Source organism: Lissotriton helveticus, chromosome 8 (genome assembly GCF_964261635.1).
Source record: "Lissotriton helveticus chromosome 8, aLisHel1.1, whole genome shotgun sequence".
Taxonomy (NCBI): domain Eukaryota; kingdom Metazoa; phylum Chordata; class Amphibia; order Caudata; family Salamandridae; genus Lissotriton; species Lissotriton helveticus.
This window is the reverse complement of record NC_136069.1, coordinates 255222967-255295055: the sequence shown is the minus strand read 5'-3', so window position 1 is coordinate 255295055 and position 72089 is coordinate 255222967. Positions and strand designations below refer to the sequence as shown.

At 43.0% G+C, this 72089-nt stretch overlaps 1 protein-coding gene across 1 annotated transcript; it reads left to right on the top strand.

The window, feature by feature from the left end:
• The first annotated feature begins 26451 nt into the window (after positions 1 to 26451).
• LOC144772585 (stromelysin-1-like) lies at positions 26452 to 51114 on the top strand. Its single transcript, XM_078657012.1, has 9 exons — positions 26452 to 26696; positions 31517 to 31665; positions 31756 to 31881; positions 34673 to 34834; positions 35846 to 35966; positions 42788 to 42921; positions 44637 to 44796; positions 46165 to 46268; positions 49687 to 51114. The coding sequence occupies exons 1-9, from the start codon at positions 26545 to 26547 to the stop codon at positions 49797 to 49799; spliced, it is 1221 nt and encodes a 406-aa protein (XP_078513138.1). The 5' UTR covers positions 26452 to 26544; the 3' UTR covers positions 49800 to 51114.
• Positions 51115 to 72089: the final 20975 nt, after the last annotated feature.

Sequence of the window (72089 nt, the reverse complement as noted above, 5' to 3'; positions counted from 1 at the left end):
GCTATATGTCCTGCAGGGTCCCCAGCCACGGCTGCTGAGAGGGTGCACTCTGCAAATAGTCACAAATGGGTTTAAGTACCTAGGGATATTTATAACGCACAATCATGCACAATTCACCGAAATAAACTTGACTCAGCCCCTGGCACGATTCAAAAAAGACGTCAAACATTGACGCACGTTACCTTTAACACTCCTGAGCCGAGCTGCACTCTTTAAAATAGTGGCACTCCCAAGATTTCTATACGCACTCCAGAATACTCCGTTCCCTGTCCCCTCTGCATATTTTGGAGCAATTAATGCGGAGGTGATGACGCTGCTCTGGGACGAGAAAATGCCCTGCATAGCACTTCAAAAACTCACTAGGCGTTGGTACGATGGCGGGATTGCTCTTCCTGACATCAAAGCATACTATTGGGCTTCCCAGCTCATCGCGATTAATCACTGGCTTAATGTTTCCAAAGAGGACCCAGCAGTCCGGCTGGATAGGCATCTCCTAGCACCGGCTGGGATCATGAGCGCCTTGTACAGTAAAAAGAAGAGGCTCAATATCACAGGACCAACACTACACACAATACGTATATGGTTTGAGGCACAGCGAGCACTTGGATGAGAAGGGGTGATCACGCAGGCAATGCCACTATGGGATACAAAGAAGCTTGGGATGCTAGGCAATACCAATGGGTTCCGTAATTGGGATTTAATAGAAATATCGACAGTTGGGGACTTGTGGCAGAAAGGAGGAGTTGTTACCTTCGCTCATTTGCAGGCCGCCTATGGTTTAGCGGAGACAGAACGGGTCCGTTACATGCAGGTTAGACAAGCATTACAGTCCCGACACGAATCCAGAGGAATCCTCGCCGTCGGAGGATATACTCCTGACAGATCACCTTCAAAAAAAGGGAATTTCGCTGACATATAAGAAAATAGTAAATAACAGACCTGACCCCACAGAGACCCTGAAGGCTAAGTGGGAGCGCGAGGTGGGAGACATCAACGAGGCGGATAGGAGGGAGGCGCTAGCTTCCCCTAGAGAAGCTGCTATTCCATCAAGGCTTAGGCTAGTGCAACCAAAAAATTCTACACCGCACATACTTTACTAGGACACTCCTACACATGATAGGGAGGGCAGACCTGCCGCACTGTCTCAGGCAATGCGGGGTGACAGGGACGTTTTACCATACCATCTGGAGTTGCCCCAATATTGTGGGATACTGGATGGCAGTTATGAGGACGCTCTCCCAGGTGACGCGAGTCACTGTGATGCCAAGCCCGAGGTGCTGCCTACTTAATATATGGGAACCAACAGACTTAAACACGACTGCCCAATACTGGGTAACTTTAGGCATGATGGTAGCATAAAGAAACATTGCACAACGCTGGGGGTTCTAGGATTAGCCCCACTCACACTCAGTGGTGCAAGGATATGGACCTGGCGATGGTTGCAGAAAGATCAGTCTATATACATCGAGGCTGTCTGAAAAAATGGGAGACGGTTTGGGGGGGTTGGAACACCTACCGGGGAGGCATATGTGAACCCCGCCTCCTGAGGACTCTTATCCAGATGCGAGTATTTGAACAACTTATGTTGAACGACCTCCTAAGGTACGCCCACATGGGTAGGGGAGGGTGACGAAGGGGGAGTATACAAGCGAGGGTTTATGAAACTTGTAAAGAAAACTATGTGACTAATATGGTAGTGTACTTACATGCCATGCAAAGTATGCTGTCATTGGAATGTTCTACGAATTGTTTCAATAAAAATTGTTTAAAAAAAAAAAAAAAATTCAAAGTGTCAAAATAATAGTTAGAATAATTCCAACAACGTGCCAAAGTTGGATTTATTATAACTATGACAGGAAATAAGTTATAGAACTTGTTTTTCTGATGAGCCTGTGCAGCCCCGGAGCAGCTTTTCCTGATTGTCCAGCCTTTGATAGGCTGAGCCAAAATGCTCTGATGAGGTCTGAAGTGGTCTGGAACGGAAACAAAGAGACATCTGGTGGCAGGAGAACTGCAACTAGAGAGCAAAAAGCAGGAAGGGGGATGAATAGCCAAACTGGTCTTTAAAGGGGGCAAGACAGTAAGAACAGAAAACAGGCCCACTTCCTATACCCCCAGCCAGATGGGAGTTCTTTTAATTGAATTAGCAGAGGGGCAGGAAGGGGAGTGTTAGGAACAGTTAGCCACCCATGTAGGTTGTGTTAGCCAAACATGAAGCTCCAAGAGAGATTTTCTCCATTAGGATTTTTGAGGAACAGTGCTTTCTGGATCAATAAAATGCCACACTACAGGGGAAGTGATCATCACAGAGGGTGGCACCCTGCAGCCCATTGGTCAGAGGTATCCACCTGCTTGCTAGACTAGAAACTTAGACAAATAATTGAAAGCTGCCCAAATCCATGCTGGGAAGAAACAAAAAGACTGCCCTGCAGAATCACTGGTCTGCACGAAGAGGACTACACTCTAAAGGACTGCACCTGCTACACACTTTAAGCTTCACCAAAAGAAAGATTTTATCTTGCTCTGGAAGTTTAAGGAGTAGGCTCCATGAAAGCAACAGGTTGAAAGAGCTCCACCTGCATCATTCCACCAAGAAGAACCCAGCTGAGCAGCTTCACCTGTACTTTGAAGGTATGGCCCAGGTGCGTTGTGGGTCTTGTTGTAAAATGTATATCCGTATTTGCAAAGCACAAACTACTCACCCTTCTGGGTCTCAAGGCGCTGGGGCCATCATGGAAATTAAGTGAGCTATTGCCCAGAGTCACATGGTGCTGAGCTGCCACCGGGGATCGAACCATGAACCATGTGCTCTGAAGTCAGCTGCCCTGGCCGCTGCACCACACCTCTCCAACTTCCCAAGGAGTAACTTAGAGATTCTGGAACCTTGTTCGGGTTTTGTGGACACTGCAAGACCTCAACAAGACCTTCTGGGAGAAGCTCCGAACGTTTTAGACAATTTAGAGAATTTTCGACAAAAAGCTCCATAAGTTGACCAACCCGCCATTGAGAGTCAATCCGACGACGTAGAATGGTGACTCAATCTGAGATTCAGGTTTGTCCTGCTGAAGCTCCTGAGCTTTTCATTGTCAACGAGATCTCCAGGAGCTCACCAAGGCCTCATGCTGAAGCAAACCACTGTCATTGAATTGCAACATGGGCTGATGAGGAGCCTCGCTCAACTTCGAGAAAGAAAACTCCAAAAAAGTGGCTAAGTCAGAAGGTAAAAACTTCCCTGCTGTGCATTGTATCCGACCGGCGCTCCATCACAGTTGGCCTGAAACTTTGACTGTGTCCTGGTCAAGCATGACCAGATGTTCCAAGTTGGAGCATTTGGCTGTTAGGCACTAGAATGTATTTAAAATTAAACAATTAATATCTCAGGTTTTCTACATTGGATATTAGTCATTTTAGTGCATTTTAATACTATTCATTTTTTCATATTTTCATAAATTGGTGTTAGATTTTTATTGTGTGCGGTGCCTTACTTATTTACTGTAATTAATGTTTTTAAATGCTTTACACCAGTAGCGGTCGGCAGTAGGTGTTTCTGTAGGGCGGTGACGTGGGCAGGGGGAGGGGCAGGGTGGGGGGTAGTAATGTATGGATTACGGAGTTTTACAGGCAAGTAAACATTTAAAAAATAAAACTAATTTTGTTGCGCGCACTGCATCACCAAATGTGATGCAGTGCACGCAACGAAATTCGTTTTATTTATTTAAATGTTTACTTACCTGTAAAACTCTGTAATCCATACATTACTACCCCCCACCCTGCCCCTCCCCTGCCCACGTCACCGCCCCACAGAAACTCCTACTGCCGACCGCTACTGCTTTACACACCTATCTCCTAAGTTAAGCCTGACTGCTCATGAGCCAAGCTACCAAGGTTTGAGCAAAGACTAATTTATTGAGACATGACTGGACTTTTTTGTGATTGTGGTGTTGGTACTAGCTGTATTTACCTACATGCACCAACTAAGAAACCACCTTCTAACACAGACTCATAAAGAGCACCAACATAACAATACATTTACAAGGAAAAATGACAAAGTATCCCATTAGTGACAAAAAGGAAAGAAAGCCCACAAAACACCAGAACCCAGAGGTTTTATATCAAAATCATTCAAGCTATTAATAGATTCTGCAAATTCAGCATGGTATGATCATGGTTAGGGTTGCATTTGGCAAACCAGGAACAACTTAATAAATATACACTACACAATTATTTAAGCACTAACCCATTTCTTAAGGTAATTGAAATCTTTCATTGTGTCCTAAGCAACTGCACACTGGCGATGTATGATACAAATGAAACCTTTCTTGAACAATGCTTCATAGAACTCACACGCCTTCCATGGAAATTCCAGCGAAGGTCCTTGAAAATGATACTTTGGATATATCACAGAAGACTCATTCACAATACACACTAACAGGACATTATACAATGCTAATTAATTGACATCATCTGCTTGATTCTTAGCTGAGCAGAAGTAGAGATGGCTATTCATCAGGATACTGATTGAGACAGGAAAAGAGCGGCAGCAGTTGAACAGAACACAAGAAACAGCATCAATAAAAAAAAAGGTGTACCACACGTAAATGTGGCATAACTATTCATGGCATTAGCTAAACTTCTATATGACTTAGGTGACTCATTTTAGGTGCAACTTCATTAGTTCATCGGTTACATCATTACAACTAAGGCATTTCAAAAATTATTTTTACACGTTATTTGCACATTTTGCATTTTTTTGAAAAACGCTTTAACAGCAGCACTACCATAACCTGCCATCACCTGTTTGTCCGAAACAAGATTATTTAAGTCTACAGTTTAAAAATTAATTTAGCAAATAAATATGTACAGTAGTGAATAAGGAATAGCAGGTAGGGCTACAATTCATTTCATGAGACCTCTTTAAGCCCTGCTTAAATGGAGGTTTTCAGTATTCATTGATCACCTAAGTATAATTGTTATTGCCGTTGTGTACGCCTCTGGCTGCACTATTGACAGTGTCTCAATTAAATCACGTTTGCAAACTTTCAATATTTAAGTGTCTGCAAGTAATCATTTGTGGTCAATGTATATTGTCCAAAATTCAATCATAGAAGGCTAACTCTTCCAAGAGTGTTTGTAGCAGAGGGTGAAAACCGTCTAAATATTCACTATGATAAAACTTTAAATGAATCATTAATCCCATCAAACCTTTTAGTCAAGGCGTATTATGAAACCAACTGACAAAGGCTACCTGTGGAAAGTAGCAGGGCTGCAGGTCTAAAAGTACATTTGCTGTAGCTCCGCCTCCACCCTGACTGAGTGTGGGCACTGATGGGTGATTTTGATGCATATTGGACCATTGGCTGTGGCATCACAACGAAAAGAAGCCGTACATCTGGACAGGCAGAAACAAATGGTGCAGTTGTTGGCATGGCTGAGATTTGGATATTGAAGTTTGAGATCTATTGAGGAGCCGCATTGTTAATACAAAAGAACACCATAGGCATGTTTTTAGACACCAGCCTCAATCCACAGCTAATAGAGAAGACTTTTGGGTATCAGTTTTGCCCACCTTCAACTCTCTACTGTTGGTTAGGACTAGAATGACCAACCACAATTGAACCAGTTTGCTTCACCCACACATGTGACAATTAATATTTTGTCTTTCACTGTGCTGGAGCACCAGACCCTACAATAACTTCTGGCACAATTAAATACAAAGAAATAAATGGATGAATCATCATACAATAATAAGGTGTGATGAAACAAGACAACTCTGGGTCCCAAATATATCTCCCTTGGAAGAAGAACACCCACACCACACAGGCTGAAAGGAACAGCTGGTACCAAGCTGACTTCTATTGGGCTTCATCGAGGATGCATTCTAGCTCCTCTTTTAGTCAGTCATTTCTCATTGACACACCTAACTAAATACTTAGGGGTTGATTAGGATAGCGGTTTTTCCGCCTCCTCCGGGCCGGTGGAAGCCACCGCCGGCCCCGAGGATACGGAAAAACCGCAGCGGACCCACCAAAGACCCACCGCCACATTAGGATGGCTGGTGGGTCCTGGTTTCCGTCCGCAGCTTTTCAGCCGCGGTTGGCTTACAACCGGGGCGGAAAAGCACTAATATTGTGACGGTGTCTCTCAGACACCGTCAGCCATATTAGGATGCCCAAAAAGAAATGCTTTTCCACTGCGGGTTTTCCGCCGTGGAAAAGCATACGGAGCTTCACTGCGGGGGCCCGTTGCGGGCCCCCTGGGTGAAGAGGGGGTGGGGGTGCACATGGGGGGTACCTATGGTACCCCCTGCATTTGTATGCAGTAATCGGCAGGCACAGCGCGGTGCCTGCCACTTGCTGCATACAAATGCAATGTATGCATTTTTAACATTGCGGCGGGTGCAGCCTGAAGCTGAACCCGCCGCAATGTTAAAGATTGAGGATGTGACCGCCACCCTGGAGGTCACATCCTAATCTGCACGGAGGGACCGCCGCAGCCCCTGCGGACGGTCCCTCCTACTCTATGGTGGCAGACGGACTTAGGTCCGTCCGCCATCATAATGTGCCCCTATGTACCAATCCACTTTTTTCCACCAATAGCTGTATGGTGCCACATCGGAGTGCAATTGTGTATCAATGAAATCATTACATTTTTTTACTGTCCTCCAGCAAATATTAGCATGCAAACTGAGTGAGTGTAAAAAGCTGAGGAACTGTTGGCAACATATGCCAAAACAAAATTAGAATGCTTACAAGTAACACAGTAAAAAAAGAATGCTTTCCAATATTGAAATTTGGGGCGAGTGGAAACAGTCTTTCCGTCTACCCATACTTCTGAGTTTCAATACCTGATAGAGTATTCCACCTACCTAAATTGTTTTAGCTGAGATGATAAAAAGGTAAGCCTTATAATGACTAGGAACATGCACTATTTTCCATGGATTTTTAGCAGAATTTTATTGAAATTAATTTTTTTATTATAGATGTGCAGTGAATTTTTGTTGTAAGTACGATTGTAAGTAAACTGTAATCAATATGATATTTATATCAGAACATGAGAAATTTTCAGACATCGACCACTGAATTGAAAAATATTCTCCTGTCAAATTCTACCACATCAAACTGTAACAAGGGAGAAAGTGGCTGAAAACGGAGTTTCAGTAAATTCAATATTCAAGTATCATAAATTCTGGCACATACTTTCTGGGTGTGTGTAGCATATGTGTATTTTAGACAAGATATTGCCTGGTTCCCACTCGGTTGTAGTTTGAACCGACTGCAATTTTTTTCATGTAAATTGGCTTTTGTGGGGGAAAAAAGTATTTGTCTTTTTTGTTACAGTTTTATATAGCTCGATTTTGACCCGAATCAGGTATCAGAGCGCTTTACATAGCACCAGCTAAGTTACATGAGGACACACATTCATTTTTGTTAGGCACGTCTTGACTTTTGTTGAAAAGTGTGATTTTTATTGTGAAGTTTATTGCTGATTTATAACTCTATAATGATTTATTTTGACTCCATCAAGATTGTGGGATTGATAGAAACGTGTCTGCAGGATCTGTGAATGTTTCAAGCTCTACACCAAGCCCATAGGAGGCTCTGTTGGAATGGATTGAACTGTCGTGAAGAAAGGGGTGTGCAGGAGGCAGAGTTTCTCTCTAGAAGCCATCACAGGGGGGAAAAAAGTATTTGTCTTTTTTGTTACAGTTTTATATAGCTCGATTTTGACCCGAATCAGGTATCAGAGCGCTTTACATAGCACCAGCTAAGTTACATGAGGACACACATTCATTTTTGTTAGGCACGTCTTGACTTTTGTTGAAAAGTGTGATTTTTATTGTGAAGTTTATTGCTGATTTATAACTCTATAATGATTTATTTTGACTCCATCAAGATTGTGGGATTGATAGAAACGTGTCTGCAGGATCTGTGAATGTTTCAAGCTCTACACCAAGCCCATAGGAGGCTCTGTTGGAATGGATTGAACTGTCGTGAAGAAAGGGGTGTGCAGGAGGCAGAGTTTCTCTCTAGAAGCCATCACAGGTAATTTGAATATTATAAATCGTTTCATCCAACAATTGGATATTGGACAAAGTCATGTTTGTAAATATAGGGCTTCTCCAGACACCACCCACCCAGTCTACAGCAACATATATTCCTCTCAGTGCAGCAAATACGCGATTCAGGAAGCAGGGGGATCATTATTTTATGCATAGGACGGCCAGGCTCCCATGACCACAGTAGGGTGATTTTGGGACAAGTTTCTGAATAGGAACTATGGGCAGATTACTACCTGTGGTGATCAGGAACTTACTTCACTCTCAGCAGAGACAAACCATGCATGTACCCACGTCCCTTCCTTCAACTGCAGAGCGGTCACATACCCCACTATGCCGTTTCAATTAAGGTTAATGTGACATTACCGCACAAAGCAGGGCAGCTTTGGACACTCTAAGGCTCTTCATTTAGGTGAGTAAGGCATGTATGCCATTTTCAATAAAACAACTGTGCGGCTTAGGGTCCTAATTAAACGGTCACATCTTTAATATATGTTCTAGTCTAGCAATTCAGAAATCTAATTATGTTAGGGATAATGCAGAGTAATCTACATGGATTTAAAATATGTGATTAATACCGGGATGTTTTCCCTTAAAAACAAAGCCTATTATTGACTCTGTCCTCTTCTTGTCTGATCGTCGCCAGAGCGCTGAGAGACCCCTGATGAACACAAAAACGCTCTATGTAAAATCGATTAAAATAAACTGAAACCCATAGGGTCACGCTGTGCTGTAAAAATATAGGTACATATGTTCTGCATTCAAATCTGACTACGCTCCTTGTTTTTAAAGCAGGTTGTATCTATGTGACACTGCTCCAGCGTATTTTGTCTTCTCTGATTGCACTATTTATTCTTCGTGCTCCAATTGTTGAGGAGCAAGAGTCGCTGTTGTATAATTCATGATGACACGTTTTTTGCATTTGCAGTATCTGAGATGCCATATTTGTCGAAGAAACACAGGCTGCGCTCCGTTTCTTTAGTGGATATTTCTGGGCACGCGCACACTTAAATACAAACTCCAACAACCTCAGGATGGTAACTGAACGTGCTCGAGAGCGGGTTTATTGTCCTCATTTCTCCTCACTCCTCACGCTGTTGGCACTGAAAGCAGAGGCATGACTGAGGTGCCTCGTCAGCGTCCACTGTTACTCTGTCCACGTTGGTTCACTATTGTCATCCGCAAATCACCAAAACGCCTCCAGAGAATGTTATGGAAGGGCTTGGCAGGTTATCGTCTATAAAGGTCAATGTTCATATTTGAAGATTGAACTATAACTGAGAGGCGGTGATTTCCTGTACTAGTCATCGGATGTTGTGTTATGTCGTGCCAGTCGTAATGTTACTGTGCAGTAAAGATATGAAGCCAACTGGATGAGAATAATTTGAGTTTTAATTAGGCCTGGGCGAAATGTTAATTACTCCGGAGTAATTGGAGTAATTACCATGATTAAGCATTCAATCAATCAGGGAATTTTAAGCGTGCTACTCACCCGTGAGGGTCTCAAGGCGTTGAGGGGGGAGGAGGGCGAGGGGGAGGTCTGCATATCTGTTTAGCTGAAGAGAGCCAGGTCTTGCGGATCTTCCTGAAGGTGTTTAAGGAGGGGGCGCATCTGATGTCTGCCGGCTAGCTCGTTCCAGGTCTTAGCTGCAATGTGAGAGAAGGATCTTCCACTTGCTCTGGCTCTGTGAATGCGCAGGGTTTCGACCAGTGCGAGGTTGGAAGATCGGAGGTTTCTTTTGGGTACAGGGAAGTTGATTCTGTCGATGAGGTATTTGGGTCCATTGTTGTGTAGGCATTTGTAGGCGTGAGTGAGGATTTTGAAAGTGACTATTTTCTCCACGGGGAGCCAGTGGAGACTTCGTAGGTGTTGACTGATGTGTTTGTCTCAGGGGATGCAGAGGACGAGTCTGGCGGCGGTGTTCTGCATTGTCTGGAGTATGCGGAGTAGGGACTTGTTGATGCCGGCATAGAGTGCGCTTCCATAGTCCAGTCTGCTGGTGATGAGTGCATGGGTGACTATCTTCCTTGACTCAGGGGGGATCCACTTGAAGGTCTTGCGGAGGATGAGGAGGGTGTTGAAGCAGCTGGAGGTGCTGGTGTTGACCTGTGGGTTCATGGTGAGCGATGAGTCGAGTATGATGCTGAGGTTCTTGGCATGATCTGAGGGGGTAGGTGGGTTTCCGAGGGTGGTCGGCCACCAGGTGCTGTCCCATGCAGATGGGGTGGTACCGAGGACGAGGACTTCTGTCTTCTCGGCGTTGAGCTTCAGGCAGCTGTTGGTCATCCAGACTGCGACGTCTTGCATTCCTGTCTGGAAGTTGAGTTTGGCAGTGGTGGGGTCTTTGGTGAGGGAGAGGATGAGCTGGGTGTCGTCGGCGTAGGATACGATGTTGAGGCCATGTTGTCAGACGATGGTTGCGAGGGGGGCAATGTAGATGTTGAAGAGGGTGGGGCTCAGGGATGAACCCTGTGGGATTCCGCAGGTGATTTTCATGGGGTCGAAGAGGAAGGGTGGGAGTCTGATCCCTTGGCTTCCTACAGTGAGGAATGATCGAATCCAGTCCATGGCTGTCCCTTGTATGACTGCGTTGTGTAGTCTGGTGACCAGTGTGCGGTGGGAGACGGTGTTGAAGGCAACTAATAGGTCGAGTAGGATGAGGGCTGTGGAGTAGCCTTGGCCCAGAACGGTGTGGATGTCATCTGTGGTGGCGAGTAGGGCGATCTCTGTGCTGTGGTTGCTTCAGAATCCGGATTGGGACGGGTCGAGGAGGGCGTTCTCTTCAATGAATCGTGTCAGTTTCCTGTTGACTGTTTTCTCTGCAACTTTGGTTGCGAAGGGGAGGAGCGAGATGGGCCGATAGTTCTTGAGGTCGGTGGGGTCAGCTGTGGGCTTCTTGAGCAGAGGTCTAACTTCTGCATGCTTCCAGTCATCTGGGAAGGTGCCTGTTTTGAAGGTGGTGTTGATGGTGCATTGTAGTTTGGGTGCGATGGCGGCCGCGGCTCTGTGGTAGATGTGAAGGGGGCAAGAGTCAGTGGGGGCCCTCCAGTGGATGCTTTTCATGGTTGAGGCGGTGTATTTGGCCGTGATAGGTGTCCAGTTGGAGATGGTGGGCTGGCTGGTGTTTCTGGGGGGCGGGGGTCATCTGTGCCACCTGGTGGATGGTCGATGAAGTTTACTCTTGAGATGTGAAATTACCTAAATTACGCTATTATTCTAGCATGGGTATTTAAGAGTAATTTGAGGTAATAAAATCCTACCAAAGGAATACTGTACTAAGATAGAGCCAGCCGCTTCAGCCTACTGCTGTTTATGTTGTGTAGCATTGAGTGCTATTTTCTTAGCGCAACATGCATCCTCTGACCATTCTGAATGCAAGGGTTCATTTTGCCCTAAGAAAGTAGCATTAAATGCTGAAATATTCTTCTCACACAATTACACATAATTACAAGTACTTTTGCTGTAATTACAAGTAATTATGCTAGAGAGAATTACTCCAGTTACGCCCACCCCTAGTTTTCATGAGACCGAGTCATCCCTAGTTTTAATGATACATAGTCATAGTGCAGCGCAAGATTGTCCACCCTTTATACGTCACAAATACATCACAGATACTTAACAGATACATGGCATGAACGTGAACTTAGCACATATTTTTTATGTGATTTAACAAATGAATGTAAGTATTGCACTTGTCATCATTATTATAGAGTGTATTCACTGTAGGATTAGAGGATTTAATCATCTTACGTGTTTTACTTTAACTGATTGAGATATGAATTGAAGGCTTTATAACTAAACCATCCTCACTTAGTAGCTGATGTACTTTATATAAAGATGAAACTTGATTTTCATAATCTGTGCCTTAATACATCAAACAGCAGTTACTGTTTAGATACCCAGACAAAAAACATCCTCATATATGTAGAATGTGATTTCACTTAAGCAATAACACGTTTATGTAATGTATGCATTAATATTTCATATATTTGATTTAAATGTAGCTTCTAGCCATCCTTTTACATGATTATTTTGAGACTTACTGAATGTTACTAATGTAAATCTAATGCACTAGAAACTTATATTCATTTGTGTTTAAATGTGCACACGGATATTAAATGTGTGCCATTGAGGTAACGCATTACCTCGTCGTCAGTAGGCCTGTATTTCATCATGCTGCATAAGTACTCTTTTCCACTTTTTGCAAATGTGACATCTCTTGCAGATATTCACATGCATTGTTAGTTGCAGAATGGATACATTATTGTATTAGAGATAGAAAAAGAGCCTAAGAAGACATTGACAAAGGAACATGGGGAACCAAGGCCTTAACTGAAAGGCCTATTGAGCAAAAGTTGCGAACCAACATGTGCGTGAGAAGGCGAGGTTGTTCTCTTGTCCAGTCTGAGACTTTCCCCCGATGTTGCAGTCAACATGAGAAATGGATGAGAACTATGGACCCCTGATGATGCATACAAAGCAGTTGTTACCTAGAGGACTTTTTGTGGTATAACTTAGTGTTCCACACGTCTGAGATTCAGATTCTCTCTTGGAGCCTTCCAGACCCCTCGTTGCCTATCCCTTCTCAACCCCTTTTTCCAGAGACACTATAGAAGGTCTCTTTCGTACCTTCTCTGCCCCTTTAGGGACTGCCTTTCCTTTGGATTTTGAGAGGTTAAAACCTCAATGCTTATTTGATTATTTTCCTAGGTGTGGCTTAGGCTAACACTTACTCTCTTACCCATAAAAGACTTTTGACTGAGCTTCTGAGATGTTAACACCTACCCTACTTATTTTTCCTTGCTTTGTTTTAATTTGCTTTGTGGAAATTTCTGATTTGAGACTCATCAATGCATACACAACAGAACTTGCGACTCTTTCCTGAAATACAAATATTACCTTTGAGCTTTTGTATTGCAGTGACTGATTACTTGTTTCCTTATATAATTTTGCCTTAATTTCTTCAGCAGGCTTGGACTGCCTGTTGCTATTTAGTGCTTCTATTGCATGGTTTTAAGAGTTGTGTATCTTCACTTGCTTTTGAATTTGTAATATGTTTTCTCAACCCATAGCTACCAATTCCTAGTCCTCATTGTGTAGCCAAATGGGTCGCACAGTAAATTGATTTTGATTGATGTAAATGTTAACTCCCATCACCTCTCAGTAAGATAGAAAGGTCTGTCAGAGAACCAATGGTAAGCAAGTGGGCCCAGAAAACGCTGTATCAGCGGTACCCTAAGGAACTCATGAAGTTGCACCTGATTCAAGTTACCTAGGTTACTTAGAAATTTAGATAATACCATTAATATTTTGGGTACATCATGACAGCCTCATTCACAATATATGCATTCTAACAAGGTTGAAAATCTCGAATTCATTGACGTAATTTGCTTGATGCTCCATTGTAGCAGGGTGAGAGATGGGTTTGCGGCAGAACACTGATTGGCTAGGGGATTGCACTGAAGAAATTGAACAGAACACAATAAATTGCATCCATTTACCAAATAACGGTGTACATAAAAATGTGGCATAACTATTAATGGTATTATCTAAATTGCTAAGTAACCTAGGTAACTTGATTCAGGTGCAACTTCATGAGTTCGATATTTGATATAGATCTCAGTTCTATATGCATCTAATATTTTATGGTTTTTTACTCTGCTAAATTGTATTTTTCATGATGAGGAGTGTAGTCTCTAGCCGCTCAAGGGAATTCTGAGCCAAATTATTTTGGTAAGAATTTGAGGGGACCAAATATTGGGGTTCAGGTGATTATTAGGGTTTGGCTCCCACAACGTTGGTAGCAGAGGATGGTTTGCATTAGAACACCTCCTCTATAAGGAGACCCAAAAACCTGGTTCGAGAACTTTTGGCCAAAAATGCCTAGATCAAAGAAGAAAGAAGTTTAGGAGTCTTGACAATTTCATGCTCCTTAATCCTCCTGTGTTGTGAAAAGCTGTACTGCTGTGCAGTCCTGAACAAACTTTTGCAAGTACGAATAAGGAGAACTTGAATGCATTAGTGGTTTGGTTACTGTGTTGATGTATTATTTGTATTTTAAACCTATTTGATGTTGTTTTGTCTATAGGAGATAAAGTTGGTTATCAGATTTCATAGAAAATCCAAGATCTTGAGATATTAGCAGTAGCAGCTCCTCCACTAAGGCGGAGGATCTTCACCCCACTGCTTTTTGCACTGTTAATAAAGGATAAAAATAGCTCAATGTTATTATCATTTAATTTTTCCTGCTGCGACAGCTTCGCAGGGCGGGGCAGGCGGGCTGATTATTCACAAAGCAGGGGGAGTAGTGGTGGTCACTCTGTAAGTGCGCATGAATTTGGCCGGGCGTCTTGGGCCAGTCAAATAGTCATATGTACTTTGCATGTTCTGCACCCTGGCTGTACTACAGAGTACAGTCACCGCAAGGAGGTATGGTTATTTTTCTTTTTCTTTGACCCCTCGTCCCTGCCACCCTTGATCTGTGCAGCTGCCACTGGATATTAGTACCTTGTCTGCATTGTGGTGCGTAGAGCGAGGCCATGCTTACATATCATTAGAGACCAGTATTAAACAATTTTCCTTTTTCACATTTTGGTCACTGTGTTTACCATGAGTGCATGGGATGTAGTACAATAACTAAGGAGGTAAAATTATCTTTTAAGAAGTTTGTCTAATGTAAGAAATTGGGTTGCTAGTTTAAGAGGGGTAAATCCCTAATCAAGCAGAAACCACAATCTTTGTCAGGGTGAAGTCAGAAGCAAACCCCCTGCAGGAGCAAGTGAGGAGGACACTCCTTTTCCTACCTCACCACAAAAGTCTGGACCGACCTTCCACCCCACATGAGGACCTCCCCATCCCTTCTCTAATAACACAAGAAACTGAAGATCTGGTTATTGAACTAAGTGCCCAATCGGCCCATTCAACCATGGGTGATTAACACACTCTACAAATCCTCATAACATAACCCTAAATCAACCTGTGCTCAACCTCCAGGTACCTTGGCAAAGAACGGTCAGGCTTAACTTAGAGGCAATGTGAAAAGTAGTTGTGCAACACTTTGACTAGTAATATGGTAAAAACACCCCACAACAGGAATTCCACAATAGATTAAGAAAACTAGATTGTTCTTTAAGAAATAAAGCAAGAACAAAATGTCAAAAATACAATCAGTAGAACTGGCGGTGTGCAGGTTTGAAGATTTCAGTGAAAATAGTGTAAAAAAGCACAAAGTACCAACTGTGGATATTTGGTCGCATCAACCACGATGAAGTGCAGGCTGTCTACAGGTACCCAGTTAGGCCAGCTATACACAGTAGCTTAGGTCCTGGTTGCTGAGTGTTGTGAGGTTTTGCACTATGGATGCATCATGCAGCTGAGGTGATGGGTCAGTTCTGAGGTGCAGCAGAGCTGCGATGCTACGTCCTGCGTCGAGGATCCCGTGATGAGGCTTACCGATGCAAAGCTTGGTGTCAAAAATGCATCGCACATTCAAGGTAATGCATTGGTTCTGAGGAGCTGTGAAGTTGTGATGCAAGAACGAGCATCACCGGCGAGGCTGCTGTCGACAAGAGATGAAAGGGCTTATGTCAGGATAGCTTCAGACAGGCAGTGGTTCCGCTGTGGGCAGCAAGGTTGAAGGTAGAGTCCTTTGCCTTGGGAGAACCCTCTCAGCAGAGGTGATGCCTCAGTTCTTCTCTGGCTTGCATCACACATCAGAGGGGATGCAGTGGTTCTACTGGATCCACAGATGGGCTGGCAGGGCACCTTCAAGTCCACCTTCAAGGGCCCAAGACTGGGGTAGCACCACTTGGCATGGTAGTACTTGAAGATGGAAGAGAACAGATGCTGGATTCAAGGTTGTTGGAAACCTTTGTCCCTGAGGCTCTACGCCAGTCAGCTAGCCCTTGGAGTCCATTTGGAGCCCTGGGTTCAATTGGTGCAGGTCCAGTCCATTTCACCCAGGAAGAGGGCAGCATGTTAGCACAACAGGGCAGTAGTTCCTTCAGAGCAGCTGTCCAGTAGAGTGGCAGTCCTTTCAGCGGTATAGAAGTTCTTCTAATTGGCAGGGTATGCAGAGGTTCAGAAGTGTACTGAAGAGGTTGTGTCTGAGGTCCAATATTGATACCTGGTGCCCTTCCTCTGGAAGGTGGGTTAAACTTTGAGAAAATCTCTTTGAAGTACACAGACTTCCTTCTGTGCCCTGACACCAGACTAACTACAGATGGTATGCAGCCCTTTGTGTGGGGGGCAGGACACAGCCTATTCAAGCGTACGTAGGACTGTGCTCAGCCCTGTCCTCCCATCTTGCCACTAATGACCCATCCAAGAACTCCTAAGCTCTTTATTGTGTGGGGCTGTCTAGGAGGAGTTAACAAAGACCAACTGTCAGCTATACCCAGTCATGTGACCCAGAGGCAGGTTAAATGCACTAAATGGCTAAAGCAGGGAAATGCCAGTTTTCTAAAAGTGGCAGTTTTAAAATTATAATTTAAAATCTGACTTCACCGTGAGAGCGGATATTTCAGTAGAATACCAAAAATACCAAATAAGGACTGGATACCTACTCCCATTTGGAAATTACGGCTTAATTTGGGATATTCAGGTAACTCCAAAGTTAGCCTACGGGCATGGTAGGCCTTCCCATTCAAGGGGTTTTCACTACCAGGACATGTAAAACTTAAAAGTGCATTTCCTACTTTTTGAATTCACTGTGCACTGCCCTCGGAGATGTTCATGGCCTACCTTAGAGGTGTCCTATATATATATTAAAAAGGAAAGTTTTGGACTGGTAAAAGGTTCATTTTGCTAGGTCAAAAGTGCAGTTTTAAACTTCACTCGCATGTTTAAAGGGCTACTAAAGTGGGTGGTACAAGCAGTACTGCTAGCCCACTAATAGCATTGCATTTACAGGCCCTGGGTACATAGAGTACAACTGTAGTAGGGATGTAGAAGTAAATTGAATATTCTAATTGGGGATAAGCCAATGTTAGCATGTTTTAAGGAATAAGTACATGCACTTTAGCACTGGTTAGCAGTGGTAAAGCGAGCAGAGTCCTAAGGCCAGCAAAAGTGAGATTAGCAAAACTAAGGGAGGACAGCAAAATGTTTGAGGGAAGACCACTCAAAGACTGACTGGTCTAACAATATGGTGCATACACTGTATGCTACGCCTACATAAGATGTGTAATTAAGACAAGAAATGTGTCCACCAATCTCTGAAACCCATGGGGTTAAATGTGCTGTGAACAAATACATATGTTCTGCATTTAGTAACAGACTATGCTCCTTGTTATTACAAGTAGGTTTAAAATGATATTCGCACGCTACGGTGTATGTTGGCTTACCTTAATGTACATAGATTCCAATAGCCTTCCTGCTCCAATTGTTGAAGAGGAAGTCGCTGTTTTATGATGATACATTTTCTGGATTTCCAATAACTGAGCTGCAGTGTTTTTGAAGTGCCATTAACTGTGTCCTGCTTCAATGGTGGGTGTGCCTGGGTAATGCACATAGTCATGTTATGTTTCAATATTTGTTATCGTGACACACAAACTCAAACTACTACAGCCTGGTTTTGTAGCTGACAGTAGTGGAGAAAGAGGTTATTGCCTCAATTTGCCTCAATTCACTTCTCACACTGTTGGCACTGTAAGTACAAACACTTGAGCTTGCTCATCAGCATCCACTGTTTTTGTGTCTAAGCTTTTTCACTGTGATCACTGTGGGTAAAAGGAACTCCTAAATTCTTACAACTGAAAAGATGCCTCCATAGCACACCCAAGGAGGATGGGTCAGGGAAGGAGTTAAACCTTAATTTCACCAGGCAATGTGTCCTCAGACGAAGCACAACTTATTGTATCAGATATAGAGCCAGATCAAGTAAGAATAGACTCATTAAGTGAGCTTTACGGCAGAATTAAAAAATAAATGTAATAAAAAAACTCACGGGGTTCAATACAGAAATTGTAAATGCGGATGCATAAAGTCATTGTCCTGAATGGTCTCAGTAATAGAGTAATACAGAATAATAAGCAAAATCAAGAAATATTAAAAGTCCCAATGATAAGCAAAATCAATATGAAATCAGACAGCATCCCTAGTAGCTTCAGAAAGTTAGCAGGAAAGTTCTGGCTCAGCCCCAAACCGACCATTTATATAGGAAATCTTCTCCTAGAACACAATCTTTGGGCCCGATTAGGATGGCGGGCGGACGAAACCCTGTCGCAGACGGGACCGTCCAACAGGATTTTGGTGGTCATGCAGTAGGCATTAGGATGCAACTGCCACCACGGCAGTTGCAATGCCTATATTTTGCATTGCAGTGAGTTCTGTTGGATGCAGCACCCACCGCAATGCAAAAAAGGGACACTGCACATATCCCTGCATTACGTAGCAGGCCACATGCTGTGCCTGCCACATGGTGCAGGGATGCCCCCCAGTGCCCACAGCTTAGGGCCAGGGTGGAAGGGGGGCCACTACTGCCCCCCAAAGTCCTTTTTCACCTGCCTGTTCATGGCAGGTTAACCACCAGGCGCGTGGAAAGGGACATTGCACTCCACACGGCAGTGCCTGGCAGGAACCGCCACCTTTATAGGGAAAGCGAGGCCTTCCACCGCACGGCGGGCTCAAGGCGCCTGTAGGATGTGTGACGGTCGGGCTTTCTGACCGCCATCTTTCCACCCGCCATTATAATATGGTGGGCAAAAAAACATGCAGACAATGGCGGTGAGACCGCCACTGACAGGATGTTGGTGGCGGTGTCATCGTAATCGGTCCCTAAATCTCTAAATCTGAACATTCATCATGGTATGAGTAAAATAGCAATAATTTCAACATAACAGAGTACAATTTATTAAACCTCATATTGGTTTACCATTTAAGCACTATCCCACAGCTTGAATATTGATTCAACCCTTCTACGCTAATGTTTACGGAGATGACAGGACAAACTAGTTACAAAACAATGGTGAACTATTTTGAATGAATAGAATATGGTGAGCTAGCAGAAGAGACCGTGAATTATCGCAACATAAATGAGCTCATGTTGTAAAGTTTTCTTTGAGAACAGCAAGAACAACATCATGACGTTGCTTGACTGTATACTGCAGACATAAGAACTTGTAGGTTGAAACATCCATTTTGTACCAGATTGTGTCTAGGTTTAACTGAAGCCTTGGAAGCATAACCCATGAAACACTGTAACATAGTGATTTTTTTTCAAAGGCAATAGCATCAAATAAGTGTACACATGTAATCTGAGTGTGATTCTGCATTTTACACATTGTTAATAATGCACAGTTTTATAAATGCATAACAACGCCCGAATCAGCAACACAGTTCCAGAGAATGTTATGAAAGGGCTTGCCAGGATATCGTCTGTGCATCTTAAAGTTCATATTTGAGGATTGAAGTATAACTGAGAAGCAGTGATTTCCTGTAGTAGTCATCGGATGTTGTGCTATGTCTTGCCAGTCGGTCTTGGTGCCAACAGATAATTTCACTGTGCAGTAAAGATATGAAGCCAACTGGGCATGTGACGCATTATGCAATCTCTACGCACTGGTGTATTTCTCATGAGTATAATCAGGAAAGGCATATTTTATTACAGTTTGTATACACTAAAAGTGGTGGATTATGTAAATGCCACTGACAGGCTTACTTTTAACCTCATGTTGAACATTTAGAGAGCTGCTTTTTTACTCCCTGTGTTTGTGTAGTGGTCAGTGTTGTTTTGAAGCAGCCAAATATAACCGGCATGTATTTTCTAAGTTGGTAAAATATGAAATTACATTTTTACCACCACAATAGAGTACTTCAAATACTACTGTAACGAAATACACACACCTACAATATGCAATATGGAGCGTGATAGAACCTTGGTGCCAATTGGCGACAGCTGAACCTGCCCTATTGACATCAACGAATTGTTGAAGATATGTGTGCAAGGGCATATTGCAAATTTCAGAGCCCCCCTCGAAGTGTTTTCAAGTGGTATTTTTAACAGACACAATCACAGGGCCCATATAATAGCAGGGTCGCTTAGGATCTGGTGAACATGTTACATTTCTCAAGAGTGGTATTTGTGCCTGTTTTAGCACTGATTTAAGCCTCAGCACACATTGAACTCCCACGCGGATTGCAGTTGCACGTGGCCCTCGTAGATCGTGTAATACGTGCGAGTGCAAGTCTAGTTGCCTGCACTGTCCACCAATTTTTAAATCTAATTTTAAACGTAGCAAACATGTCAGTAGAAATATTATTTGTGGTAGAAGATTTTCAGCATGCAGTGCATGCACGAAAGACTAAACCAGCATGTAAAGGAAATTATCATTTCATGTTTATATGTCTATGGGCCTGATTTATTTGTTGGTGGACGGGTTACTCGTCATAGCAGTGATGGATATCCCGTCTGCGGAAATATAAATCCCATAAGATATAATGGGACTAGTATTCCGGCAGATGGGATATCCGTCACTGTTGTGACGGAATAACCCAATCGCCATGACCTAAATCAAGCCCTAAATTCTTTGCCTGAGTCCTACCCCCTTGTACACAGACATAGACATGAATTCGTCCAGAGCCAAGAACCAATACACTGTTGCTTACATGCAGTATACAGGTATAATGAACCTGAATATAAAGAGGTAGGAAATGATCGAAATGGGACCTTAGAAACTGATTTAAAGTAGGGCGATAATGGAATATTAAGAGTAATAAAACACAAAATGCACAAAGGAGACAAGAGATTCAAAAGGTATGCAAAAACAAGAAAAATTGCCCCACAGAAACAAAAGTCAGAAGGAATTCTGCTGTAAGTCAATGGAAAGTGGTAAAATGATGGAAAATGTTCAAGTGTCTTCAGGAGGTCAAATGGCCATCGTGTGGTAGCATCATTCAAACTGAAAATGCTGGTTGATCCCAGCAAAACCTCTCATGTTTGCAAAGTGTAGATCAAGATCAACCTGAAGGGTACAGCTGAAAAGGGATCCAGGAAGGCCAGTTTTGTTAAATGAGAGCTATTGGCTAAAGTTGGTCATAAAGCGAAAAAGTTTAAATCAACATTATGGAACAAAGTGATTCTAGCCAGGAAGTATTGGTTGTAACAGTCAGTCACGGGTTGGATTCAATAGTCGGACCTGGTCCCTTTTTTGTAGCACTAAGATACCCAACGGGATAAAGTTAAGGCTCTGTGAGGTTGACATGTTTATTTAGCCCACTTTACTCAGCAATGTTTGTGGGAAAGGAGGATGAGCCAGAAGAAGTAATGAGGCTCATCGATGGGGGATCCTTGCCTCAGTGGACGCTTCTACTTTACCATAGTCTGCTGAAACTCATAAAAGCAGAGATTTTACCTTAAACTCTCTGCATAGACCTGTAAAGAAAAGTTGAGGAAAAGGTTGTTCTTTTAGGGATTTTTAAGTTTGCTGCCTCTGGACTGGCCTTGGGCATACCAGCCTTCTTGAGAAGAGTCACATGAGCGCAAGGGCGGCTCCTCCACTATGGCGGAGGAGCAGCATCGCCCACTGCTTTTAGGCAGTGAGAAACATAAAATGCCAATAACTTAGAGTTATTGTCATGTTATGTTTCGTGTCCTGCTGCTTTGCAGCGGGCGTGTGGGTGGGGCTGCTCTGCTCTCCGAGCATGGCAGGGGAGGGGTGATGGATTAGGAGCGGAAGCATGGCTGTATGCTTCCTGTTCCTGTTGGAGGCAGGGGAGCAGGAGCAGCGAAGATCCGAGACCCAGCCCCACCACACCACCTGTGAGCCATGCCTGCAGCGGCTGCATGAGCCCCTCCATAATTGGTGCAGATATTTTTCATCATGCCTAGTAGCACTGCAAAGAAGTGTAATCTGCCTCTGCTTAGTTTCATAAAAGTAGAAAATGGAAAACCCATATTCCATAGAGTACCAGGTTCTAATAGCAATCATATATATATTTATATATTTGTAATCTTCCACACACAGCCTTTGATGATTTCATTTCCTTGAAAATGGTGCCTGTCCTGATGGAAGATGTTAATCACATAAAGATAGCTTACAAGCTACTTGCAAATGCAAGAAGTCAAATGTAGATGTACCAAAACACAGTTACCTTGATAGTTGTGTTACAGGCAACGGTGGCTCCTCCGCTAGGGTGGAGGAGCTTCGCCCCACTGCTCTGTGAATAAAATGATAATAATGCAATTTTATTATCATTTTATCTTTCAGTACTGGCTCAGTTCTAGGTGCGAGTTGGGGTGGGCTTGGCTGTCCAGAGCAGGGGGAGGAGTGGTGGGCACTCTCTTAAGTTCACATGACAGTTTGGCCGGCCATTTTGGGCCGGTCAAACAGTCATGCACATTTAGCATGTTCTCCTTCCAGCTGTATTGCACAGCCTGGGTGGGTAACATGCACAGACTCCCAGTCCCTGTCTGAGCACCGAGCCACAGCGCTCAGACCAATCACGATGCTGCTGTCATTCTTGTTACAGCAGCATAGTGATTGGCTAGGGCGTCTGAGTGCTTGTGTGCTTCCTGCTTTCTGCTTCTGGAGTCAGTCGACCAAAGATGACCAAGAGGCGGCAGCCGACTTCAGGCAAGCAATATTTTTGTTTTTTATTTTTCACCCTCGCCACCTCCGTTAAGTAGCAGTCGCCATTAATGATGGAAGGAAATTCTAAAGCTGAGGCTCTGTGCAGCAGCAACCAGTGAATACCAGGGCAACATGCCTGTTCAGCAATGAATTTGCTCTATCTGCAGCACTAGTGCTAACTCTTTAACACAGTCTGTGGGCACATGTGCTGCAGATGGAGCTGCATAGAAACTCACAGAGGAACCCCTCTTGCAAGGGCCGAATCATGAATACCGCACACATGTGCAGTCAGTCAATGAGCTCTGAACATCAGGGCTTGGAAAGCTCCAAGGTTCTGCCTTGTGATTTCTGCAGCTCATATACCAACTTCAGTGCTTTAAATGGAAATATAGAAGTGTAGGTAGTCCCTACTCAGAGTAGCTGTCTGTGAAGTGCTGGTATGCTCCCATTAAGTGCAATGCAGTAGTGATGAGATGTTCAGGTACTCTCCCTATGTAGGTACTTAGTACCAGACAGTACCTGTCCATTTAAAGCACTGCGTGTAGTGTTCCCAACAGGGCTGACTTTAGTGCTGGTGGCATCCGGTGCAATAGTCTTTTTTGGCCCTACCTCCATGATCTCCTTCTGCACGGATTCCCTTACTATTACGGTCCAACAGTGCCCCTCAACGAGGGTCAGACCGGAAACCAAGGCCGGCCTGGCAATTCTTTTGGACCAGCCACTGGGGAAGCACTGCCAGGCCCCGGGAGGCTGGAAACACTTGCGTGCTGTTTTTGTTACTGGGGACTGATATTGAAGCACTGCTGCAAAATGGCCCCAGTAACAAAACCAACCCCCACTGCAGCAAACCGATCCCCCACCCTTTAAGCCTCCGGGAAACGCCTGATGCCCTCAACCCTCCATAACCTCCTCTCTGGTATGCATTTCATTTTTTATAGTGCTATAGTTTACTCACACTCATTTGTGTGATCTGTATGGTACATGTGCTTTGCAACAGGCACATTAACCCTCTGCGCTATGGGTGGATGATACAAAACTGCCATTAGATAAAACCCTGAGCTCGCTCCAGAAGGAATTTTAATTACTAGAGCTATCCTCACAGTTTTATTGTTGCCTGAAAACTGCTGGACACACAAGGATCTCCGCAGGATCAGGATGTGTTTTTAAGTCATACGGGGCATATTACCAAGGGTGTCGATAGGCAATTATCGCCAGTTTAGCGGCGGTTTTCGGCCGCTAAGCAGTGATAATTCTATCGCTCTATTAGCAAGCTGTCGCTAACTGATGTTAGTGACAGCTTTTAGGCGATAGCGAGCGGTTTGGGGCCCGCTTTGCATGTCAGCGATATTTATCGCTAATGACATGCAAAGTGGGCGTACCCAACCTGTTAGCGACTGAAAGCAGTCGCTAACGTCGCTATCGCCTATTAGCAAGGCAGGCGTAGCGATGGAAATATTCCCGCTATCGCCAAAAACCAACGCCTGCTCAGACCAGTTCTTAGCCATGTTATCCAATGGGAGGTGGATAACATAGCAAAGAGCATTTTGTCGCTAATGCGTGAATATCGCTGTATTCTCAGCGATATTCATGCATTTCGCCACTATCGCTGGATATTTTAGCACAATGGAGAAAAACGTTGCTAATAGCCTGTTTTCTCCGCTAACATATTCAGCGATAGGCAGCGATAAAAAAATCGTCGCTAAGGCTATTTAGCAATAAATATCGCTACTTGTTGGTAATATGCCCCATACATTTTTTGTAGACAGCGCCCCCACCCCCATGTCAGCACCAGGTGCGGCTGCACCTGTGATTCCAGCCAAAAGCCAGCCTTGCTTACCAAGGTAGAATGTGTGATTAGACAGCAAAAAAAACAGTTGTACGCTATGCACAGGGCTCCTCAAGGTACTGCGCAGTGCTTCCATGCTTCTCTGTCAGGGCTAAAGTGACGGTTTAGTGAGTTAGCACGGGCGCTGTAGATAACATGATTTCATTGGTGACGGGCACACATCCACGCTTGCTGCCTGCTGCACAGAGAGATGCTAGCCTGGTCGCCCAGCACGGAGAGGCACTCACATGACACACACTCTCCCTCTCATATCGCCATAACAAGCCTAGAAGCTGTCATCCCAGCTCTGCCACCGATTTGACATTTATCACTTTGACAACAGGGCCATGGCCCCAGCTGGCCTGGAAAAGACCCAAACACTACCGAAAAGATACAGAGGGAATGACCTGCAGCCCATGCTTACGCGAGCTTTGACCACAAATCAAACCGTGCTTTGCAGACCGCATTTAGGGAGACATTGTTTGGGAAACCCACACAGTGTTCCCTTCCAAGAACTTACTCCACCTTAACATTTACCCTAAATGGTTGCGAAATCGTGTTTAGCAAAGAAAATGAGGTAATTCACATGCCCTGGCTTGTCAGCTTCCTGTGGTGAGTGGAAAAGGTGGGATATTGTATGCTTTTGATAAGCTGTGATGCAGTTCAGATGAGGCACACATATGCTATATAAGGAATACTTTCAACACAGATGGTCACTCAGCTGAGCACAGGCATTCCCACAAGTGACTCTACCAGGAGCCTTGAGAGCAATGAAGGGCGTCTCACTTTTCCTGGTGATATTCCTCACAGTTTCTGATGCGTTTCCAGCAGCTCGCGAAATAGAAGACGGACAAGATCCTGTGCACATGGCAAAGGTAAATGTTTTCATTGTGATGAGTTACTAACAAAAGTGCCTGCTTTACTAATACTTTTCTTTTTGTTACCAATAGTGAAATGTTTATTTGAAGTGATACAAATCACAGTTTGCAGTGAGGATATCCAGAAACATCTACAAACATGTTCACCCATATAATTGAGCATTACATTGTCAGTTTGAAAAGTAAAAGTTGTTTAAATGTACATATATACACTTATAAAACGATAAACGACAGAAACCGCACTTTTTATGAATATATCTACCGAACAGTTTTGTTGTGCTTGTAGGATGTTGTGAAGTTGTTGCTGTTGCCCATAATATGGGTACTTTTAATCTTGAAAAGGCAATGGTGTCCTGCATATGTTTAGAATAGATATGATTTTTTTCTACACGTTTTGTTGGCCATCAATGCTAAATGTAATGCCGGGCTTGTTATTCCTGGTTGATGTTGCACACTCTCTTGCAGGATGCGGTTGCAGCGTAGTTCCCTATATGTGATTTTCCGGTGTGGTCATCACCGTGGTGTTATGAACAGTGATGACACATTCTGAGCACACCACTTTGCAGAAGCTGTTGACCAATCAGGAAATGGCACAACGTCCATTAAACTCATTGTTCTGATTGCGCCTCTTTGGCCTGTTAAATAACATCACCATAGCACAAGAATGATAATGTGTGGCACAACGATGTTTCTAGGTATGATGCCGTATATTTGATGAACCTTGATAGAGAACAACAAATCACTCTACAAAGGAGTTGTCAAAGTGTACAGAAGAAGAGGGTGTGTGAGTGGATGCAGGCAGGATTAGGGGGTTTACCGACTGCTGTCCTGTTCATGTATGGTCTGATGTGGTTAAGGTGTTCATTGAAGAGAAAGAAGGGTCTTTCATTCCTTCCTGAACATCGCTAGTAAGGGATCATGGCGGCTTTGCCTTCAGAGAAATCTCCAGATGTTTGCAATCTAACTAGATTGCTATATTGATACTAAATTTTGTTCTAAATATTCCTTTTAATGTACATTGATCTCTAGTACCATTTCAGAGAAATGAAAGACAGTAAATTAACACGTGTACCTCGAACAATCTCACAAAATCATGCTATTCCACCTGTTCTTCATTCTAGGAATATTTGAAAAAATATTACAACCTTACTGCAGATGGTGGGAAGCATTTTCGAAATGGAAACAGAGACGCATACTCTGGAAAACTGCGACAAATGCAGGAGTTTTTTGGGCTGGAAGTGACAGGAAAGTTGGATAAGGATACATTGGAAGTGATGCATCAACCCCGGTGTGGGGTTACTGATGTGGGGGACTACAGCACCTTCCCTCGACGTCCGGTATGGAAGAAGACAGAGCTGACCTACAGGTAATGTCCCGGAAGCGGTGAAATAATTGAGCAGGGCAGGATCCCCGGTATATCCCATCATCATGGGAGAGTCCAGGGCTGAGTCCACACCTTTTTCTGCCATCCTTATATCAATGTCCTTTGCCTTGCTTAGCACTGATTACTCAGATAAAAAAAAAAAACAATAACGAGCATTGACAAAGCCAATAGATTTCGTCTCTGTAGAGCGAATGCAAAAAACACACAACACAAACCTGCACACATATCATAAGACCAATAAAGTGCAGCCTACCAGGCAGACAAAGTCAAGCAGAGGTGAACACAGAGACATCACAATTATACCTGCACCTTTGCACATAAACAAGACACATGCAGACACGCCTGAACACAGATTACACACACGCAGGCATCATATTTAAAGTAGCACACATACAGGTACATTAGTCACATTGAATCAGAGCTATATGCCCGCATTGCTTAAAAGTGCCCCCATTGCATAAGTAACACCGCCTGACAATCCTGGCCTTCTCGGCCAAAACATTGTCCTTCTAGGGTATGTTTGACCAATGTTGTAATGGTAAAAGCATAACTATAATTTCCCGTAGACAAAGATCAGTTGACTGAAAATCCAGGCCCAGCTATCATAAGCATGACTTTTGGCCATTTGGCAGCAATCATTATGTGCACATGCATAAATGGACACGAAAATTCTAAAAAGCATATTTGTGGGCTTCGTGGCGATAATGTGATGTGTTTTTGTTTAGCTGCTTTTTAAGGATTATGTATTTGTCGGAAATAAATTAGAGGAAACGTTTTAGTAACCTTGACTCTGCTGGCCAGTCAAGAGTTTGTAATTGCCCTTTGTTAACAACAGGTCCCATGCAGTATGTCTTTGTAAAGAAAAGAGGGACATATGTTTCAACTCTGGCGCTGCCCTGGAGGGAATTGTTACTGAAAACGCACACAGGCCGGTACTGCTGCCTCAAATGCTGTTTTTAAAGACAGGTTGTTTTCTATTAACGGCTAACCAATGAAAACACTAGCCGCAGTATTATCACGAACCAATAAGACTTGCATTTTGCTCAGCCATTCACAAAGCTGGTAATTCCACGTGAGCTATAGTCTTCGAGAAACAGGGTCAGAGCTTTTTAAAAAGTTCCAGCACCAATCATCACTACTATGCATGCCTATATTATTGAATCCTAATTCCAAGTGAGCTCCTTGAGTGCATCAAGGGAGCTGGTGAGGTAGAATTCAACTTCACCTAGGTCAGTACAAATCACTGCACTAGGCCTTTAAAATAGAAGACCCTTTTTTACAACAATCTCGTATATCAACATGTAGGACGTATGATTTTCGAATGGAAAAAAAATAATCCAGCCTTTGTGCAAACATGCAACGAGCATATGACGAGAGTTATGTCAACCTGCAAACTAATCCTAAAGTTACTATGAGAAATCTTCCAGGGATCTTCATCCTTTTGAGAAGTGGAAAATGACTATTAAAGAAAAAACATAAGAAATTTGTATCAGGTCTTGACATCTTAGAAAGTATCGCAAATGAAAGTCCCTCCAGCACCATCAAAGCCTGGAAAATGGTGTAATATCCTATTGTTCAATTTCATCATCCTTAGCACACAGGTGACATGGCAGGATGTTATCTTACAAGACAGAATGAGCTCTGATGGGCTCAGACCTTCAGGCTGCCTCTTACCTTCAAATGAAAATGATCCACTATTATCGCTACTGATCATCTCTGGAGGCTTCAGTCAATTTAGACTTCACTGCATACATAAGTGAATAAAGCAGGGCAGAATATATATTGAAATCCACTATGTTCACAGCAGCGGTAATTTTAAATTAATGCTTAGTTAGCTTTTCGTCCTCTCATGCGGTATATGTTGCTATGTACGATTATTTACGTAATCAGAAAGGAGTTGTCTGTTTGGAGTCATGACTTTTTTTGCACTGCATGAGGCTACGGGGGTTGATGACAGTATACTGAGACAGAATTCTGTATTAATAAAAGGCAGACGTGATGCAATGCAAACACAAGGAGATGATGGACGGAGTGCTGAAACCTTTCAGACACTCACCCCAGTCACAGATCTGGGTTGAATCCATCATGCAGATATGTCCTCACATATAATATAATGCACCCTGCCTTAGGGCTCTAAGACCTTCTGCAGGGGTGACTTAAATATAGTATATGCAGTGCACAGAGGCATGGGTGTGCTATGTTGTGTTTTCTAAATGGTTTGTACCATGATGCAATCTCATGAATCAATCCAAGTGAATAAAAACATTACGTTATCATAGTTTCCCAATTTTCAGCTAAGATCAGTACAAATGTAGAAGTCCCAAGAACTGAATTGACCTGATATTTTGAAGGTCAAAAATGTTAATTTCTGTTGCAGCAGATTACACAGCTCAACTGTCCTTGGTGTGTTTACATTTTTCAGGGCAGAGCAAATCAGAGCCTCCTTATCTCATAATATATTTATGAATTATTTGTAACATACTCCCAAAGTGAGAGAGAACTGGGTTAAAGTGCATAGGCATAAGAAAGGAGGGATTGAAGAGGGACGCAAAATGCTGCACGGTAAAGAAGGTAGCAAAATAAAGTGAGCAACCCAATATACCCTTGAGGGTTCGGGCAATAGGTATGATAGGGTAAATAATACCTTCAAGGGATTTCGTTTAAGCTAGTTCGCAGCACAACGGCGGATAATAATGTTTAGTGACCCGTCACAATTTAGGTCAATAGTATAATAATATAACAATAGTTGATTAATTAATCTAGGTAAGTCACCATATGTGATCAAAGATGGAGAGAGATAGTGCGGGTGTATATGAAAAAGTTTGTATTTAATACACTGTAAATATTAAAAAGGGTACAAAATGAATAACAACGTTACAAGAAACATGTATCATAAGAATAAATCAAAACACTTCTTTGAAACAGTTGTATGCGCTGTTCTTCTTTCCTACGATTGGACTAACAATCAGAAAAGAAAAAGCGTGTGTCGACGTTTCGGTCTCTATTGATGTATCGATGAAACCATCTTCAGGACAAATAGTATTTTCTTGAAGACCCTGTGAAATCCGATTAGTCTATTTCACATCCAATGCTCAGTGAAAAAAACGATCCGTAATTTAATCCTGTTCAATACGTTTTAGCGATTTATCTTCCAGGTATTCTAAGCAATTCGAGGCCACTGAATGAGCCTAGCCAGAATTTCAAAAAGCGCCTCTCACGGTCAACAAAGTTCCAGTCAGAGCGACTTGCTCTGACTGGAACTTTGTTGACCGAGAGTGGCGCTTTTTGAAATTCTGGCTATGCTCATTCAGTAGCCTTGAATTGCTTAGAATACCTGGAAGATAAATCGCTAAAACGTATTGACCAGAATTAAATTACGGATTGTTTTTTCACTGAGCATTGGATGTGAAATTGGATGTGAAAAAGACTAATACCTGGAAGATAAATCGCTAAAACGTATTGAACAGAATTGAATTACGGATCGTTTTTTCACTGAGCATTGGATGTGAAATACACTAATCAGATTTCACAGGGTCTTCAAGAAAATACTATTTGATCTGAAGATGGTCTCATCGATACATCGAGACCGAAACGTCGACTCACGCTTTTTCTTTTCTGATTGTTAGTCCAATCGTAGGAAAGAAGAAAAGGGCATACAACTGTTTCAAAGAAGTGTTTTGATTTATTCTTATGATACATGCTTCTTGTAACGTTGTTATTCATTTTGACCCTTTTTAATATTTACAGTGTATTAAATACAAACTTTTTCATATACACCCGCACTATCTCTCTCCATCTTTGATCACATATGGTGACTTACCTAGAATAATTAATCAACTATTGTTATATTATTATACTAAATTGTGACGGGTCACTAAACATTATCATCCGCCGTTGTGCTGCGAACTAGCTTAAACGAAATCCCTTGAAGGTATTCTTTACCCTATCGCACGGTAAAGAAAGCAAACAGATTGTTAAACAGATTAGAATTTAGTTTTTTTCTTAAAGGTTGAAAAAGATCATGTTAATCAAAGTAGAGGTAGACAGTTCTGTAGTGTAGGGGCCAATAACAAATTATTGTACTGTTGTGTGTTCTACTGCCCCATTCTCGTTAGCAATACGTTCTATCGAGAACAAAGCCGTGCGTTTGGAATATGGTTGATAATATGAAAAATCTATAGGACTGCTTCATAAAGCTCCCATACTACATAGACAAGACAGGTAAAAAGTACTTCACTGATGTACACAGGTAACCAATTAATTGGGGGGTACTGCTGAAGGCAAAAGTGTATCTCATAAGTGTACATATGGATACTTGAGAGATCAGAGTAGGTAAATGATGCAAAAGATTTATGATAGATATGGTGAATTGAATTTTTTATATTGGTTCTATGTGTATGTCACTAGATGGCTATTGAAATATAGAGCTACAAAAATACCATATTTCATACTACTACATCATCAAGGTAAGTAAAATGTTATGTTCATAACTCTTATTCCACTTACCTAGACGTCCCCTGCGATGTAGTAGTAAGGCAAGTACAGCGAAAACAACATTTTTGTGGGTTGATAGTTTGGCCACGCTAGAGTGGTGTAATGCCTTTTGTATAATATTCTATTTATTGCTATTGAAATGTATATTCATTCTTAGTTCATGTAAATAATTCAACATTGCACAGGGTTCAGTGGTGTAGTTATTTACCCCTATAGAAAAAGTGAAGAAGGAATTGTGTTGGATTTAACTAGCAACTTTCACTTACTTTCTAGCTGATATATGGGTCTCCCTCTTATGTATTTTTTAGAATTTTGAATTACACACCAGACATGGAACAAAGTGATGTGGATTCAGCGATTGAGAAGGCATTCCTAGTCTGGAGTCAAGTCACGCCTTTGATCTTCACCAAAGTACAAGGGGGCATAGCTGATATTTACATTTCTTTTGTTGCTGGATGTAAGTTGTATTTTTTAATTAATGTTGTAAATAAATTCCAATTATGCTGTAGGCCAAATTTTGAGAAATAATGCTTGAATTTTCTTTTAGATCATGGGGACTACGAGCCCTTTGATGGGCCTTCTGGAACCTTGGCCCACGCCTATCCACCTGGAGAAGGTCTACTAGGGGATGCCCACTTTGATGAAGATGAAAATTGGACCAAAGGCTCAGAGGGTATGTTCTTCAACATCTAAGTGATCATGTCACTTGTGACATGTTCTCTTGAAACTAGAAAATATCTGCCTCATTGTCAGATATCAGCTTGGAAATGTGAAATAGGGACTGATAGACTGTTTCCATATGCAAACCGGAACAAAGAGTTTGCACACCAACTGGTTTGTGATTCGAAATGCAATTTGCAATGCAACATTTACCAATCGGTCACATTATAAATTGCCCATGTGCCAAGTGTTGTTAAATGACCAGCCAATTTAATATTCATATCGTCTCTGTTTGCTTTCCCAAATAGGAAAGATTTTTTTAGACGCAGCCAGTCTCCATTAAAGGGGCAGGGATTACTTTTTTCCATCGAAGTGTTTCCAGTCACTGAAAACTGTGCAGAGCAAGCAGTGGGCCTGCTGTGGACCACTGCCTGCTGCCGCTGAGGTTGCGAACATGATTCCCAACGGGCAGCTTCCCTTTTGCAAACAGCTGCCACCAGCCGCGGGCCGTGGAGGGAGTTACGGTGGGGCAGGGAGGCGGGGAGGGGGAGGGGCAGGGTGGAGGGTGCTAAAAGCAGGCATATGGATCATTGCAGGTAGGTACACAATTTAATTAATAAAACGAAATTCGTAGTGCGCACAGTATTGCTTTTTGCAATGCAGTGCGCGCTACGAATTTCGTTTTATTAATTAAATTGTGTACTTACCTGCAATGATCCATATGCCTGCTTTTAGCACCCTCCACCCCGCCCCTCCCCCTCCCCGCCTCCCTGCCCCACCGTAACTCCCTCCACGGCCCGCGGCTGGCTGCCACCCTATCTGGAACGATCAGTAACTGATCAATTGTTGCAGCCATAATTGGGGTCACAAACCGTTGATACATTCCAATGCGAATCCAAAACAGGAGAGGTGATGAAAATGCAGGTTCTCATGTAAATGTTCACTAATATGGAAAGCATTTCCTACACCAACAGCGCATAAGCATAGACCAATAAACAGAAGAATGAGTAGAGCAGTTAGGGTGGTAGAATATGTGAGTGCACCATATTTTGAGAAGGTGTAGAAGATGGGATTTTTCTTTATTGATTTTCATTTGGAGAAAAAAAAAATAATACAGAATATTAGATGTATGCTAATGAAAGGATTTCACATTGTCGTATTTGGTGAAAGTTTGAAATTTTTGTGAGTAGAACTGTTAGTTGTATACCTTGGAAACACATGGATTTCAGGTGTCTGAATCGCAAAGAAGAAGCAATGCTACTTAAATAATATCCATAAGCTAATTTGACTATGATAGCCTTATTTTCGTGATTTAGCTCCGTAGCAATTTGTGAGGCTGTATGTGAACTATTGGCAACTGAAATGTTGTGCTACCAAAATACTGTGACCAAGATATTGAGCATACCAAAGGGGATGATGGACGGAGCGTTTGAGAAAATCAAACACTCACCTCCAGTCAACCGTCCCAGGATGCTTATTTCCGGTCCAGGGAAGAGATGGCTTGGCAGTTCGGGTTGGACTGTTCCCATGAGGCACAGGGTCAGACTGATTTGCATATGGCCATGTCTGAACTGGGGTGGTGGAGTGAGCTAAAGAATGGTGATGGATTAAACCCAGATCAGTTGACTGGGGGTGAGTGTTTGATTTGCTCAAGCGCTCCGTCCATCATCCCCTTTGGTATCGCTTTGTTCGCCCAAAATATTGAGGCCTAAAATACTGAGAAGATAAGTGCCTATAGGGAAGTATAGAATTACTATTAACGTCGCATATATGCAAACATAGACAAATCTATATATAAGTTAGCTGCTGGCCCAACCTTACACACACACGCAGGGACACACACACACACACACAAGAAAGCACATACACACACCCACACACACACACGCACACACACTAATCAGCATGAGAAGAGAGATATTGACTTGCAGTCCTTATCCACATATTTGTTTATTACTGGTCCTGCTATTACCTATCTCTATTCCTGGAAAGGCATGAAACAAACTTTCCATCTCTGTGTTGGTGAGTATTGACTTTCATGCTGCAAATATATTCAGCAGTGGAAAGTTAGGAAACTCTATTGGCCCCAACCAACCTATTTCACCCTCTCCAGCCCCAAACCACTCTCCTCAGCACAGCTGTGTACATTGATTGATCAACAACTTCAGGTGAAAAGCCACCTTGGAGGACAGTAGGACATTTTGGGTAGTTACCCGCCTTCCAGTGAATTTCATGGTAGTGCCTTTTGTATATAAAGATCCACAGCTTGCTGATACAATGTAACAGAGACAGATGATGCTGTAACCTTTGAAAGTGTGAATTAAGGTCCTGCAGGGATTAATTGGTGAAAATGATAAAACAGTCTGCTGACACCATTTGAATGAGAATGGATTTAATACTGACTATTATTCTAATGCAATAATTGACTTGATGCTTTAAGTTAAATTAGAATACGTTATTTAGCAAACACATTTTCTTAATAAAAGTGTGTCATATTTCAGCCGTGTATCTCGGTTAAATGAAACATTTAATAATGGTATACAAAATACAAAATATTGCACAGAAAATTAACATCCCAAGACAACCCAGGTTATATGTGAAATATTGGACAAAATACATAAGTTTAAAGTGTACAATATCGGATGGTAACTAAAGTAAACAATTTCAAATGAATTCAGTAAGTGCATGTAGAATATCAAATCTCAGTGGAAGTTTGGGGGTTGTCTTCAAGACTCTAGTCATTGTGTGAGAAGACGCAATAAAATGCAAATCAACACTTTGTGACAAAAATTCTTGCTTCCTAGGTGCTAACCTGTTCTTGGTGGCCGCACACGAATTAGGCCACTCTCTCGGTCTCCATCATTCTAATGTATTTGGCGCCTTGATGTACCCAAGTTACATTTACAGAGACCCCGACCACTTCCAGTTGTCCCAGGACGATATCAATGGCATCCAGGACCTCTATGGTAAATATCCGTTAAAATTGATGCATTTGTCTTAAGAAATACAGGTTTTGGTAAATATGATTGGAATGTGCTATCCCTATGGTGTTTTTTTAACAATGGGGGTCCTGACTCGCAAAGATTGTTTGGCACCTGCTTTACTATAATAATACTATTGACTTTCCCCTGAATTCAAGGAGTAGGCCAAGTGCCACTGCTAAGTCAGGAGTATTACAAGAGTAATTCACGATGTTTCCTGGTCCTATGGGAAGGCATGCGTTGTCATGAAATTATATTTCTTTCTTTTATGTCAGATATACCTAAATCAAAGGAATGATAATTGTATAATGAAAAGCATGGTAAAACATCGTAAACTATGGTGATTTATGCTTGAGCGGGCAAATATCATTAAAAACTAATAGTTGTCAATAAACATCAAATAATGACATCTTTCGTTTTTTTGATCAAATACAGGTTTTAGTTATAGGAAAACATTTTCTTCCCCTACAATGCAGTTTCTAACCTTCACTAGGCAAACGCTTCTCCTCCTTTGTACTTTTTTGAGTAGGCAACACCTAAGCTTGGAATAAGACAACTCCTCGTAGTTGAAGCTTGGTGAATTAAGCCTGGATAGCGCAGCTGGAACTCACATTAAGTCCAGAATTAAGACAACTGCGAACAGAAATACTTTGTGAATCGTCCCTTGTCTTTACTTGATCATACTTTTCCATTGGATTCCCCGTTTTATTCTTTCTATTTTAAACGTTATCAGTGTTGTTCCTTGCCCGCCTCCCTTGTATCTAGTTTGTTAGCATTATTTCCTACTATCTGTTTAATTTTCGTGATTTTTTACTTCTGTGTTTGAGTTATTGCTGTACTTTACAATTACCTTTTCAGTGTAATCTATGTTTCCACTGCACTCTATTTTATAATAAATCTCAAATCAGGGGACTTGTTTAAATGAAAGCTAACCAGTTATAATTGTTTACCAAAGTATATTGTAGTTTTACTTTTTAATTATTTTGTATTGCATAGGTGCTGCAACACATCCTATTCCACCAACCAAACCTACGAAACCCACAACAGCTTGCAATCTCACTATGACTTTCGGCGCAGTTACAACTTTCCGTGGCGAGATTTTGTTTTTCAAAGACAAGTGAGTTGGTTTTAAAAAAAAAAAGTCCTTTCATTTAATTTTCAGAGTACATTAGTTATCCCATGGAAAGGATATTAATGTATTAGAAGGACATATAAAAACATGCATAGAATGGACAGACATTAATTGATGGAGAAATAGAAATAGACATTGTATGTACCTAAGAATTTAAAGGGTTTTCTTAAGACGGACTATAGCTTTAGCTCGGTCTAAATTTGATGTAGATAGCCTTCATCACTCTCATCCAGGATCTAAGAGCATTTAGAGGCCAACCACCACTGAATATGTTAAGCACCTACGAAGTGACCAAATTTAGCATTCAAAACTGAACTTTGCAAATGGAATCAGTGATAGCTTACAATGATAACATTAGAGAGCTTTCGCCCAAATATTGTATGCCCATGTTTTCCCCCTACCTCTTATTTTTATCATATCATAATAATAAATTAAAACTAATCCCAAAACTCCTAACCAGTGTCTTGACAGAAATCCGAACCAAATAATTTGATCTGGCAGAATCAGAACCTCATGGTCTTCTCTGGTTAACCACACAGAATGCCCTTCAGGGATCAACAAAACCTCAAGCCAATGCACAGTGCAAGACAATCCTGTTTAATATTAAAAAGAGACCCCTAGCACCTAATGTTAGATCATTTGGTTTGTTTCTTTGTACGTATGCTGATTACAACAATGGGGGACGCATTCTAAGGATACCCCAGCTTTAGATGGGTAGCTTACTGTGGTACTCAACTGGATGGGCCTACACTGACTCAAACTAAATATGGCCAAGACTAAAATTCTCATCACGGGTACCTTTCTCTCTCTCAAACTTTCCTCCTTGTGGTCGCCCATTCTCGGTTCTGCCCTTAATCAGCCAAAGGCCTTACAAGTCTAAGTGCAAACATGGACTCCTCCCATCAGTTGGGCTGCCAAGAACTCTCAGTTGTCTCTACCTGTATTTTTGTGTAAAAAAAAATATGCCCCTTTCTCCCACTGTTATCTTTTGAAGTCCAACACCTTGCTATCATGGCTGTCATTAGGTTCAGATTGGATCACTCGAGTATCCTGTCCTTTCATATGAATGTTTCCGTAATTCAACTCAACACTTGATGTGTATTCAAAAAGAGGAAACCCACTTTGTGGTAGGAGCCCTGCATTTTAGCCCTGCCATTGCATGACTGCAAACTCTAAAGTGCCTCTCAGTTGAATAACGGGCCATCTTTAAAACTCTTTGCTTAGTCTATTATGCAATTTAAGGCACAGTGCCTCAATTTATAGTAAAATACCTGCACAGATACTTCCATAGCAGGGTGCTTCACTCCACCGACACAGTTTGCAGCCGCGGTCAGCAGTAGGAGTTCCTGCAGGGCGGTGACGTGGGGAGGGGGAGGGGCAGGCTGGGGGGTAGTAATGTATGGATTACGGAGTTTAACATGTAAGTGAACATATACATAAATAAAATGAATTTCGTTGCGTGCACTGCATCACCAAATGCGATGCAGTGTGCGCAACAAAATTCATTTTATTTATTTATATGTTTACTTACCTGTTAAACTCCGTAATCCATACATTACTACCCCCCACCCTGCCCCTCCCCCTCCCCACGTCACCGTCCTGCAGGATCTCCTACTGCCGACCGCGGCTGACAGTTTGTCTCTGCTTCCCAAGGTTTTGTAAGATTAGCTATGGTATTCCAGCATTTTCAATTTGAGCTGTCGTACCCTGAACCAAAGATCTACAATTGATTTCCAATCATCTATCCTTCAGGAAGTCCCTTAAAAAGTTCTCTTCTGGAGGAGGAGCTACGCTAGCAAGCAAGATGGCCGCATAAGCTCCCGGCTCCGTAGACCTCCGCCAGCAGCTCGTATATCCTGCAAGTTATCCTGTTTTCCAACCAGACTCCCGTATATATGAGGAGTGACTGACTCTGAAGGCGCAATCCCGAACTTTTTATCACACCGGATGACGGAGATACGCCGTGTTTCGTTTTCGGCCTACCTGGGAGTGGAAGCCGGGGCCTCGATTTCTAACCCATCCAGGCTGGAATTGAACAACATCGGCTGTGAACCTTGGGCTTTGTCCGGACTCCCGAACGGGGACATAATCTACCTGTTTTAAACGGCGAATTTGTGTCCTGCCTGCAACGCACACGCTACGGCGTGACACATCATTTGCTGCGGCCCTGTATCCGACGCCCGGAGACATAGTAAGCTTGTCGGGGGGGTGCGGACGGGAGCCCCGACCAGCGGTGAAGGTGCAAAATTGTGAGGTGAGAGCGCCCGTGGTTGCTGTCCGCTCCAGATTTGCCTGCTTCCCCGGAGTAGCCGGCCTCCGGGGTCCGCAACCTGATCTGTTGCTTATGAGAGGAGATGGAGGGGACGGAAGGCACACCACCGTTGCGCGCCGTAATGGCGGCCATTAAAGCGCTCCACTCACAGATCATCGTCAACTACCAGGCACTGTCGGTAACAATGGATGTTCTTTGCCGGAGACCGGACAGCGGCTTTTTGCCATCATTGCAGCCAGCGGTGCCACCAGTGAAACATCGTGTATCCAACTTCGAGGTCCGTGTGCAGACGCCGGATCCCTTTCGCGCTGCTGATTCCTATGAGACAGATCGCGCGCCCGTGGACATTGTCAGCGTCCCTTGCTTGAACCCTATCTCGCCGACTATCACTATGGACAACTTTGACTGCCTTAACAAGATCGCCTGTGACTATTGGAAAGTTTTATCATCCTTCCACGCTTTTCCTCGCTTGCTCTGTGGAGATCGTGAACTTTTATCCTTTATTTGGCTTGCTCATACTGACTTGAACTTTCATGGAAACTTTACCTCTCTCATTGTTGCAGTGGCCTGGGTTGTAAGTGCTCCAGTGGACATTCATACTGGCCAGGGTTAACTTGTGGGACTTTTTAGGATACGTGAAAATAATTTAATCTGCTGCTGGGATTGTGACCTGTGAAATGCGGGAGTCGGGTGGTATGTTTCGTACTTCCCGGATTGATTGTGCATCTCGTTACATTTATTTTGCACTTGTTTCCGGGTGGTTGCGTCTGGTGGAGGGTAAGGGAGTCCGGGAGTGTGTTTTTTTTTGTCTCTCCTCCTCCGCTTCTTTCCTTCTCTCTTTTAGGGACGTTTCTGGGCGACAGGCACGCTGCTAGTGGGTTAGGCCGTTGCCATTGCAGGGGTGCAGGGTGGTGGGAGGTGGTTTGTTATTTTGCCTTTGTTTTGTTCTATGGCCCCTTCTTTCATCTCTTTCCTTTTCTTTAGGGTAGTCCTCTGGGCGACAGGCACGCTGTTAGTGGGGTAGGCCGTAGCCATTGCAGGGGTGCAGGGTGGGGGGCGCGGGGGGGTTTGTTATTTTGCCTTTGTTGTGTTCTATGGCCCCTTTTCTTTTTCTCGCAGGGTCCGGTAGCGATATTTTCGATCTCATCCTGCTGCATATGAGTGGGCGGGGTTTGGGGTGGGTGGTTATGATGATAGATAGGTAGCTTTGTTCTTCTCCTTTGGTGAACATACTGGCGCTTGCATTTTTATTGTTGGTCTATCTTGATCCATGACTGCCTTTTAACGCCTACCCACATTTTTATACCTCCAGTGTGTAGCTCCGGATATCCTGTATCTTCTTCTTTATCTTGATTTTTGGGGGGGGGGGGTTCAATGTAAAATTAAACCTTAGGCATATCCTTGATCTCGAAATGTTTTCAATACATCGTCTATCCTCTACCGCTGCCGGACCCATGGGTTGTTGGCTGAAGAGCTGTGTTATTGGATTTCCTGATACGTTCTGCATACATGTGGTGACCGGCCCCTGTCGATGCAGGGCTACTTCTGTATTTTGTGTTGAACGATATAATAAAGGTTTTCAAAAAAAAAAAAAAAAAGTTCTCTTCTGTTAACATTGTGCCTTTTGAAGATTACCATTCCCATGCTGCAAGCTGCAAGCACTATCGGGACAGTGCACCTTACTACAACCTAAACTGAAACTAACACTGTAATTTGCTTCTGCAATTCGCCATTGCGTACGAATTATTTTCGAAATAAATAACTCCAATCCCTGCTGGACTAGGGAACTAAAAGCAGATCTGACAACAGTGATCAAACTGGCCCACTCCCAGTGTCTCCTCAAACTCTCCTCTCTTTCCATCCATTCATTCTCTTTCTCTCCTCTCTCTGTTTTTCTTCTCTGATCACTTTCTGTCTACATTCCTTCTGCCCTCTCTACCCCCTCTCTTAATCTCGCACTTCAAGCCAACCCATGCCTGAGGATATCAACCTTGGGTAAATGGGAAACAGACAGATGCACCATTAGGAGTCCTGGGCTTGCAGACCAGTCTAGAAGGGCACCAGCCCAGTGGGGAAATGCCCGGTGGGATAAAATGCCTGTCCAGCATTGACTCCAATTCATTTTATGTATTAGAAAGACATTATAAAGTCAAGATACTCACCAATGCCACATGAAAGGCTCATTGAGATATTGGCAGATGCTTGGCAACTATCCACTCCTCAAATTCATGAATTGAAGATCCATTTGCCACTGGGTTTCCAAAGAGTGTTGACGGAAGGCCCCCATATTTAGGGTGGTCATTCCATCATACATTTTTCCTGTTCAGGACTTTCAGCATGAGCCTTGTGGTTCTGAACAGTAAAACCAAAGAAATATATTGCACATACTGGGAGAAAACATCCAGCATGTTAGAGCCATTTCCTTTTTTGTATATTGATAACAAACTCCTGATTTCCCAAGCAGTTTAATTAAATATGGTGCGTCTTTGCAAAGCTTCGCTGGTGGCACAGAGATCCCTAATTGCATGGTGCAGTGTTCTAAGTATGATGCTTATTTTTTCACCAGGGAAGTGGAGGACATCCCTCTACTGACATGGCAGATTGGCACAATTCTCTGAAAAAGCCCCGTAGTCTCTATTAGCATTAGCGTCTTGGACCATTACCGTCTCAATAAACCCCCTCCCTCAGGTGGTATTGACCATACATACCCGTGTGACCTTTACCAATAAACTTCAGCAGCATTGGTTCAGATAGTTATTTGAAGCACTGTGCACTCTGATTCAGGAGAACACCTCACTTAAAAATCATGTTCAGTGGACACTCCCTGCTGGTGGGTTTCATGAAACCTGTTCCTGACCAGCTACGCCTCAGGAATGGTGGCACAGGGAACAAGTTGTTAGAATTCCAGAGAATGCCACCTGGAGTCCTACTCAAAGCACATTGAAGGATATTGGTGTTGGTGTCTCTTGCTTACTCGCAAGGCACTTTGAAAGATACAGTTCCCGGGTGCTCACAGGTTCTTCACAGGTGACCTCGCAGTTTTACATACATGTAAAGGACCCTGTTTCATAGTAATTAAAATCAAGATCACCAAAAAGACAGCTGTGGGCTTGCCATTTGGATGGGAATCAGGACATGATTGTACTAGGATTTAAATTGTATTGGACTTTTCGGATATGACCTTGCATTCTGCTTTGTAGCAGCAAATTATGAGGTATAAAAACAAAGTAAATAAGTGATTTCTGCTCAACATTCTATACCTAAAAGACAGCGTGTGCCATCTTAAAGTAAGAATGAATTGTTTACCTTTTCCGAGCGTAGTGAGGCGTTTTATCTCTGTCCTTGTGTTTAAGGGACATATCAATGAGGGCATGGTCAGATTGGCCTACAGGGCAATTAGGCAGTGCCTGATGGGCAGGCTTGAAAGATCGGTATGTGAGCCGGGGTTTTAGTAGTTTTGGGACGGTTTTATTGCCAGGTGGGCCATTTTTTACTGTTGACTTCCCTTATATTATCACTTTTTTAACAATATTCTGTAATAATGCAAGATAGTTTTATTTTGGTGCCCAGGTCTATGTTTTGTCCCGGTCAGACCCATGAATGAAGGAAGCTATCCTGCAACAAATGCTCCCTATGCCTAATTGAAACATAGACATTAAACATGAAGGAAATGCTCATAAGTTGTATTAAAAATAGCCATGCATGGCAGCAATAGAGAATCAAATAAATTGTTAGGTTTTCATAACTTTCACCATACCTCATGGTATTGCTCCAATCACTTTTGCTGTTCCAAAAGAAATCATAATTTTCAGCTTGGAATTTGCACTTTCTATGACCATCCCAATAGGTCCATACAGATGCTTTCTTAAGTATGGGATATCAATGGAACAGGGAAGTGTCAATCACACAGCAGTGTGGTGATGTTACCTTTCTTTTTTGTTCATGATCGGATGTACAGTGGAGCATGTCAGCTCTACTGGACTGCACTTTTATGTTGGGAACCTGGATACCGATAACAGGGGTGAGACAGACCAATTGCCTACTATGAGTGATCACCAAAATCCAACTGCTAGTAAAGAAAGTTGTCTAATTGTACAGTATGCCACATTAGACTGTGTGGACCGCGATGCACTTTAGTGAACCATAAAGACCGCTGTAGCCTGTTTGCGATTTATAAAGAAAAATTTATTATGCGACAACATGGGCCTGCAGCTCCATTTATCTGTGTAATTTGAGAAATACCACATTGGCAGTTTTTGTGTCACAAAGAAATAATTTCTCTCAACTTACATACAGCATGCTTTTTGTAGACATGGTGGTGAAAAAATGTATCCAATGTCCTCAATATCGATAAACCATGTATTTTTTATTTATCTGTATATTTCTTTCGAACTAGAAAAATCACTTGCTACTTCTCGTTCATAGGTTTCGATATCAATATCTCTCGATCATATATACATAGCCATTCATCTTAAGTAAAAGAAGTGCATTTTGGGTGATATATTTTATTTGGAATTTTGTGTGTGTTTTTTAGAATGTTTTGGCGCAAGATTCCTAACAGCTCAGAAGTCAGATCCTACATCGCTCACTCCTTTTGGACATCTCTACCATCGGGCGTTGAAGCCGCTTATGAAAATCCTGCAACTGATCAAATCTATTTTTTCAAAGGTAACACTAGATATCTATGGCTACTCATCTGCTATTCAAGTTGCCTGCAATTTGATTCATTAGGTCGAGCATTAGCGAGCACGCAAGCACTGCTCTGCGAAGAGCTGTATTAGTTCAGGGCGGAGAGAAGCTTCTTTCAATTCCCCGCCCTTATTTTTTATTGGCTTGTGTGTTTGTCCTTTGTAAATTCTGTCTTCTTATTCATTATGAGGCTTGCTAGTCCCTCCTTAGTACAGCCATGTCGTCATTTGTATCCTCCCATGGCTACTGGCACCTTTGCTTGGTTGTTACACAGGGCGAATACTATTTCCTTTTGGAGCCGGAGCCCGCTGCAGGAGACGGACCAGGTAAACGCGGAGTGTGTAGAGGGGCACACGTAACGCTGCACAGCTTTTCAAACGACATGGGGGGATGTAGGGGCTAGAATCATGCAACACTATGTGTTTTACTGCCTTCTACCCCCCTCCCGTTGTCATGCCTTCTCCCCCCTTCACCCTCCCTCCCATTGTGCGTGCCATCTTTTCCCCTCTCCACCCTTCCTCCAGTTGTCCGTGCCTTCTTTTTTTCCCTTCTCCACCCTTCCTCCAGTTGTCCGTGCCTTCTTCTTTCCTCTCTGCCCCTGCGCCCGCCCTCCTGTTGTCCGTGCCTTTCCCCTGCCCTCCCTCCCTCCCTACCGATGTCTGTGCATTCTCCTCGCCACCCTCCCTCCCGTTGTTCGTGAAGCCAAGTTGCCAACCATTTACAATGCTATAGGTCTTGCATAAATTGGAGACCTATTGCATTGCAAATGCTTATTTTTACAGCAAACACATAGACATTGCATGCAGTATTTGCTAAAGCCACATAAATGTGTATTGCTAGTTCTGTTGTTTTGAAGTGTCAAAATCAGAGCCATTATACCCCTGCGTCACATTTCCTTGCTTCTGCAACAAATACCAGTTGGGGGGGGGGGGGGAAAGAGTATGACCTTCAGATGACCTCAAGTCCTTGGCTCGTCCCCTAAAAATGAAAAGATAATGCTCTGGGTGAATGTTTCCAACATGAAGGGGCCTTATGCAGGAGCACACATTTTCAAACATGGTGGCATTCCTTTAACAAAGAAGTACTTTTCAGGGTTTACAAGTGTATAAAATTAGAAGAATGTTATTTTGATTGTCACAAGATTATAAAGATTATGGATTTGCGAATTCAATTGGTGGTTGGCAATTCATGAGCCGTGGTTATGTGAAGTTTGCGACTTATTGTACTGACTGAAAGTTTACGTTCTGAGAAAGTTGTTGGCATGACTTTCAGACTGGCCAAAAAATAGCTAACAAACTAGGAATTCAGATGTCTGCGCCTTTATTTCTAATACCTACTAATTGCTGATCCGCATTTCACAGCGCCATGAAAAGAGGCTGCATTTTGTATTATTTAATGTGCAGAGAATACTCATGAAAGTTTTGTGATCAACATCTAATGAGGTGTTGGTTTTAAGAAAGCCCATAAAGCAACAAGATGAGTTTGTCTTCACTACATTTTATTCACTCCTTCGTTGAAAGGAGATTGCTTTTGACAATGCTTTTCATATTTTCAAGTATGCATGTGTTTAATGTGCAGAAAATGCACATGAAAATGTGATGATTAACATCTAATTAAGTGCTGGTTAAATGAAAACACCTTAAAACAATGAGATGGCTTTCCTTCACTACATTCTATTCACTCCTTCTTTGTAGGTTCTAAATATTGGGCTTTCAGTGGGACTGAAATGTTAATGGATTACCCCAAGAGCATCCAACGTTTGGGCTTTCCAAGTTCTGTGAAGAAAATTGATGCAGCTGTCTATGATGAGGCTACAGAGAAGACATATTTCTTTGTAGGGAACAAGTATTGGAGGTAAGCATTGAAAATCGTTCATTTCCTATTAGATTCTTTAGGCCCAATGCACAAAAACAATATATATATCTATTCACCAACAGATCTACTTCTACATATATGTGTAGCCCACCACTTGTTTGCTAACCACCTGAATTACACCTATGTGTAGATTTATATGTCTCCACACCCATCAGTCAGGGATTAATCCTACCATGAGTGAATTTACAAGTGTAAAGTTAGGACGAGTAACCAAGCACCTATTGGCGGAGATCTCCCTAAGGGAAAATATAGGGACATGTAGTAAGTTAATATATTTAAAAATATTTAAATATAATAATTGAAAAAGTAAATGAAAATAATTTAAAACAGATATTATTAACTTGAACTTACAAAATAAAATAAATAGTTACAGCACTTTAATTATGCAAATTGTATGTGTTTTAAATATACAAAAAATTGATAGATTAATTTAATTTCATTTATAAATCTTACATTTATAATCAATATTTTAAAAAAATAACCAAACACACTAACATTTTTATGTTTATTAAATCTGTAGTAAAAATGGTTAAAAATTATGTATTTATGTGATTTTTGTAATTTTTAAAATACGTAAAAATGTTGATATACATTTTTTGGCCCACTTTAAATGATTAAATGTACTATTAAAACATACAATTAATTATTAGCAACACATGCGCTTCACACACACACACACACACACACACACACACACACACACATATATATAAATATATATGCACATATATATATATATATATATATATATATATATATATATATATATAAATATATATATATATGTCAAAGCAGTACCCTTTCAGGATTAGAGTGCTGCATAAAATATGTAGAAAGGAAGTAAGAAGCATTGGGTAGTTTAAACCTTTTAGGTGGAGAGTAGAACCTTTAAATGGAGCATTAGACAACACCACCATCACTCACTTCAAAACTGCTCTCCTCAAATGTTTCTTTTTTTAGCAGAGTTTTTAGAGATAGGTATTTTAAGATCTTTGATAGGAAAGTTAAAAAACGAATTTCAATAAGGGTTATACAATGAATGAATTTACATTACACTGTAAAACCGTGCTGGGTGCTAAAAACCTCTGGGTGATATGCATTAGGCAGTTTAATGTCTATTTAGTAAATGTTTGCCCATAAAGAAATAGCTGTTACATAAAAAGCCATTTGTCTCATTTTTTCACTGCAAGAAAGAGATGGGGCATCCTAGCATTAGATTAACAGATCAAGACAGGCAGGAACATAACATTTTATTATTCGAGCATGCATCTTCAAGTTTGCTAACTCTATATTATATGTGGACCTTTGCAATGATTCCATAATTTACACGAATTAATATTCTTTCAGTTATAATGAAGGGACAAAAACTATGGAGAAAGGTTTTCCTAAACATATTGTGAGAGACTTTCCAGGACTTGACAAGAATATCCAGGCAGTTTTCCAGTCTGATGGTAAGTGGAATGAATTTCGGAGTAGAACAATAATTAATCTGGTTGTTGTACAGTCTCCAGAAGTTAGATTGCTACACTTAAACCAGCTTGTGAGAATTCATTGAAAAAGTGTCAGAAATAGAAATGATATATCTTGGAATAAAGCAATAGCCATTTCCAAAGAAAACAAATGCATTCTTTTAGGAAAAGGAAGAAGGCGACATAAAGAGAGCCCTCAGTTATTGTACCAAACATTCCCAGTTAGTGTTGACCGTACTTCTTAACTAAACTAGGGGTGACACATTATTGTCAACGGAACTCAGTGCTTTATGTCTGACTTACAAAACCTTCTATCCTAGTTTAAGACAATCCTAAACCAGTTTTAAGATTAGCCTTCCTGTTTTAAGATAGTTTTAAAATTGCTGGCAAAAAAATATTTTAAGGTTGTTTTCAGTGAGCGAAAAAACGTATTAAATCAGATTGTTTAATGGCATAAGACATTCCTAAGACTATATTAGACTTGGCAAAAAACGTCCTAAATAAAGGCAAATATGTAAAAACAGAGGTTAAATCATTTGTCAGTTCCCTAAATGTGAATGTAATCAATAGATTCAAAGTTGATTACTGCAACTCTCTTTGTTATAATACTTCAGATAATTGTCTTCATTTTTTGAAGGTACTTTAATGAGCTGGTCTTGAATAGCATCAGAGAACTGAACTCTCAGTTGCAATCTCATACTTTAGTAAACATAGATCTATGAAAAATAGAGAGTGCACTTCCGAGAACTCTGACAACAACTATTTTAATTTCGAGCACTGCTTTTAAAGGAACTTGCCTCTACAGAACTGGGTGTAAAACAATGGTATTTAACAATTTTCTAAGAGCAAACTAATGGACATGACAGTTGTGAGAGTGCCATACCTGCAGTTTATTACACCCAGTGTCTTGCACTAAAGTAATCTAGATTCTAACTAGAATATAGTGTTAATGTCATGGAGTGTGAGATGTATTTGAAAAGGCTAACTCACCAGTTATTTTCATTCTCACTGTACAGAATGCCATCATTTTCATGTTTCTCTGGGCTCTCTATTCACCGTTGCTGTAGTCTCTTTCACATAGTTTTCCTTTCCTCATATTATTGACCCAGTTCTTCATTCTCACCATTATCTAGTTTATGCTAACATCTGCTTTCAGTTTCTTGCCATACCTTTGCCATGAGATTCTTCAATGACCAACCTCCACCCACCAATGAACACCAACACTCCTACGTCTTTCCTCTTACCAGTGGCATGTGGTGCAATCTAAAAGGAAATTGAGTTGATAATGAAATTAAAACTGAGTAAAATAGGTGTGTGTTGAGGGTGATAAATATGGATGGTTAGGTCTTGATGATCTAGTGTCCCACAAATAGAGGCCTATAAGCACACATCTAGCTTGGTGAACCCTGATCATAGAGTACATTCCAATTATTGCTTTACTGTGTACACTTTAACAGCGATGATATTTGGCAGTTGTTTAGTTAGATGTCTGTAAAGACCAGGCCACTTGCACTTTAATTAATCACCACTTTGAAATAGATGTATTTCTGTTGCTGCCTCTCATGCAGGTGAAACATGAGAAGTTTGACACTCAGGTCTGCACCAACATTTGTAACATGATGTTTGTCTCCTGTGCATCAATGTATTTTGATTGTGAAATCTTAAAATGCCACTTGGCTAATGTCAAACTGTGAGTATATGATCGTAAGTGATAAAACATATTTTGATGAGGTGGACAATCTGGAAATTAGGGGGCATATTACCAACCAATAGAGATAATTTTTGTCTCTAACTTGTTTAGAGACAAAAATTATCGCCGCACATCGGCGATTTTTATCGCAGATAAACCTTGCTATTAGCAAGGTTTATCGCAAATGCGATAAAAAACGGCCGCAATGCATGAATATCGCTGAAAAGTCAGCGATATTCATGCATTATCGAGCAAATGCTCTTAGCCATGTTATCCACCTCCCATTGGTTAACATGGCTAAGAACTGCTCAGGGCAGGTGTTAGCTTTTGGAGATATTCGCGCTTAGCGCGAATATCTCCAAAAGTTGGTAATAGGAGATAGCGATGTTAGCAACTGTTTCCAGTCGCTAACATCTTGGCACGCCCACTTTGCATGTCATTAGTGATAAATATCACTGACATGCAAAGCGGGGCCCAAGATAGTCGCTATCTCCTATTAGCTGTCGCTAACTGGTGTTAGCGACAGCTTGGTAATAGGGAGATAATTTTATCTCCGCTTTCTTGGCTTTTAAAGCCAAAAAAGCGGAGATAAACCCCCTTGATAATATGCCCCTAAGAATCTTTATGATACTGGGTGCCACTAAGACATTTGCAGATTGGGATTGTATCTTACTGGAGTCTTACAAGAAATATATTTGCATATTTGGTGAGTGCTATTTGTGCTATAGGGTTTTCTTTTTATAAAAATCTAGCTTAGAGAAAATGTACTCTTGTCAAGATTGAGGTGGAAGATAGAATTTCCAATTGAAACCTTGAACAATCCCATGAGAGTGGAAGGAGCTCTACATATTTTTAGAAGTGACATTTTAACAGGACCTAAATAATAAAATGTAGAAAGAATTCCTGAAACATAAGCTTCTCCCCAACCCTTTTGTAGTAATTATTGAAGGTAGCACAGCTATTAACAGCAATGAGAGTAAGAAGGGGTTGATGACTGATCTAATGCAGAAGGAAATCATTCAAAATAGATCCCAAGAATAAGCCTTGGTTTACTCTGTGAATGATATCAGCTGAAGAGTCATTCGGGAGGTGAAGACAGCTTCATTATATGGGTGCTGAAAGTGGAGTGCCAACTTATGCCTGGAAAGGCATGTGCTAATCAGGTTGTTGTAACTGAGGAACGGGTTCCCCTAAAACAAAATTGGAAATGTTACAACTAACCTCAATCTGTTCCAGGGATGTGGCCACTGGTTATCATTATTTCTGTTCTGAAACTATTGGCAATCTGGTAGAGGTTTCTTTGGCAAGAGAGTAGGCGGTTCTGTGTTTAATTCACAATGAACAAAAGCTAGACATTGAAGATATTGGAGATAAAAGAGATGCTAATGACTTGATACACAGTCTAAAACAGCTAAAGGGGAAACACAAAATCAACTATAAAAAGATAGGTCTGAGGGACGAAATCCCTAAAGATGTGAACTGTGATGTTAACGTTGGCTGGTTCAATATGAAAAGTCATGGACCATGCAACCCAGGAAATACAGCATAGTGTGCAGCATAGAGATCTCTTCTATGATTGCGATAAATCAAATTAATTCTTCCTTATGCGCATTTAGGGATGTTTAAAAGATTACTCAGAATGTATTTATTTGTTTAAAATTGCTGATGTTTATATATTTGCATACTAACTTCGCTCTAATTTATCAACAGGATTCTTGTATTTCTTCAAAGGAAAATGGCAGTATGAGTTCAGTACAACTTTTAAGAGAGTAACGCGCATCATGAGGACGGACAGCTGGCTTGGCTGCAAAGATGAAAAATAAATTGACTCTGCTCTCTACTGCATCAAATAAAATATTTTTATACAGATTTTATAGAAGCATTGTTTATTTTCATTATCGGTCAGATTCAAAACGTCAATAGCACACCTAAGTGAGCAAAAATGAGGTTACACTTTCCTTACATGAGGCAGCTTTTCTGCCACCGAATATCAGACAGGGCACTTGTATAGCAAGGTTTCCCAAAATGTCATCACAGGGAAAATTATTTTCTAAGCCGGGAAACCACTTTCTCATCATACTCCTGACATCTGGAGGAGATTCTTGAACCATACTTCAAAGACCATTTGACCTGCAAATATTCAGCAAATATTTTCAAAACATTTGCATGGGCTCCACTGGGCCACTGCCCTCTACCCTGCCCCTTTCCTCACCTCTCTGCTTTCCTATGGACATCAATTCATCAAAATACTAAGGCTAGCAGAAGTGACATCACACTCTCTTTGACATGATATGAACTTTGATCCTGTAGTCCAAAAAATGATGTGCATGGCCTTAATAATGATAACATCACAATTATTGATGTGGCTGAATACTAATGCATACCTCAAAATAAATAGTAAATCACAGGGTGTTTCACAAAAAAAGGATTAAGAAGAACAATTGGTGCCATGCCCATCAGTATCAATCCTTATGAACCATATACTCAATGTGAACATTAATGTTGAATTGATTTACTCCGTATCTTTGTTAACATTTTTTGCTTCTGGCCATTTGTATGCAACTATCACACTTGCAAAACATATAGAAGACTATTTGTTGAAACACATCTTTAGATTTGGCCTTGGGCGCTTTAGCTGTGTTGCCACCCTCATGTAACGAAAACAATGTTAATAAACCCAGAAATGTACACATAATGATGTCAAAATGGTGTCAGCTCTCTTCATCCATTGGTCTGTTCAACAGTCATTAATATTATGCTTAAGTCTACTGGAGCATAACGCCTGGATCAATTAATCAGCCCACCTTATCCATTGGCTGCCTTGTGCTCTGAGCAACATGTTGCCTGATCATCTATGTCCATATACATAGAAAGAAGTGCACTTCAAATTTATATCCTTTTTGATTTTTTGATCATCATTGTGTGTGTAAACTATGTCTTCAGGTCTTCAGGTTGCTGTAATTCAGAGCCTATAGTACTTTTTCTTTGTGTCGATAAGAACCATGTCTCCCTGTGAAAGGACCCAAACAATTCTATTATATTTGTATGTGATTGACATTTTTTTAATTAAAATTGTACTACATTTAGGCGCCAAATTTTTTCATTTTTCTCATAATAAAAAATAAACATCTCACCAGCTTCCCAGGGCTCGACGAATACCTTTTTCCAATGCTTGTTTTTCATGCAGTCACAATATTGAAGCATGGCAACAGGTCTACAATAAATGTGTGCTTTGTCATTTGTTTAATTTCAAGATATATTCAAAAGAGCACGGCATTATTTAAGGCATTTATTTTACTTAACACAAAGTGTAATGTCCCAGTAGCAGTTACCGAAACTAAACAGTGCTCAACTATGGCATAAGGATGTGTGCGTTTCTGCATGCCAGTCAAATATGCCACAGCGTTGGTGAAAAAAATGCCTCATATCTTTTTTCTCTCTCCTTTTGGCGTAAGGCAGCACAGCAACTTTGGTTGCTTTTCTGCCTTGTCTCATGGATAGGTAAATCTAGGCCCCAGTTAAACATTGATTTCCCTAGCAATGGCAGGTAGGGAACTTGTAAGAAGCTTGTCATTTTTTGGGGTCTAGATTTTGCATTTTAAGAGAGTGATCTGTATTGTTTCTAATCTTGGAATATATCTTGAGTTATTGTGGAATTGATTAAGGATCACCATTTAAAAAAAAAAGAAATTGAAAGCTTGGTTGTATGATGTAAGCTGCAAGTAAGCCTAAAACGTAAGTTGATGGGACTTAGTTATCTTTAGTGTTAATGGGGAATCACTCTATGCCCTGGTCAATGTTAACATTTTCCAAATAGATATTTGAAGGAAGCATTTGGCTCAATGCGATATATTCAATGAAGTGTTGGGGTGGAATTGTAATTTAGCCTGGATGGAGAATATTGTGCCAAATGTTGTCAGAATAATTTTGTTGTTGAGTGATTCTTTATGGATATTACCAATGCCACTCCCTAGGGAGTAGTGTTTCTAAAATGTAATGAGAGTGGGCAGTGAACAAGGATCCACTTGCAAAGAGTATGTTGAGCATTTATGCATAGATGAGATTGACAATATCCGCATGGTAAACATTTGTACGTCTGCTATTGTGCAGCATCCAGTTGAGCTAGTGATTTTAGAGGCGTGAGTTAAGAGTGAGACTGTGAGTGCATTTTAGTTGAATGAGGTTATATAGATTTGTGGGATGATGGATGATAGGAGTGCTTGGCATCCAAGGTCCAGCCCAAGAATAGACAGGCTCCTTCCGCACAGGGAGAACAGAGAGAGTCAAACTCCTTCCCTCCACATCAGAACCCAATAATTTGAGTCCCTCAAGGATCATCCCTCAGCTCAGCCCTGTTCAACATTTACATGACACCACTAGGCAACGTCAACAGAGCTCTCTGCATCTCCATAATTATCTACGCCAATGACAACTAGCTCACCCTCTCAATGTCCGCTAAGTCTACCAAGACCAGATCCATCTTCACCAAATGCTTGATCTGCGTAGCAGAATGGTAGAAAAACAACTGCCTTACACTCAACTCGGACAAGAGGGAAGTGTTGATCTTCAGGAAAAAGAACTTCCACTGGAATACCACCTGGTGGACGTCAGAGCTCTGCGCAAAACCTATGCCCCTCACCAAGAAAGAGACCAGGGATTTATCTTAGAGGAAAAATTTACCATGGCCTCACAGGTGAACGCAGTCAGCTCCTTCTGCTTCTACATACTTTCCAACATTAGGAGAATCTTCGTATGTATCCCCAAGAGCACTAGGCATACTCTCACTCAAGCCCTAGTTACTAGCAGATTAGATGAAGACAATGCACTCTATGCTCAAATCTCCAACCACCATCCTCAACCTTGCACATCACACTCATATGATGCCACTCCTCAGAGAACTCCACTGGATGCCGACTCTCAAACGCTGTCAATTTAAACTCCACATGCATGCATACAGAGCACTACAGGGCATCCCAGGTGGCAAAAAACCTGGGAGTTAAGATTGATAATAATCTGACCCTGAGATCACATATTCTTGGCTTGACGGGCACCTGCTTTGGCATTCTCAAGATGCTCCGGAAGTTCCTACCTTTGCTCACAGAAGAGCATAGAAAGATCACTGTGCAAGCCTTAATTGGCTCCAGATTGGACTATGCGAACGTCCTCTATTTAGGTCTTCCGGACTATCTTGTTCAGCGGCTGCAGGTTGTGCAGAACTCTGCGGCCCGCGCCATCTTCGGCCTTCATAGGCGAGCGAGAGCATCCGGGCTGGTACAGTCGCTTCATTGGCTGCCCATCCAGAAGTGGATTATGTTTAAAGCGTTGACCCTGGCTCACAAAGCGCTTTTTGGCTCTGGAGCAAGGTATTTACAGCGCAGGCTCGTCTTTTATCGCCCGGCTCGATCTCTGCGGTCGGAATCTCAGTTTTTGGCCGTGGTCCCTCGAGTGAGGAAGGCCCGTACCGGGGGTCGCTCCTTTAGTTTGAGGGCCCCTCAGTTGTGGAACACCTTGCCTCTGGCCTTGCGGCGTACACCTAATCTGCTCCTGTTCAGGAAGAGCCTTAAGACCTGGCTTTTTAACCTTTAGTAGGTCTTTTTTTCCCTGTTTGTTTCCTGGTTTTATGGTGTTATGTTTTTTTACTGCCCAAGTAAAGCGCCGGGACGCTCCTATCGAGTAGCCGTGCGCTATAGAAATAAAATTTAACATAACATAACATAACATAGCACTGGACCAGCATACCTTAATAGCCTCCTTCACGTCCACCAACCCTCCAGACAGCTATGCTCTGCCTCACTTAATCTTGCATATATCCCCTGGTTCCGCAAAAGCAGAACGTGTGGCCTTGCTTTCTTTAGAGGTAGGTACCTTTGTCCAAATTGGGACTCTTGCTTCTAGTCAGGGAAAGTGGGATTGTGAGAAGTTGTCCTGGTATATGCTGTCCACTAATTAAAGTGGGTACCTTGCACCAGTCCAAACAACCCTATGGTGATTTAAGAGGTCAAAGATGACCGTAGGAAGCTATCCAAGTGGTAGCTGTAGAGAGCAGCCTTCCGGCTTAGTCTTGAAGGAATGTTTAGTACCTTGTTTTACCAGATGCAACCTTATAGTATTAGTTAAATGAAAGAACCCCACAGCAGTTATAAAAATATGTATTTATTAACATAACACTCTCTAGTACAACACAGTATCTCCTACACAGAGCTAATCACAGAGCACACAATACTTAAGCACATAAATGACAGTAAATAGCAGTTATACACAGTGGGCCCCAGTGGGGGACCAAATCACATACTAAATAAGTGGTATAAGAACCACAACTTGTGTTAAGACAGTGTTGAGAGGATGTGGAATTGCTGGGACCCCAGGGAACCACAAGGTGTGAGTAGATAGGGACCCCATGGAGGACGGGCGCAGTGTGGGAACACGACCACATGCTCTGTACAATTCTATGAGAAAGTTGTGGCTGAAGTTTTAGAGTTTAAGGACCCATCCAAGTGGCCTTCGAAGAAACCCTGTGGAAGACAGAAGGTTTGAGAGCCACCCCACCTGTGGATACCAAAGTACCCAAGTTACCTAGCCCATGGAAGTCGGGTGCATAGGTCTGAAGTGGCATCGCAATCCGCCTTCGAACCCAAAGGAGGACTTGGAAGAAGAGCTGCTGCTGGATGGAAAAAAAGTGTCAGTTGGGATCCAAAGGTGGATTCTTCTTGAGAAGAACCTGAAAACTGAGGGGACAGAGTCTGGGTCACTCAGAAGTGACCAGGGGCTTAATAGGCAAATGCCCACCGATGTCGGGTGCTTCAGGTGCATTGATGGAGTTCTTGACTCTGCAGCTACTGGGACCAGGAGATGTTGAGGACAACCAGGAACTGGATATGAGCTGTACCACAAAGGAACACCAACAAGCCTTGGCAGCGGCAACCCACGCAGAAGGTCAAGGATGTGTACGGTTCGGATCAGCAATATCCAGGAGCCTAACCAAACACAGGAGAGTAAGGCGAGCCTGGAGCAACAAGGGAAGCCCAAGAAAAGCAAAGTTGACCCTCAAAGGGACTCACAGGCTGGAGGCACAGGAGTCGTGAGAGGACCACGAGCGATTTCACCAAAGAACAACCCACGGAGCACTCTTTGTGAGGAGGCCGGAGTTCTTGGTAGGAAATGGTGCCAGCGGTTGGAGCTACTTGGTGCCCAATGTACTTGTTCAGGAAATGCCAACAAACATATGCACGTGCAAATGTATTCTGTGCACAGGAGTTCGGGTCTTGCATCCCCCACACAGGATTCTGACCTCAGACTTGGTAAGAGGGCAGTCTGTAGGAGCTCAGGGTCAGCAGATCAGACAGCAGAGTTGTGGTGCCTGCGGATGCAGAGGAGTGACTCCTTCACTCAAAGGGAGATATCTTTGGTTGTCCTTGATCTTCCACAGGTCCTGCACAGATCATTTATGGTGCACAGGCACAGACGATGCTTCAGACTGAGAGGGAGACGAAGTCGGGCCCAAAGGAAGTCCAGCAAAGTTCAGAGTGTATAGACGGTCGAAGTTTAGTGGTTTATGGTTCAGAAGCTTGTCCATGTCGAATCTAGGGTCCTACAGTCAGGTAAGCCATTAAGTACACATGTAAGAAGGTTGACACGATTATGGGGACCCTCCCAGGGGAGGGTCTGGACAGTGGAATGGTTACTCCCATGTCCTTTGCCCAGTTTCATGCCAGAGCAGGCGCCAATGGCCCCCAAGACTGGTTTGAACTGGACTATGCACAGGGACACCCGATGTGCCCCTCATGCAGACTTTCGGTCCCTGGCAAGCGCACCCAGCTAGCCCTAATACACTAAATCCTGTCTGGGAGGTGGTCACACCTCCCTGTGACAGGATGCCTATTGTTCTACCATCCCCTGCTCAAGCCTGGCCCAGCAGCAGGAGGGCAGAAATGTGTCTCTGGTCAGCAGCAACCATTTTGTGCTGTCCGGGACTAGAAGTCTGGTACTGGGAACACTAGAAACCCCACAAAGCTTGTTTCTGAGGGGTGGTATCATACCTCCCACACTGGTTACCCGGTGTGGGGATATGATTCCAACATGTTTGATAGCAACCACGATAGGGTTAGTTTCAGCCGTTTTCGAGTTGGTCATCACACAATCACATAATGCCATTCTATATGTCGTAAAATGGCTGCCTCACTGACAACCCGGGAGAATGGACTCCGTAGGCTGCAAGGGTGTTCTGCTCATGCAGTGGCACCCTCTCACTTAGAACCAATCACCCTACCCTCAGGATTTTAAAGGCCTGCTTAAGGGGTGACTTATAGGTTCTAAGTGCAGTGACTCTCAGATATAGTAAACCTATATCTTAAGTATGTGGTTCATGCACCAACTTACAAAGGCTGCAATGGCATGCCTGTAGGTTCCATTTTGCATGGCCTCTCATGGGTTGCATAATACATGCTTCAGCCCATAGAAGGTCTCTGGGGTACCTATGCCCTGTGTACCTGGGTTCCATATACTAGGGACTGACAAGGGTACCCCAGTATCCAATCTCTAGTGTACCAAAGTACATAGCAACAGTTTAAGGAGAAAGCAGATAGACTGGGGTCCTGATTTGCAGGATCCCAGTCAGACTAGTCAAAACAGTATTACATTTAGCAAAAGTGGGGGTAACCATAAGAAGCAGATACTACTTTCCTACAGGGATACACACTTTAGATAACCCCTGCTCACCCCCTGGGTAGATTGGCAAGAGCAGACAGACTTATAACAAAGGCAATGTGTAAAGTAGAAGTGATGCGTCAAATCCAGTCTGTAGAGGGAAGTAATGCGTAGATTCTGAGACAGTTCTGGTCTGCGGGTGATGTATGAGGAAAACTTGCCACACAGGTACGATGAGTAGAAATCCAGGATGCGTTGGCGATCGATGCGGCGGCGTTAAGCGGCGCTGCGTTGGTTTCTTCAGCCGCGATCCCTCGATGCGTCGGTTCACAAAAATCCACAATTTTTGGACATAAGGTGTAGTGAACAGGAAAATGCTCTGAAATTGTTTGGATGCACATACTGGCAGTATTTGTTTAAGGACTGTTAGAAATGGGTTCTCTAATTGGCAGTGGTAAACACTCTGTCCAAGTAGGTACCACCACTTCCAGGCAGGATTAAGTCCTCAAACCCACAAGACCACCGTCTGGGATGCTTTGCGCATAGCAAACAGGCTTAACTTCAAGAGGCAAGGTGTAAATTAATTGTGTAACACGCTCACATAGCTATGCCCTGAAACGCCATAAAGAGACTCCACACAGTGGTATGAAAATAAAGGCTCTTTATATAAGATTATAATAACTAAAAATGACAAGTATTTACTCAGTAGGGTTCAAAATATCCATGTTTGAGAGATTACTGGCCAATCAATAGTTACAAGATTGGCGCTCCTTCTAGGAGCATTACTGTAAAGGCTTGAGTCATTAACAATTATCCCTGAGTGGCCCACGCATGGGAACCCTGTTGCTGTTTTGCGTTCGCGCTGGCAGCCCATGCAGTTTTGAGGGAGCGATAGGAGTCACGCTGCCCAGCACAGCCGGGAATTGTGGCAAAGAAGAGGAAGTGACTGCCCACCACGCAGAAGAGAAATCCAAGAAGCACCTGTGGCAGAGCGACCAAGTGCTGTTCCCTTGTGTTGCGAGTGAGAGGGGATGTGCACTTAGTCTGCTGGCTTTAGTGTTTCAAGTCCGAAGTAGAGGGCCAGTTCCCCGAAGCACCCGCTCCTCCAAGGTGATGTCGGTGTCTGTCTCCGAGCACGGGGCAGAAGCACAAGTCCTTTGAGTGCGTGCTCCTTGGTGGCACCAGTTAGGAGGCCCACGCCCAGACCGGTGGCTGGAGGGTGATGCCTGATTGTCCTGAGGTCTCGTAGGGGAACAGGGAAACAAGTCGACAAGTCCTGAGGGTCACTCAGGAGTCTCCTTAGCTTCTTCTTTGCATGGCCAAGGTCAGCAGGTAACAGGACAACTCAGCAGGTTCCTGGAAACAGTCAGTCACAGCAGAGTGGCAATCCTCCTGGGGCAGCAGCCTTGACTCCAGCAGAGTTTCTTGTGCATTCAGTAGTGTACCAAAGATGTGGGGCCAGGGCCCTATTTTTATACCCTGGTGCCTAGCTACTAGAAGGGGGCAGAAGCTTCTGGAGAGGTCTTTAAAGTCCTGTTGGGTTCCCTGCCTCACCTGACCTGCATGCGGTGAAAAAGCAGGGTGGTTAAGCCTATTGTGGGGTGGCAGAGCCGAGCCTATTCAGATGTACATGCGAATCACCACTCCCTCCTCTCAGACCAGGAAGGCCATAAGTATGTAGATGTGGGCAGCCCTTCCTGTATTTAGGGGAGTCTTGTGTGTATGCAAGTGTGAGGCTGCAACCCTGGGCTAGATGTGGATTGGGGCAGGCTGCAGGTACACAGAGCTGGGTGAATGACAGTGAAATTTCCACTTTCTAAAAGTGGCATTTCTGAAACAGTAACAGCAAAATCCAATACACCACTAGAGAGGATTCCTCACTACCATTACAACCATACCAAACATGACATGTCCACTCCTTACAATTCAGGAGTTATCACTTAAAGGGGTATAAGGGAATTCCCAATGCTGGCCTATGGAAGGGGTAGGCCACATTGTAATGCCAGAGGTTTGAGGCAGGTATGCCAATGTCACCATGTTTTTAGGGGAGAGCACCTGCACCTTAGCACTGGTAAAGTGCCTGAAATCCTAAGTCCAACAAAATGATATAGTCCAAAGTGGGAGGCGAGAGGGCAAACCGCTGGGGTGGGGGGGTCCACCCTATGGCTGATAGGTTTAACAAGGACCTTATATTTATGCAGCTGCCATCTGGATGGATTGGTCCAGGGTGGAGAATATAGCAATACAAGATCGCAGTAGCAAATATCAGTTCCAGAAATGATTGGAATTCCGCAGTGAGATACAATTATATTGTATTATGATAGTTCTGAAGAATTACAGTATGGAGATGATCATGACATGGAAACTTTGCTGTGGACACCCAGCATGTTGGGTTTATGTCCTTGATAATAATTAGAGCATTTGACTGCCCTCTTGCATCTAGGTTGTGATAAGTAAATAACCCAAAAACTATGGGCTTGATTTAGCATTTGGTGGATGGGAATGGTGTCCATCAGGATGGCTGAGTATATTACCTCTGCAATCAAGACAGTACTCCGCCTACCATATTTAGAGAAGATCTGTCGTCATCTCTGTAAATTGAAGAGAACTGCCATCACTGTGATTCCTTTCAATGTACCACCATTTTGGTGGGCAGCTGCCATCCACCAAACTTTAGAATTCTTTTTCTGAAAAAACAAAAATGAACGACACCATTCTCTAGAAGTTTTCTCTCAGGACGTGGTGGGCATTATTGTTTTTTCTATCCCTCTTTGCCATTTTAGTTTCCTGGCAGTGATGCACAGAGAAGAAAGGTATTACACTGTCAACACTAAATAGGGAGAATGGGGTAACTACATCCTGCTGAAATTACCAACAGTGGATTTACCATTAACTTTGTGAGGCAGAGGTAACACGAATTACAATTGGGACTTTGATGTCCCATTAGAAATTAGGAACTACCTAGGGAAATCCTAGATACAAGTCCACCAGAAATGTATTTGTCCTTAGAGTGTCACCAGGACTCAATTTCCAATTAAAAAATATGTAAACTTACCTCATTCCTTGTAATTGTGGTGGGGCTGCCGACTCTTGCTACCAGCCCTGTTGGCACTACGAGGGACCTTGTAATGTAGTTCTTGGTGTGAATCATTCTATCCTGCTGTGAATCAAAACTGATAAATAAGTCACACCAATTTTTCAGTAGGCTGCATGTTATTCATTGAGCTATCTTAGGAGGATATGAAGTCAACATAGGAGTGTGGTTTTATGTTGCATAATATAACATGCATAAAAGAACCCAAATGTTTCTAAACTAACTTAGGAAACTTGTATAATATTTTCCAATCTCGAAGAGGGTGAACTGCTGTATGCTTTGAATCCTCATCCTTTACTTTCCAGTCTATCTGGCCTTGTATTTATTTCTGTTGTGTCTGAGGGGTGGCCCATCATTTGTAATTTAGTTAGCTGCAGTGTTTAAATGTATTTTTCATATACACCCTACACAATAAACTATCATTTTGCGCTGTTCTCTCAGTGTGGATGTGCTAGGTCTGGTGTCTCAGTGGACTAATGCACCCACTACAGGGATCTGTGTTTGCTCCCGTGGTCACAGGTTTCAATCCCCGCAAATCTGTTCATTCTTTCATCCTTCTGAGGCTGCTAAAAGGAACAACTGAGTTGGGTAACAAAACTCAACTGCAATTTGTTCGTAGTGCCACGAGACTTCCTCAGGAGTGAACGTGTGCTCCCTTATGTGTGTCTGTATTGCTGCTCGAGTGTTGTGCGTTCCTGTCTGTAGATTTCCTACGAGTTCTTATGATGTTGTGAGACGTTTGCATACTTTATTGTCAGCCTGTCTGTCTACGCAAACCCTACAATAAAGCCTTACCTCTTGACTTTAAACTGCTTCTTCTACAACATGCACAATAAAAGCAGATTTTCAATAATATTTTCTAGATTTGAAAGTTCTTAAGACAAATAATGTATTATGTTACAGAGTTTCATCTTGTCACCGTGACTCTCTTAAAAGGGGACACGCTGTTAATCACAGCTTTAATCCATTCGTCATATTTCCTATTTTTAGATTTCAGTTACTGAGCCTTTTTCTAACTTTTTGGACTTAGTAATGTTCTTGAATGGTGTAGTCAGTGACGCTTTCCTTTCCCGTCATCAATTCACCTTTCTACCAACAAAAACCTGCTCTGTGCGAAGTGACTTGGCAATTCTGTTTTAACTGGCATTCACTTTATAAAAATTCCCACATTTCTCGTTTACTCTGGTTTCTAGGCTCCTGTTTGCTTAGGACTAGTTATGCAAGCTTGACACCTTCATAATTGCCATGTGTGAAAGTCACAGCTTAAGCCAAGAGCCATGTAACATCTTGTTGACTCTTTTACGAATATTTCATAGGGACAGTAGAAGTGTATTTCATAAAGATTTGACATCAATCTGCAGGATTGCAGTGGTCCTTGTGTTTTTTTATTTATTTGACTATGGCTACAAAGGGCAAAATAATGGCAGAAATGAAGAGGCCAAGCTATCATCATATAGTGACCAACATCAGTGGTTAAATGAATTTCTATAGGGTATTTCCTTGATGTTATCTCTGAGAGGATGCTGTATGCAGAATCATAGAAGTTATATTTGAATTATGTCGAGGAAGTTGATGATGACAAAGCAGGATTACGTAGCATTTATCCGATTCTGGAATAACATTACTATTCAATCAGCCTTAGGGGCAGATTTCCAATAACTAGCGCATCCCTGCATATCAGCAGGGAGGAGACAGTTATTGTGCGTCAGGGCTCCGCTACCATGGATGCGCCGCATTTACAATGCGATGGGGCAAAAAGCGGCCAGATGCGTGACGCATCTGTGCCGTAAAGTCGGCTCATTGCTGGAGTTGTGTCGCAAGCGCGACGCAGCTCCAGCAAGGCTCCGGGGGGGCCCTATCTGTACAATATTGCGTCAATCCTTACGCCTGCTTCAAGCAGGCACAGGGTTTTGATGCAGCATGGGCTTAAAAGTGACTGAGTGAAATCTTGTAGATTTCACTCAGCCACTTTTAGGAGGCGTTCCTGCGCCGGAATGGCCCCCCTGCGCTGGAGCGCCTACTTCTGGCGCAGGGCTTTACAACGTGACGCATCTCACAGATGCGTCACGTTGTAAATACCCCGCACCATGGTGCCTCTTTTGCGCCGCCGCTGCATCACAAAAGTGACGCAACAGCGGGGTAAAAGAGGCGCAAGGGGCTTGTAAATCTGCCCCATAGTTTCTAACCAGGGGCAACACATGCAAGGGTCGAACCACAAAATGTCCGAGGTGATTCAAAACCAACCAGAAAAGATTCACCTTAGAAATTCGGAATCGGGGCCAACGTGAACATGCACTCACAAGACTTTAAACATTCCGGAAAGAGCCATGTAAAATGAGCAAAAAAGAAAGACAACACATAATCGGGTTTAAAATTAAAAGAACAAAAACAGACCACTGCAGTCCTACGATTGAAGTCATATCTTTATAAAATCATGTCTACGTTACCTATGAAATTTCTGTAAAGAAGCATTAATATGTTATGTGGCTTTTGGCTTCAGCTGTGACTTCTTCACAGGAATCGTGTGTGTCTGAGTCATTTTTAAAAGAATATTATTTCCTTTTGTAAATCTGGAAATAGGTACTGGTAGGTTTTTTTCTCTGTTGTAGAGAACCAATTACATGAACAATTCACACCCACTAACAACAATAGCAACACACTCCTGCAACAAAAGAAAATAAGAGTAGCCCCTGCAAAATGTTAGCACTGTTGAAAACAAGTGAGATAACAATCCAGAAATAACATTCAGCAATTGAGATATACTGCAAAATAGATGCAGAAAATGAGGGACAGACTGACAATATGCCCAACATGCCTCAAGGGCAGCATTAGCTCCAACTGCAGACAATGTTGCTGCAAACACAACATACAGTTGGAGGTGACAGTGAAAGGTTCTTGAATGCTGAAACGTCATTCTTATTGATGAAACTCGTCAGCCAGCACCACAGAGAGTTCAAACAGTAATAAGAGTGTAACATTCATCCAACAATATTTTTAATGGTTTGTATTTAAAAAAATATATTTTTAAGGCTATATCAAATTATTTGGGTGTAGTAAATGGGATCTCCCTTATACATGCTCTTTCCTCAGTGATTGTTAAATTGGATTTTTAGTGGTAGATCACCCCCTCAAATGAATGCAGTTTCCTCAATGTTTGTTAGACTGCAGTTAGGATAGTAAATCTGCCTCTTACAGCAATATATTCACTTTACTAAATGTTTTTTACTCTGGAGTTCGAATAGTAATTGTGCCCTCCATTCAACATATTATAGTTCCCCAATGTTTTATTATACTGGTTAGAATAGTATATTTGATGTCATAATGTATGATAGTAAATCTGATTCCCCCAAGATTATTTTTCTCAATGCTTGTAGAGTTGTTCGCATAATAGAGTATTTAAATGGTTTCCTTTTTTTAATGTTTTTGGATTGGAATTTGGTTACTATTAGTCCTTTCAATATGTTTATATTTATTTTGACTTCATTTCAATAAAAATGATATATTTCTGAAGTTATTGAACTCTTTTTTAATTGTGCTTTGATTTTTAAAATAGTGTTTGCGTTTTAGTCTTCGTCATATATTAGTTTTAGTAACTTGTTTAAATTAACAATATTTATATATCTTTATATTGTTTTCAGTTCATAATATATAGTAAAAATTATGAATATTCACTTTTTATAATTGTGTTTATGTTATACACATGTTTTAATTCATAATAAAATTTGGCAAATTAGTTATATAATTTTTTTAAAGTTATTTTAGAGTTACATTTATTTGTAAGAACGTTTTTAAGTTATTAATGTTATCATGTTTTTCTATATCATATATGTTTTTATAAATGTATTATTCTTAAAATGTATGTATTTTTTTAAGTTACAATAATGTTAAATACATTTTTTATGATTTACCTATGCAATGTTGAATATTTACGTTCACAATATTTTTGTATTCTAAGAGTGTTGTACTTTATTTTACAAGTATGCAAAGTCAATATTTTAGTTCTCAATATTTTTAGGCTATTCTTTTGTATCAAGCTAAACAATGTGGTCGAACCCACTGAAAAAAGGGGGAGAAACTTTATACAACCTCACTGTTGTGGTAAGCTGTCTCTGGGACCCATTAGGTCTTCTTAAAAGACCCCTCACTCACCAACCTAGTTTGTGTCATGCTTCATCATTGGGGTCCCAGACGGGTGGCCGAATGTCCCCCGGTTGTGCTACGACGACTGATTACAGCGGAGCGGGTGTTGTGTGTAATGTGATGGGTGTGGGTTAAAAAATATCTCTGGGAATCCTTGTGTGATAAGTTTATTAATGACGGCCCAGGATATCGTTTAAAAACAAGAGTGGCAACTAGTGGAGGGATTTTCTTCTAGTTGCAAGTAAAGGTTATTCTTTTGTATCAACATATTTTCGGGATTGGCATTCTGACATACAGCTGTAAGATCAGAGAGACAGTTGAAATCAGGCAGGGCGGAATCCTAAACAGTAATTACGCTCCAACTGACTCGTAATCAAGGCAAGTGAGTGAAAGGAGTAATGATGGCTATGATTGACTAGATCCCAGTAATAAAGACCAACAGAGTCACACACTTCGGTAATGTTGGACCTATTTGTTGTTGGATGGTGCTGAGCTTAAGTGACTATAGTATACACTGAATGTAAAATGTCCACTGAAAAAGGTTCAAAATGATTAGGGTTATGTACAAGTGTACTGTTACAGCAGTCATAAGTTTACTGTGCATGTGCACACAATGGCTAGAGTTGACAGAGTTACAAAACAAAAACATGCCATAGCCATGGATTTAAGGATAAGGGCCTATTTATGACTTTGGTGGTGTGGGAGCGGGCTGCCATGCTGCCGCCCTGCTCCCAAATCGCCAAAGCCAAAACAGACAACCCGCCAGATTACAACTTTTTAAGTCGCTCACGTGCAACAATGGGAACAGCAAAGCATGGCCATCCTTTTGTAGAATGGGACTGCCCGCCATTGGTGCGGGGGTCCCGTGGGTGACATTAGGATGCGCCCACCACACTGGTGGGCGCATCCTGTGTTCTTGACTTTGCGGCGGGCGGTGCTCTCATCACCGCCCACCGCAATGCCAAAAAGACACGTCGTGCAGTTCCATGCACAACGTGGTAGGCACCGCGCACTGCCTGCCATGTTGTACATGGAACTGCAATGGTACCCCCCTGTATCCCCCATGTGCACACCCAAGCCCCCAGAATCCCTTGGGGCCCGCTACGGGCACCCAATGGTGAGAACCACCTGCCTTTCCATGGTTGCGTTGCTGCCACTCGCATGCATCATAATATGGATGGCGGTGTCTATCAGACACCGCCACCATATTAACAGCTTTTCCACCCGGTAGGCAATCAGGCGGATTGCATACCAGCGGAAAAACGGCGGACGGTCTTTCCGTTTGCCGGGGTCCCTTCCGCCATAGTGATATGGCGGTGGGGAATTGGCATGCGGGCGGGCACAAATGTCGGGCGGATCACCACCGCCATGCAGGCGGTGACGATCCACCCGACATGCTAATGGGTCCCCACGTTCCTGCAATGACCAAAATGTGCAATGTTATGCATTTTGTTCCGTGCAGGAACATAGGGGTGCATGCAGACAGGGGGCCATGCACACAGGTTTGCATGCAAACATGCAAACAGGCTTGCTTCCTCAGAGCCACACTTTTAATGGTGGTTGCACCGCCATGAAAATTGTGGTGGTGAGGAAACTCGTAAAAAGCTTGGCAGGGCTGTAGCAGCCCTGGCAAACACATTATGGCCTCAAAACTGCAGCACCACCGCCAGGGATCTGTAATCCCTGGAAGCTGCAGTGATCCCAGGGCGGCTACAGCCCTGATCATAATAGAGCAGTCGGAAATATTATCACATAGCATGGGCCCAAAAGAACTTACAGTATTGTCTAAAATAGGTCCGGGAGGGCATAATCCATTTCATATTTCCAGGATAGCCACTGACTAAGTGAATACCTCCCATTTAAATTGATCATGTGTAGACATTACCATGTGGATATCCTGAAAATATGCCATGGATCCAGCTCTCCAGGACATATGTTTGACACTGATAGCACCCACTGATGTAGGGAAAGAACTGCCTTCTCGCAGACCTATGATGGAGACTTGATATATGTTAAAAAACAGTGCATACACAGAACAAAAAACAAATTAGTACCCCTTTCCTCTACCGGCCAAAGTCTTGATAAGATGCCTTTTCTCTGGCGCCACTTCATGTTTTATCAAAACCTGCTGTGCAGCATGAGTTAGGCGACGCAGCAGGGCAGGGGAGGCTTTAAGCAAGTAACATTTTGTTCACTGTGTAATATAAATGAGGGAGGACCGGTGGAAATGTGAACATACAATCTCGCCCGATCCTTTCAAAAACAGGACCATGTAGTTAGAGTAGTAAAAAGTGCCAAGCAGCTGGGGAAGACCTAGATAAAACCAGGACTGTCCAAGGAAATTGAATAAGCATAATAAGCTTAAGCAAATGTTCATGTTTAGAGACTCTGAGCCTGATTATGGTCAGTGCACTGTTGGAAGTGTTAATTAACCCCTTCGACGCTCATGACGAGCTGGGCTCGTCATGAGGTAGCCTCCTCGCACGCTCATGACGAGCCCAGCTCGTCATGTAAAGTGCGAATCCGCAAAATCCAGCGTACGGGGGGAAATCATGCCGCACGCATGCGGTTAACACACCCAATGAATACCCAACACGGAGTTGGTTACATTTATAGGAATAATTATCGCCTATTGTGACTTTTGGGGGAATAGCAGAAGGATTGTGGTGCTGCACCAAAATCCGAAAGGGACTCTGTAAAACTGAGGGGCATATTCACAAGGAGCTATCGCTGAATTAGCGGCACTTTTGCGCAACCAAAGTCGAGATAAATTTGCCACTCCATTCACAAGCTGGTGCTAACAGGCCCCAGCATCAATTTACCCACGACAGCAGCCGCAAAAACATTGTAACAGAGGACCCCCTCAAATATTGCTAATGAGATGCAGAGTAGGCGTTCCCATGCTAAAAGCCACGACAACACCATACCACAACATTCACAATGACAGACAGAATTGCGAAAAAAATACAAAACATGCAATAAGCCGCATTAGCTGCAGGAAATTTACACCTGCTCTGACCTGGTGTAAAGTCAGGCCACAGTCTGCACCAGAAAAGGTGGCACACCCACAGACACACCTGAAGACAAACAGATGCCATGGAGCAACTGAACATGCAGCACGGACACCCAAGAGGGCCATAACACCCACCGACCCCCCAAGGCCCACCCCCAAACCCAGACCAAGAACCTGCACATCAACACCACGAATAGCAAAACAAATATGTTGCCTGAGGTCTCACAAGCAGGAAAATCAACATCCATGTGTGGCCATAAAATGGAGAATCAGTCATACAGCAATGCAATCACCAACACAAAACACCATACAAACAAACGACTAAACAACCATTCGAATGAGTCCTAGCGGGTCCTCACTGGAAAATCCGCAGGACCAGGCCTGGAAGACTAAATCCAAGAAAAGAAGGTGCGCCATGCACCCAACAAAGGAAAGAGAGGGAGCGAGCGAGGGAGAGAAACGGAGTGAGATTGCACAAGCAGCGCAAGGCCTTGCAGGGCACCTGGCTCCACATGCCAACATGTGTGTGTGTATCACCATCCGTCCACCATGAGCCCAAGGCTGTATCCCAATCTCAGCGCCAAAGCCACATCAAATTCCGAAAACGCAAGTAGTAGTCAGACAAAAAACAGGGATGAAAGCTCCATTGTTCCAATGTAGAAAGCTGGAGGACTTCTGCACCTCTGACCTTGTATGTATGTATGTATTGCGACTTATATAGCGCACGTATCACCCGAAGGCATTAAGGCGCTTGCCTTGGGAACCCGTCCTGGCTTTTCCCTGTGAGATAACCCCTACTGGGTATCCCCAGGGTGAAAGCCAGGCATCCCGCAGCGGGTGGGCCGCCGTAGTGGAGATTAAGCAACTATTGCCCAGAGTTGCAGCGTGGGACCCCAAGATTAGAATAGGCACCGAGGCGAGAATTATCGAGTCCGTGGACATTTTTGGGTTCAGGACCCTGCCGCGTCGGGAATTGAACCCTGGTCCCAGGCCAGACCTCTGCATCAGGGTCTGCCGCTCTAATCAGTGAGCCACACTTCTCCTTGGTCCAGAACGTGCCTGAAACACCCTGAGAGAGATGCCATGGCAGATGTGGACAACTCCCACACCACGCATTGTGCAAATGAACTATCTGACTTATCCACACCCCACACACAGAAGCCCCTGCCGTATGGGATGCCCTTGACACTCACGGAAACAGCAACCCATTCAGCCCAACGTTGCACACACATTTGGATCATTGGCCAGAGCTGTGGCATATCCTTCACACAACTGCCGCAGTTCAGAAGAGTGCCGGTTCCACAAGACGCACAAAGGCAATGGCAGGCCATATCGGGCACATGCACATCCCCCATCACATGGAACACTACCATGCACATATGCTGCATTTACTGGGTGCAGTGCCACTGGCAGTGCTGCGGATCAGTTACCCGCTCAGCTTCCGCATTGCCTACGTCACCTGCATCCAGCCCTGGTTCCACTGCTGAACATGCACATTCAAGTGTCCCATGGAAGTTTGCCTATCCAACACAACCGTAGATGAATTGGACTATGACATGTGTCTGCGCCCCCGTTGGATCACGAACAGGAGTGTAACCGAGACAGCCATGCATGGGATGTCTTGACATACTGCGTATGTATTGGCAGATGGGCATGGGAGATTGCACAATTCCTCGTGTGCAGTGACCACATAGAGGCGCTCCCCTATTGGGCTGTGTTGCGGATAGGTGAAACGGCGTAGGCTGAGCAGACCTGCCCGGACCAGTTATTGGATTGGCTCACCCTGGTGTTCCTTGAACACGACAACAACGTACTATTGGAACACATTGCGTATGAAGCTACACGGGCATTCATGGACAAGTAACTCCGTACCTGCAGCCACATCCAACTGTTACTCACAGCACAGGTCCCAACAACTTGAAGCATCGTGGGGATTGCTCACATACACTACTACAAAAATGGGCACGTCTGCCATCGTCCGGACTCTGGATGCATGTGCGTGGAAAAACGCTTGTGTACATACACCTGTGCAAGGTGATGCAGGTCCATGCTCGGAGCATCACAGCGTCATTTTGCCATGTTGCCAATTCGGACACACTGCTGAGGGAGAGTACACACACGGCAATCTAGCACGACATGTGAACCTGTCGGACCTTTTCACCTGATCACTGTCAGCAGAGCAGACAATCGGCGCACTCTTGTGGCAGAGAACTATTTAGATACCATGGGCAGCGAGCCATGCCCCCTCACACGGGACAATGGGCAGACGCCAAACAACACCTGACTCATCCATCAAGGCAAGGTGGGCTCGAAGCGTTGCCATCCGTGATGATTTTCGGAAGCATTGCCATCCATGATGATTTTCGTCCATTGTTGCAACAACAAGGTATGAACCTCAACATGTACCCATGCTGCATGAAAGGGTCTTAATCATGTCCCTGCCTATTGTGGCCATTGCCTCGTCCGTACTGACATGCACATGCCAATAAAGTCTATGTCACTCCACTGGTGTCTAACTGTGAGGTGTGTTGATTATATTGTGCACTCGAATGCCACAATGAGCATCGTCCCTTCACAGGGAGGGACTGGCTGACGCATGTGCAATGGTGGAGTGTCCCTTTTGCAAGTTCAACGTCTGTGAGCCAGACATTGATTTGGGATAGGTGCTGGCCGACATGTGCACTAACGTGACTTCAGCAATGTGAGTATGGTGTGCAACCTCTGACCATGTGGAGCAATGTCATACATCTTAACAGAATGTGTCCACACAGATGTGTGTAAGTGGATATGCGACGTGCTGTCTGTTGTCACATGTGATGTAAGCCACAACTCCTGGCCTGATACCGATTTGGTTAGTCCTACCCACAATCCTATTCAACACATGGACGTGTGCCTAGTTTGGGGGTCGTGAGATTATTGCTGATGTGCAATGGGAACACAGCTAGTACTCACCTTCACAGTCAACCAATTTGACAAGTGTCTTAGGGATACACATGCGCATAGATATAAGTTACCATGGTGTACCATTGTGTGCAATCATTGTCCCTACATCCAGCCATACTTCCATATGTGAGTGAACACAGTAATTACACATCTGTGTGATTTAGAATGTTTTATTCACATTCAGGTGAGTGACGGAGCTGGTGCTGTATATGGCCATCTAAGCCCACATCACATGGAAGCCCAGTGGTGGGCCAAACACAGTCCTTTGGGGATTAAGAAGTGATTAGGAAGTGGGAGAGTGCAGTCCGCAGCAGGATTGCTGTGTAATTGGCCAGCAGTGATGAAATGGCAGTCCGTGTCAGGGTCCGGGTGCATGTTGCAGAGTGTTCCGGGGGTCAGTATGAGGTGTTTCCCAGGGCATGATGCACAGCTCATAACCAGGCAGGGACCGGGCATGTGGCAGTGATGGATGCTACTGCCTCCTTCCTCACAAAGTAATTCCCATCCCCTTCTTACTCCCCTGATACGGGTTCTGTGTCTGGTGTATCTGGTGTGTGAGGTGGGGTGATGGCTACATCACTGTGTGCCACTGACACAACAGACTGTGAAGGTGATGGTGCAGCATCACTGTGTGCTGGGAAACAACCTTTACAATGCAACTTTTACAACGCACTACCATTACAACGAAACTTTTACAATGCAAGATCCATTACAACGCATGTCATTACAACGCAACCATTACAACGCATGACTCTACAACGTATACCATTACAATGCATACCATCACAATGCATAGTACCCTTACACTATCCAACACTTACCTTACTGTTGCACCCCCTGGAGTTAGATTAGTCATTTTTACCCCTACACTATCCAACACTTACTCTACTGTTGCACCCCCTGGAGTTAGAATAGTAATTTTTACCCCTATACTACCCAATACTTACCAAACATGCGTTGTAATGGTATGCGTTGTAATGGAATGCGTTGTAATGGTAGTTACAGGAAATTCGTTGTAATGGCATGTGTTGTAATGGAATGCATTGTAATGGATGTTGCGTTGTAAAGGCATGCGTTGTAAAAGTATGCGTTGTAATGTCATACATCCCTGTGTGCCATGGACATATCAGGGCTTGGAGCTGTATGTGTCGATGTTCCTGCTGCAGTCATCTGGGACTGGCTCAGTAACAGCAATCACAAGATGAAGTACTGCAGGGCATTGAGGTTCCCAGTTACTACTTGCTGGTGTCCAGACGTGGCAGACAGACTTCCAGCTTGCATCTGCTCCATGGCCTCCATTGATCTCTGCATCTGTGCCAACTCTGTGCTCTGATCACTGGTGCCTGTCTGACCACACAGTTCTTGTATTAGATTCATTGCCCCAGCAAGGTCAGCCAAGGTCTGTGGTGGAGCATGGTGCGTACAGGGGGTGTCCTATAGAGACTGTACGAGGTCCATGATGGGACTCAGACACCCACGTATGGCATCGGGTTTTCCTGCCACCAGTTCCAAGACCACCCGCAGCAGGTCATGCAACTCCACCTGGCAATGCCACATACGTTGTTGGAACTCCATGAATTGGTTGGGGGGGTGCTGGGAGGCAGCCGTGGTGATGTGTGTTTCTTGCTGTGTGGTCTATGCAGGTGGTGGGCTCGCCTCAGGGCAGCTAGCCTGCCTTGCTTTTGAGGATGGGGTGCAGAGGCTATCTATGATCCGCTGGAGGGTGTCGGTGAAGATGACCAGGAGGTCCTCTTCATCGTCATTGAAGTATTTTCTGTCCCTCTGCAATGTGAAAGGGGAGATGTAGGTTAACAGAGTTGTACATGTATGTTGGAGATTTGCAGATGTTTACGTTCAGACTGCATGCCAATGTACATTGTGACTGTTTTGGTGTAGCTGGCTATTTGATGGTAGTCAGTGTGTTTTTCAACTACATGACGGATGTGTGGTAGTACCCGTGCCTGATATGAGTGGACAGTTACTATGCACGTATGGGACCTGTTGTGAGTCGTGTCCTATGGTGCTGGTGTTGCACTTTGTGCCTCATTGCCATCATTGCTGATGTTCTGTGATTGCTATGTGTGTGCTGCATTGTGGGGGAGTTGCCACTGCAGCTCTGATTTCGTGTAGCCTTCTCCCTTTGAGGCGGAGTGCCTTTGAATTGTGTGCTTATCGGAGCCTGTTTTGTTTTTGACTTGGGTCATATGTGTTCTCTGACAGATTTTGTTGCCTGGTGCATTGTTCGTCTGCTGTGTGTATTGTACGGCATGGGTTGTGTGT

Excerpts from the sequence above, each read along its gene's own strand:
- LOC144772585 (XM_078657012.1), top strand. The coding sequence starts at position 26,545 with ATGCAGGAGTTTTTTGGGCTGGAAGTGACAGGAAAGTTGGATAAGGAT. Across the intron at positions 31,666-31,755 it reads CATTTCTTTTGTTGCTGGAT|ATCATGGGGACTACGAGCCC; the intron begins GTAAGTTGTATT and ends ATTTTCTTTTAG. Across the intron at positions 44,797-46,164 it reads GTAGGGAACAAGTATTGGAG|TTATAATGAAGGGACAAAAA; the intron begins GTAAGCATTGAA and ends ATATTCTTTCAG.